Genomic DNA, 68,701 nt, shown 5'->3' on the forward strand with positions numbered 1-68,701 from the left:
TTAGAATGAAACTCTTGAGAAAAGGAAATTTAAACTTCGAAACATTAAAAACAAAGATATAAGTGAAAATCTATGTATAACTACATTTTCAATTTTTTTTTTTTTTTATGCTGCTATAATTAATAGTGAGTAACTTAACAAGGATTAAAAGAGACTAGAAAGTTTCAAATATATCTGAAAGAGAAAAATCTAATGGGACTTAATCTATCTCCTTCCCTCTTTGATCAGGATTAAGAATTCGATTTCATTAGAAGTACTCAGAGAATAATATTCCTGAATGCACTAATTGATGTGAAAAAATAATATTCCTGAAGGAAATTTAGTTTAATCTTCTAGTTCAAACTAATGTGAGAATAACTTCCACCATAAATACATAAAAAATAAAAAAGACGCAAAATAATTAATTAGAACATACACCACTGGGATTGTCGTGAAGCAAGATCTTGGCAATAATAGAGAATAAGTTTTGAACATCAACTTGGCGACCATCAGGTTTGTGGATTCCTTCAACCTTGCTAATTATTGCAACATCATCGGACTGCAAGAACTTAGGTACAGGAAGTGAACGTTGAATTGTTCGAGTCACTTGCTGCGTGGCACCTGATATTATTCCTGCCATGTTTGGTAGCTGGGAAAGATTTTTGGGTCTGGAACGGAAAATTTAGAACAGATAACTGAGGAATTATAGAGAAGAGAAAGTTTTGGGACTCGTTTGATGAGTTTGGTTCTATACCCTCCTTATATAGGCACATGTTGGTAAATGTCCTATTATTTTTGGGTTTCTACACGTGTCCTCACAATAAGACGGGCAGTATTCAGATAAGGCCAAAATGCATGTAAATTCTGTGTACGAGCTTATTTATATATCCAACTAAGTATCAATAATATTTTGATTCAATCGAAAGTATTTCTGATTATACATTAAAAAAATGATAAAATAATCATATTTCAAAAAAAAAAATGTTTTTGCGGGCTACTTTTATGTTAGAATAATTATTTTCTTTAGTATAGAATTTTTACTTATATATAAAGTTTTATATGTAGAATGTCAAATTAAATAGTTTAGATTTCTTTACAATTTTTCCTACGTCTTGCATAATTTCGTTTTTGTATTAACTAATTTATGATAAATTCATAAATGGAAAATTAATTATTTTTTGTTTTTTTTTAATTCTTTGAGTGTTAGAGAGGAGATTCGAACATAGATCTAATATTAGGTCACATATGCACTTATTACTAGGCTATGCCTTAATGTGCTCATTTTCTTGAATTGAATAAAGCCATAACTAATACTATATTCGAATAGAAATTTAGGGAGAAAAAAAAATAAGGAGAAAAATATTAAAGATAATAATTTTATTTGTTTGATGTTTGGATATGTGAGAGAATAAAAGAGAAATTAGTTTACAATTAGTAAAATTATGAGATTAATCTTCATTGTTTTTTTTTTTTCAAAAGGTTCAATAAATAATTTTTTAGAAGAAGTTCAATAAATAAGGGTGAAATAGTAATTTAATTATTTTCTCTCACTTTCCTCTTAAAATTAATGCATCAAGCATAATATGTGAATTCCATAATTTTTTTTAGCAAAACCAATGGATATCCCTTTGGCCGTACAATGTAATTTTTTTGGCTAAAGATAGAGGGAGGTATGAAAATTGGACAAAAATAATTGTTTTTAGCTGTAAGCTCTTTAGATTTTTAATAAAATATTATCTTTATTTTTAAAGGCAGTAGAAACGTTATAATACTAAACACTATAAAAAAAATAATATTTAGCATTTTTATTTAAAAAGTTATTGCCGAATACAATTATAATTTTTAATTTTACTAAATTTTTTCTGGGCACGACTAATTAATAAAATAATTTTTTTTTTGATAAAAAAAACATAATTTTTTGGCATTTTTAATAGGTGCATTCTTCAAGGATAAAACTCGAGCTGTCGACGAGTAATGTTGTTGGTTACTTCATGATTTTTTTCTCTTCCCTCAAAAGAAAATTTAGTTTCCTATTCAAGTTTCATTCCTCCCATGTGTGAGCCCTGAAATTAATAAACGTGTGTGATTTTTAGGTACAACTAGAATTAGCGACGGATATCATGTCTGTCGCAAAATGTGTCACCATTTGGTGACAAATCCGTCGGTGGATATTCAACCTCTCAACCATCGCAATTGGTCGCAATATCATTACAATATTGCAACCGATGTGCGTCGGTCGCAAATATCGGTCGTAAAAGCTCTTTTTTTTTGTAGTGCTATTTAACTCAAATCATATTTAAAAATATTTTTTCATGCATAAAATGCATATATTCTTCAAGATTCATGACTAAAATAAAATAATAATATAATAATAAAGTTTAAATAAGTTTTAGTTAAAATATTTATATTTGACATTAAAATTACTACTTTACTCTTAAATAAATGGTCATTCACCTAATCCCTTAAACACTACACGTTTATATTCGTGTCATAAATGGGTGACCCGTTTATGACACGAACCTATTTAATCTCAATTCTAACCTATTTATATCGCGTATTAGGCAAATTGTGTTCGCATGTCAGATCCATTTTGACACATCTAGATATTTTATTTTGACGAGAGATGTAATTATTACGAAATATAAAAGTATAGGATCATTATTAAACTTTTACAAAGTTCAAGGGCCATAAAGATAAGTGTTCAAAGTTTGAAAGTGAAATTTACGGATTACGTCATTTATTATGATGTATAAATCAATTTATAAGAGGTTGTTAGTAAATTATGTGAGGGAGACACGTATGGACTTGAGGCTGACACGCGTTCCCATTGACTAAAGTCTGAGGGGAAATCAAATCCGTTGCTCTTTCTTGCATTATCCTGCAAATATTCATTTCCTTTTTGCCCTCTGTTCTGTCATCAAATACAATGTGTTGCACGTTTCACCATCTTTTATTTCAATAATTATAATTAACAAATTTAACCTGCTAACAGCGAGATAGGATGACATGAATTTCTTTTTTCTTAATTAAAAATTTCGAATCTAAATTTTGGATATAAAATCTATTTAAACACTCATAAGGGAATACTACAATTGCAGGAAGATTAAAATTATATCCATGTAAAAAACACTTCTATACAATTTTTTAAGTTATTATTTCCGCGATCAAAAGTATGTGTTTAATAAAAAATAATATTGTTCTCATGAAGCTAATCAAGTGGCGGATGATTTAGCTAATTTGGTTGTTTTTAATAATTTGGGCAAATAAATTTTTCTCCAGCCTCCAAATGAGATTGTGAAGTTCATGAAATAGAATGTGCGTCGGGTTATTTGGTCTAAATTAGGTTATATGATGTCCTAGTCTCTTTAGAAAAATATTTAATTTGTGATATCATTGCAGTAAATTTATGGATCTCCATCCAACTAGAAACTGTGATATATAAATTAATTAGTTAATAAACTTAATTAAATTGATAAATATTTCATAAAAAAAATTAATCATGGTTTCCGAAAAGCTCAATTTATCATTTGCATTCCATCTTCTTGTTTCATCAGAATCCAACTATTACCAAGTTACCCCCAAAATCTAGACCAACCAATTACCAAAGTAATGTTTATCATTTTTTATATTGATACTGTAAGCAGGGGTGAACATCCGGTTCGACCAATTCAGTTAATTTAGTTTGATGAATAAATATTTAATTAGAAAAAAATTAAATTTTCAGTGATCAATTAAAAATTCAGTTAAAAATTAATTTAACTGAATTAATCAATTTAATTGACTCCCAAAACTATGTAGTTTTAACTGTACCTAATACAAGTAGCTGTACCTAAAAATCACAGTTCATTATTGTCCTGTTTATAGATACCACAAGTGACCCAGAGAACAGGCCAAAGCTCCTAAAGACTAAAAAGCAGAAAGGGTCAACAACGCAAGGCCAGTGGGAAAGAGTTAATGCTAACATTCGAATTACAATCTTTTTTTAAAATATAAATCGTTTTTATAATTATTTTATTTTAAAATATAAGTAATTTTAAATATTTTAATAATTAATAAATAATAATTTTTTAATATTATTCTTATTTACATTAGATACAATAAATATTTTCACAAGTAATTATTAATTTTGAGATAAAAAATAATTTGATCAAATTATCTTTAATTTTATTATACTATAAAATAGTTAATTGCTTCCTTAATCCTATGCAAAATCTTAAAACGGTTTATATTTTAAGTTAGAGATAGTATTATTATTTCCGTTTCAAACTAAACAATAAAAGATATTTTACTTTAGGTGCTCATTTATTTGAAATTAATATTTTTTTTAATTTTATCTATATTTATTATATTAATTTGTTAGTATATTTACATTGAATTTTCTTTTTTTAACATTATTTTGATTGTAGTTAAATTAAAATTTTAATTATACACATAATTAGAAGTTTTTCATTATACCAAGATATAAAAAAATGAAATGGAAGTACCACTCTAATGATAATATTTTAATATGAGATAAAATTAACATTTATTTTATAGTAAAATTAAATGAATAGTTTTTAATTTTAATAAGGACAATTCTATTATATATTTTGAAAGAATAATATTTTCCCATCATTTTCTTCATTTTATAAAAAGATTAAATGTTATTATTAAAATACAACATAGATAATAAAAAGAAATAAAACATAGCGCACTACTACATGGTTCCTACCCAGCCTATCTCAATGCACTGTTAAAACAAGTAAATGCATTTCCCTAGTTTTTCACCCACAATTTGAATAATATTTTTAACCAAAATTTTTTTTTTACTTGACCGAATTTAACTGAATTAATTTTGTAACTGAACTTAATCGAATCATTTGGCTGAATTAATTTTTATAATTAGCCGAATTGAAGTTAAAGAAAATGAAAATTTAATTAATCAACCGAATTTAACTGAAATTTATGATTAACTGACTTTAACCGAAATAAAAATTAACCTAAAAGTTATTAATTACTATTTAATCAAAATAAAAATAAAAACAATTTTAATTTTATTATCTACCTAATTAAAACTACATAGTTTTGAGAGTCAATTGAATTGATTAATTGAGTTAAATTAATTTTTAACTGAACTTTTAACTGATCACTGAAAATTTAATTTTTTCTGATTAAATATTTATTCAATGAACTAAATTAACTGAATTGGTCGAACCGAATGTTGACCCCTGGTAACAGCATCAATATAAGAAATGATAAACATTACTTTGGTAATTGGTTGGTCTAGATTTTGGGGGTAACTTGGTAATAGTTAGATTCTAATGAAACAAGAAGATGGAATGAAAACGATAAATTGAGCTTTTCGGAAACCATGATTAATTTTTTTTATGAAATATTTATCAATTTAATTAAGTTTATTAACTAATTAATTTATATTTTTACTGCGATGATATCAAAAATTAAATATTTTTCTAAAGAGACTAGAACATCACATAACCTAATTTAGGCCAAATAACCTCACGCACATTCTATTTCATTTATTGAAATATAAGATGGTAAAACGTGCAACAAATTGTATCTGACGACAGGACAGAGGCCAAAAAGAAAATGAATATTTGCAGGATAACGCAAGAAAGAGCAACGGATTTGATTTCCCCTCAGACTTTAGTCATTGGGAACGCGTGTCAGCCTCAAGTCCATACGTGTCTCCCTCACATAATTTACTAACAACCTCTTATAAATTGATTTATACATCATAATAAATGACGTAATCCGTAAATTTCACTTTCAAACTTTGAACACTTATCTTTATGGCCCTTGATCTTTGTAAAAGTTTAATAATGATCCTATACTTTTATATTTCGTAATAATTACATCTCTCGTCAAAATAAAATATCTAGATGTGTCAAAATGGATCTGACATGCGAACACAATTTGCCTAATACGCGATATAAATAGGTTAGAATTGAGATTAAATAGGTTCGTGTCATAAACGGGTCACCCATTTATGACACGAATATAAACGTGTAGTGTTGCAGGGATTAGGCGAATGACCATTTATGTAAGAGTAAAGTAGTAATTTTAATGTCAAATATAAATATTTCAACTAAAACTTATTTAAACTTTATTATTATATTATTTTTTTATTTTAGTCATGAATCTTGAAGAATATATGCATTTTATGCATGAAAAAAATATTTTTAAATATGATTTGAGTTAAATAGCACTACAAAAAAATGCGGTTGATATTTGCGACTGACGCACATCGGTCGCAATATTGTAATGATATTGCGACCAATTGCAATGGTTGGAAGGTTGAATATCCACCGACGGATTTGAGACGAAACGGCGACACATTTTGCGACAGATTTGCGACAGGCATGATATCCGTCGCTAATTCTAGCGCTAATAATTCCCGCAAGTTTGGTTTTCATTTTGTGACCCCATTGCAACTACTTTGCTACCGATTTTGCAACGGATTTGCAACCGTTTAAAAGCCTGTCACAAAATTGCGCGCTGCAGTTCAGCGCCAAATTTAGCTTTTGTTCTGCGATAGATTGGCGACTGATTAGCGACCGACACTTTTGTGACCAATACTATCGGTCACACTTTTTTTGCCCAGAAAACGACATGTATGTCGGTCGCAAAAAAAATAGGGCTTTATAAGCCCTTGGTCGCCTTGCGCGGGCGCAACATATCTCCCCCCTTCTACTCTCTGTTGCGTCGCAGCCCTTCCCAGCCCAGCTGCCTCCTCCTCCGCTCTCTTGCAGCGCCGATCGCCGGAAATTCTTGCAGAAGCTTCATTCGCGTTCGCTAGTCAGGTACACCTCTTGTTGTCCTATTTTTTTTGCTTTTTTTTCTACGGATTGATTTCATTATTTTTTCTACGGATTAGTTTTTTTCTGTGAATGCATTTCGTTTCGTTTTCTTTAAGTTATTATTGTTGTTTTTTTAGTCATTTAATTATATTAGTTCTTATTATTGTTGTTTCCAGACAAGACAAGCTTTGATATTAAACTGAGTTTGAGAGTAAAATTGATGATTTTGTTTTTTTCGGAGGCTTTGATTTAGTTTTTCTGTGGATTGATGATTTTGATATTAACATTTTTGAGAGTAAAATTGAGGCTGTTAAACTGAGTTTGATATTAATTGTTGAAGTAACATTAAACTGAGTTTGAGCAAAAATATAGAATTGTTGAAGTAATTGCCTAGCCTCAGATTTTGTTTTTATCAAATATAACCAAGTGAATCTACTATAATCATCAATAATAGTTAAAAAATATTTAAGTCTAACTAATGGACTAGAGTTTATTTTCTTTAGCGTAGTGAAAGGTATCACAAGGATGAGAACTAGAGTTTTAGAATCTTATTGTCTAAATAATGCAATTGTTGTAAACTATTACTTGACAAATGACCTAGTCTAAAATGCCAAAAATCAAACTCTGACTTGGCATAATCATTTATTGAACTAAAAGCACTAGAAATAGGAAAAACAAGCTTAACAAGATAATAAAGGCCAACTTCTTCTTTAGCTAACCCAATCATCTCCATTGCAAACAATTAGAATTTTTAGTGAGTTGATTAGTGGAAATTAGATTATAGTGAAACTGAGGTACATAAAGGAAATTAAAAAGCACAAAATTGGAAGCAAAAGAAACTGTCCCTAATGTGAGAAATAAGAACAAGCTCATTATTAGGTAATCTTATAAAATAATTTGAAACAGGTTTAGGATTTACCAGAAATTGATAAGAATAAGTAACTTGATCTGAAGCACCTATATTAAGAATACAGGCAGACTTATCTTGAACAAAAGAATAAGGAAAAGAGAGTGACATACAAGAAGCTATATAATTGTGTTGTTTAGGCACAGAAACTGCAGTATGAGCATAAGAAATAATTACTGACTGAGGCTTAATTAAACAGAGTAATTGTTGATATTGCTCCTTAGTAAAGAAAACTGATTTAGATGTATCAGTGAGAGATGTCTTCATCAGAGGTGCTTCAGAATGCAAATTAGTCAACTAACTGACAAATATTCTAGTATATGATTAGACAACACCAAATATACTAATTTTTTTTTTTAAATTAGTTTATGTTGATTTGTGTTTTCATTTGATTGGAAATGAAATGAATGATGCGTTTCAGTTGGAGGCCTAGTAGTGGCCATTTTGACTTTGGTGGATGTTGGGATGATAAGAAGTGTTTATATTAGTGTGTTTTGACTTGAGAATTGATTATGTTATGCCGAAATGCTGCCGAAATTTTTTTAAGAACTGAAAATTTTTTTAAAAACTGATTATGTTATATATATATAACCTTAGTTAGAAATAATGAACTTAGTGAGTTTACATATATATATATATATATAGTTACCCTTATTATAGAAATAACTTTAGTAAGTTAGAAATCTAAATGGAACATTACTTTTGGCATATTTTAAGAATGGTTTAGGAGTAATGCAATTACATATAATTTGCCCTTTATAAACAGAGTGTTAATTAGGTACAAAAATGCGGACTAATCGAGATTGGATGTACTGGAGGTACGAGATCAATGAGATCTGAAGACAAGAATTCTTGCAAGGATTGGAATCATTTATACAGTTTGCAGTTGGTAATCCCAGTTGTATGTATGGTAATAAGTTGAGGTGTCCATGTAATCACAAGAAGTGCCAAAATAGAGCCTTCTTAGATATCGATACAATTAAACTTCATTTATGCAAAAATGGGTTTGTGGAAAATTATTACGAATGGATACATCATGGTGAACCTCGAGTTTCCAATGGGTCAGGCCACTCTATTTCGGTAAGTTTAGAAGGTCAGCTTATCAATTTTAGTATGGTAATTGATGCAATGATATGGTAATCGATGCAGGTAGAGTAGAATTTCATTAGGATAATATAGAGGAATCGCCAAACTATGTAGCACAACAAATGTTTGACATGCTAAGTGTAGCTAACAACAAACTATGGCCTGGATGCAAGAATCATTCAGTTCTATCTGTTGTGGCACGATTACTGCACATGAAAGCGGAGCACCATTTTTCAGAAAGGTGTTATTATGATTTTGTGCAGTTAGCAAAAGAAATGTTGCCTAAAGGCCATTCGATGGTTGATAATTTTTACCGGACAAAAAAATTAGTTTGGGGATTAGGACTACTCGTGGAAAAGATTGATTGTTGTCAAAATAATTGTATGATATACTGGGATCTTGACTCCAAATTAAGAGAATGCAAGTTTTGTAATCTTCCAAGATATCAACGGCGGGGTCAAGGGACTGGTAGAGTGCAAAGAGAGAAGGCTTTCAAAAAGATGTATTATTTCCCTCTTGTTCCTCGCCTTCAAAGGTTATATGCATCTAAGGTGACAGCTGAACACATGAAATGGTATACTTTGCATGAATATGAGGATGGTATAATGACTCATCCGTCAGACTCTAAAGCCTGGAAACACTTTGACAACAATTATCCTATGTTTGCTGCTGATATGAGAAATGTGAGATTGGGGCTTTGTACTGATGGGCTTCAGCCATTTGGCCAATCAGGACAACAATATTCATCATGGCCCGTCATTGTCATACCATATAATCTACCACCCTCAATGTGTATGAAAGATGAATACATGTTTTTATGTGTTATTGTACCTAGCCTTAATAATCCGAAATACAAAATTGATGTGTTTCTGCGACCTTTTATTACCGAACTTAATTATTTATGGGAGTATGGGGTTGAAACGTTTGATATTTTGGCCAATCAGAATTTCATAATGCGAGCTGCTTTGCTTTAGACCATCAGTGATTTTTCAGCGTTTGGAATGTTATCTAGGTGGAGTACGACAGGCAAATTGGCTTGTCCTCATTGCATGGAAAAACACTAATGCATTGACACTAAAAAATGGAGGTAAACAATGTTGGTTTGATTGTCATCACAAATTCTTAGCAGAATCTCACCCTTGGAGGAGAAATCAACAATGCTTTAGAAAGAACACGACTATTGCTGATCCCCCTCCGCCTGTGAAGTCTGGAGCTGAAATATTACAAGAAATTGAACATCTGGGGCTTACGAAAGTTACAGAGTTAGGTGCAGAAGAGGTAAATGGTAGAATTGGCAGGAATAGCGGATGGAAAAAATGAAGCATCTTCTAGGATAATATTGTCATGAACATTGAGGGGAAAACCAAGGATAATGCAAAAGTGAGAGCAGACATGAAGGAAATTTGTCATCGACCAGAACTCGAGCAATCTGTACTTACTGGTAAGTTTCCAAAGGCATGTTATGCTTTAGATAAACCCCAAAGGCAATTATTAAGCGAATGGATCTGATCATTAAGGTTTCCAAATGGATACGGTTCAAATATGGGTAGATGTGTCGACATAAGGAAATACAGATTGTTTGGTATGAAAAGCCATGACTGCCATGTTTTCATGCAAAGATTGATTCCTGTGGCATTTCGGGAATTATTGCCAGGGAAAATTTAGGAAGCAATGACAGAATTGAGTCTCTTTTCCAAGGAATTGATGATAACTGTTATCCTATGCGATGATATGAACCAATTAGCGCGAGAAATGCCAGTAGTGATATGAAAATTAGAGCGAATTTTTCCACCCGGCTTCTTTGATTCTTTGGAACATCTGCCGGTTCATTTGCCCTATGAATGTCGTATAGCAAGACCGGTACAACATAGATGAATGTATCCATTTGAGAGGTGAATTATTAACATCCCATTCTAATCATTACATATTTTATTTCAACTCATATTTATATATTGGCTTTGTACAATTACAGACAATTGCAGAAAATTAAAAAGAATGTGCGCAATAAGGCAAAGGTCGAGGGATCAATTTGCAATGCATATTTGGTTCAAGAAGCTTCTACCTTCTATTCACACTACTTCGAACCACATGTTTACACCAAGCATCGGAGAGTGACATGTAATGATGACGGAGGAGATCGAATAGAATCTGAGTTAGAAGGAAATCTAACAATTTTCACCTATCCTAGGCGTACGATTGGTAAATAATAATAAAAAAAGACGATTGCCTGATGCAGAGATACGAGTGGCTCAAACCTATATTTTGTTGAATTGCGAAGAGATTACACCATTTGTACAGTAAGTATAAATCTTGTAGAGAGTCTAAACCTAGTCTGGAGCTTAGTTAAATCATTTTATGATAATTTTGTTTGTTCATAAACAGGAAATATATCAAGCTTTCACGGCTTCAAAATCCCAATTTTACTGATACTGCAGTTGATACAAAATTGGACTCTGAATTTGCAAAATGGCTCAAATGTTATGTAAGCAACTTTCTAGTTACACAATATATATATGTACATTCTTAGATTTCACTCGTGTCATTACTATTTCCCATAGGCTCGAAGCTCAGGAAGCGATGTTGATAACAGATTCATTACTGATCTAGCAAGGGGGCCTCTACCAAGTGCTAATGCCTACTCTGGCTACTTTGTAAAGGGTTATGCGACAAGCAGAAAGACAATGAACAGTGGTGTTTGCATAAAAATATCAAACTACAGTGACGTGTTAAATGATTTTTATGGCAAATTGGTTGAGGTTTTGGAGTTAGAATATCCATCCCTACCAATCAGGTGCACAATCTTATTCAAATGTGAATGGTTTGATCCTACGCCAAACGTTGGCATGAAGGTTTATCCTAAGTATAATCTTGTGGATATTAATCAAAGAAGAAGATATATGAAGCACGAACCTTTTGTATTGGCAATGCAAGCTGCAAAGGTATACTATGTCCCATATCCATCGTTGAAACGAGATCGTTGCGATTGGATGGCACTATGTAAAATCAAGCCTAGATCAGTTGTTCATGCAGTTGAAACCAAATAAGCTGCTTTACTCGCAGTATCTGAGCCATTTCAAGAAGTTGCGGTTGATACGCAACCGATGCAAGTTGTTGAAGATTTAATGGATAGATTGGATGATGAAAGCGGAACTTATGTTGAAATAGGAGCATCGGATGATGAAGAGGAAGAAGATCAAATCATCATGGGTACCTCAAAAGATGAATATCAAGAAGAGGAAGAAGAAGAAGAAGAAGAGGAAGCAGATGATCATGAAGACACTTAATACGTTGAACCACATGTATTATGGATAATAAATTAATAAATGTATATATAATATTATTAATGAAGAATTTTAATGTTATTCACTTTCTTTATACATATTTACCACATGTTCTACAATTCATATAATTGTATACATACATATGTAGGTTCTGCTATCTGTAGTACAGATTGCTAGAGGCAGGGCATTTGATTTAGTCGCATCTGGCAGTGGTCCGCGTGGAGTTCATTGCTGAGGACACAGTACACGTGGACGAGGAGGGACTATCCCTCCTCCTTCTTCTTCAAGTATGTTTGGGGCTTCATCCTCTGCTCAGCCTCCTGTGCCGCCCATCACTTCCTTCTGTTCGTTCCTCTTCTACCCCACTTCTTGGACCAGTAGAGTCTTCACCAGCTTCACAATCACTTGCTGCACCAAGTAATCATAAATGTCATTACTGTCATTTCAGTTATATATTAATTAATTATCTGTATTTATAGCATTTGTCACTTCTTTTGCAGCTTCATTAGAGCCACGTAACAAGCTCAGTTTGGTAGCGGGATAGTAAGTACTTATTTACTTTTTCCTTTATACTTGGTTTTGTTCAGATTTTGATGTTTTCGTACACTTATATTTCACTTATATTTTTTTTTCTCAGCATATATCCATCCTCTCGAGCATCAAGGCAAATTATGAGGATAATCAAGCTACATCTCGATAACGATGGATACACATGGGATGTCGTACCACAAGAGGCGAGAGACTTTTATTGGGAAGAGTTTCAGGTGCGATTTGGTTTAAGTTATATCTTCATTCAATGTTTACAATTAATCAAGCTACCTCTCTTTATTGAAATTTTATTTTTCATTTTTGTAGAAGCATTTCGTATGGGAAGAGGCTATTACGGCTATGCTAAAAGTGGCCTAGGAGAAATTATGTGCTCTACGATATGCTGACTTCACCTATAGGATGCAAAAAAGAGGTAAGAAACAGTAGTGCGTGTCTCAAGAGATATGGGAGAGCTGGCAAAAGGCTTGGGAGGATCCTGCATTCAAGAGAAAGCGTGAGATATTTGTACAAAACAGGCGCAGAGTGACTGGTGGTGATGGAGCATGACCTTCTTGACACACAGGCGGATCAATATCTGCTATAGAGACATCTTGATTATCAGTGATTCAACTAGTCACAGTTACAAAACCGATGTTTAATGAAATGACACTATATTAATATATCATGCATAAAAATTCATTACAAGCTAAAAAATATGGTCATGAGCCCACAACGATGGAGGTGTTTACTTACACTCACACAAAGGACCACGATGGAAATACGTTTGTCGACAGACGTGTGTTGGGCATCAATGTAATTAACAATGAAGAATATTTTTACATTTACCTTCTAGTCATTTCTTACGTGTACAAGTTCAATATAATAAATCTTGCAACTGCATTGATTAATTAATTTATTATTTTAAGGAGAATTACAGTACAGCTCGCGAGCGTCTTGTTTCTTCTCAGGCTGAATCTGAAGCTGAGTTAAGAATTGATGAGTTAGCACTTTATCTGGAGGCCGTAGGGGCGAAAAGAATAGGAAAGTATATGGCATTGGGTCTTAGGCATCACAGTTTTACTGCGTCTCAACATCGTACGCTTCTGCAGCCAGCTCAGGACCATAGCCCGACCATAGTGCCGAGGAGATTACTGCATTACGGGCTCGTGTTGATGAGCAGGAGAAACAGCTTGCAGAGCTTAGAGCGCATGTCATGCGGACATCTAGTCAGCCTAGTATTGGTACTTCTTCCTCTGATCCTCCGCCCGCTACAAATCGAGATGTTTCGACAGCTCAGCATCAGCCGCTACCGTCTCCTCTTGATCCCGATACTGCAGACGATACCTTGGTCACTTCTGCCGACACTATGACACATCTAGCAGATACTCCTCCTGGCGCTACGACACTAGATCGTGCAGATGACCAACCTCGTAGATTTAATTTTGGACCTTTTTAGCTTTTTGTGGTTTTTTCATATTTTGTACAGTACACATTACATTAACAATTACATTTTTACATTGTTATTGTGTTGTGATCTTGATGATGATGCTTCTGATTGTGAGATATATATATATATATATATATATATATATATAAACAAAAGAAGATAAGGACCGTTTATTACTAATCTTCAGATAATATAAACAAGTATATATATTTTATTATCAAAAGGATCTAAAAACATATAAATATAACACATTTAATTTTACCAGTATGTTGATTCTGAAGTAAATGCTATGAATTTATTTTTATAAGCAAACAAAACAATTTTCTGATGTGGAAGATCAGACTAAGCTGCATCCACAGAGCATACTTATTTACAACATACAACACAATCAATTTTATGTTAATTTAAGGTTTAGGGTTCCTGCAACCTTAACCTGGGATCCCCAGAATTAAGTTAGAGTGTGGAGGGAGAAGAGAAAGGTGCCGTCAACACGGGCTTATACAAGTAGCATTTTTAAACAAAATAAGACTTGTATTTAATTACAAAATAGAAATATAACATTTATACTTACAAAAGTTTTAATTTTTAGACTTGATCTAACCTTGAATTCAAATACAGAACTGGAATTAAGAAAAGATTGTTTAGAGAGGGAGAGAGGTATTACAAGTAGCAATTTCTAAGACTACCTTCACTCCTGCCTTCACAAGGGGAAAGGCTCCCTTTAAATAAGAAAATTGGAGAATCTTTACTATTTGCTTTTACTATTAATGAGCAGTTCTCTGTCTGCCATCTACTTTGATTGTAGCTTGACCTTGACTGTTGAAACATGACTTTTACTGTTGAAGATGCCTTCTTTACAATGACTTGGTGACTTGACGTTTACTATTGAAGATGCTTTCTTTACAATGACTTGGTGACTTGACTTTTACTATTGAAGATGCCTTCTTTACAATGAGTTGGAACAAGATGAAGATGAGGACGTTGATGGATCCTTTTTCTTTGTTTTTCTTTTTATTTTTTCTTGTCTTTTTCCTTTAGCTTTATCATTCTTGACTTTAGCTTTTTGCTTTTGACTTGCTTTACTCTTTATTTTTATAATGGTGTCTTCATCACTATCACTTTCTTCACAGGAAGACGAAGAGGATGATAGGGACGCCCATCTTTTAGGTTTGCTTTTACCACTATGTTTGGATGAAGCTTTACTGGATGATGTCTCGTGAATTTTACTGCTTGATGGGTTTACTGGTGGATCTGTGCGGGTAGAAAGTTGTTGAAACATTTCTTGACAGATCAATTTATACTCTTTGGGAGTTTTTGCCGCAGCTAACCTGGCCTGACATTGGGCTTTCTGGATTTCAAATTGAGGATTATCCTGAATTGCTAATGTATTGGCATAGGTTAAAGCTGGTTTAGACGGACTGGACAATTTGTTACGGATCCATTGACTAATTTTAAGTTCAGTAGTGGTGTTCTTGAAAGATCCCCACCATTTTATCTTGTGTCTTTTTACTAGCATTGGAATCTGGGTTCCTGGTATATACTGATATTCAAAAAACCATTGGTAAACCCATGGGGTGAAGAAGGTCATACAGTAATACATGAGAGAGGGAATATGAACTTCTTCAGGTTTAGGTTTATAATGGGTTTTAAAGAATTGGTATAAATAATGGATATCATGAGGAATAATTTCTTCAGATATACCTTTAAATTGCCACCATCTTTTAAACCAATTAGGAATATTAAGATCAGTACGAATACTTTGATCAAAATATATCAACCAGGAATGTGTATTAGTGGGATTTTGAAGACAGAAAACTTTTTCCCATGCTTCTTTATAGTCAAAATAATTATAAGTAGGATTATGTTTATATAAAACTTTAAATCTTACTAGCGTATATAATGAAGATACGGGCCATTCTTTAGGGTGAATGACGTGTTTTATTTGTATAGAAGAATACGAAATTACATTTTTGGTTTTATCAAAAGTATGTTTTATCTTTACAGATCCTGTATCGACTAGAATATTATGATAATATTCCTGAGATTTAGAGAAATCTGTAGGAGCAAAATACCAGTTCTCAGGATAATAAGATTTTACAATTTGCCAAGGATTTATATTGTTAAATCCATCCTCGATTTCTATTTCAAAATCATACATAGGTTTTACAAACCATTTATGTATATTACTAGTATTAATATATTGGATTTTTGGCAAATCCACAGCCATCAACGGATTTGATAACTCTTTACTGTCTACCGTTTGAGACAGAGTAGCCGTATCATGAGCGGATACGATCGCTTTAGATTTAGAAGACATACCTGGGTCCTCTGTGGAAGAGGATGCAATACTCTGCAATGCTTTAAGTACTTCTGGGGATTGACTTAATTCTTCAATCCATTGTTTAAGGTCTTTAGGAGGAGCAGGTTTAGTGTTTAAGGTTTTACTGAGGTCTTCAGAATGCTCAGAAAGAGCTTTAGTTGGGGAATTGGAATCTTGTTTAATTTCTTTCCCTTTATCTTTCTTTCTTCCCATTGTTCTGTAAGAATTCACGAGTTAGGAAGTCTGAGATATTATTTGAATTTCCTTTAATATATTCAATATCAAAGTCAAAAATACTCAATAAAGCTTGCCATCTAGCAAAGATTTGTTTAGATGCAAGGTTTTTAACATCTTTTTGCAAAACATCTTTTGCAGATTTACAATCAATTCGAAGTAAAAATTTTTTATTTAACAGATCTGATTGAAATTTATTTATGCAAATAACAATAATCAAAATTTCTTTTTTAATAGTAGAATAATTTATCTGGGTAGGGGTCCAATGACCTGATGTATACTGAATGATGCGTTCTTTATTATTAATTTTTTGTTTTAAAATACCACCATAACCTATATCAGAAGCATCAGTTTCAACAATTTTAAAAGCATTAGGATCAGGAATATATAAATAAGGAATATCTTTTACTAAGGATTTTATCTTTTTTACTAATTGAGTATGCTGAGTTGTCCAAGAACCAGCATTTTTACGAAGTCTATCATGCAATGGTTTTAACATACAATTTAGGTTTGGATAAAAATCAATCACATAATTTAAGCAACCAAGAAATCTTTGTAATTGGAGTTTGTTACAAATTTCATCAGGAAATTTTTCTCCAAAAACAAGTGTTCTTTCTATTGGTTGAATTATACCTTGTTCTATATAATGACCTAAAAATCTAATTTTACTCTTAAATAGATCCATTTTAGTTTTACTAAGTGCTAAACCATTTTTCTCAATAACCATGCAAAAGGTTTTTAAGTGTTTAAAATGATTTTCAAGCGTTTGACTAAAAATTAATACATCATCTATATAAACTATACAAAATGTTGAATATGGATTAAAAATGTCATTCATTATTCTTTGGAATTCTGAAGGAGCATTTTTTAATCCAAATGGCATCACATTCCATTCGTATTGACCAAATGGAACTGTAAATGCTGTTTTATATCTGTCTTTAGGGGCAATTTGAATTTGCCAATAGCCAGATTTCATATCAAATTTACTGAAAATATTTGCATTATATAATTTCTTTAAAAGATCTTTTTTATTTGGAATAGGGTATCTAATCTATTTTAAAGCTGTATTTAATGGTTTATAGTTGATTACCAATCTAGGTACACCTCTTTCAATTTCAGCATTTTTATTTACATAAAAAGCAGCACAAGACCATGGGCTTCTAGATTTACAAATTAATTTTTTATTTTCTAAATCTTGAATTTCTTTTTTACAATGTTCAATCAATTCAGGATTCATCTGAATCGGTCTGGCTTTAGTTTTAATAGTTTTTTCATCAAAATCTTTTTCATATGGTAAATCAACTACATGTTGTTTTACCTATAATTTCTAATTTAGATTTATTTGCTGTACTGAGCTTTTCATTAGTTTTTAACCAATATCTTTTAGGTATTATATCTGGTTTTATACAATTTAAATCTGCACATGTATCAAACAGTGCAATTGCATCTATATAAAAATAATTTATTTTAATGTTTATTTTCACTAAATATTTTCTAGAAGTTATTTCTTGTAATAAATTTAAAAAATTACTATCTATGTCTTCATCCAATTGGTTTATCTCATCTTTTATGTCATTGTCTGGTTCTTCATCGGAGGAAGAACTAGAAATGAGTTGAGACTCTAAATGTTTTATTCTTTTACTATTTTGTTGAAATTGTATTTTTAATTCGTTTACTTCATGCTTTAAAGTTTTAATCTCTTTATATAAATCTTTGTTAGAAGTTTCCATATCTACCTTTTTATTTTTATTTTTATTTAGAATAGTTGTTAAATCATAAGTATTAAATTGAATTTTAGGAGTTATATCTTCTTTTACTGGTTTGTCTTCTTCAAAACTTTTTATGAGTTTTTAAGAAGTTTGGCTTTAGTGTTTTGGTCATCTATATTATTTACTACTTCTAATAATGTACTTTGATCTTTAGTTAACATATTTAAAGATTTTTCAGATGAACTAGTTGTTGAACCTAATTCATCAATTTAATTGTCACTTTCTATAATTTCAGATTCTGAAGTATCAGAATCAAGATATAGTTCGTGAATTTTATTTAACACTTCATCATCTAAGTTCAATTCATTTAATTTTTTATTGAATCTACAAAATTTAGAAGTATGACATTTTTTACCACAATTATAACAAGTTAAGTCTTTAAAAGAGGTTTTATTTGAAGATTTATATGGTTGCTTTCTTTTTTGTTTCTTAATGGGTTTAGATTTTTCTTTATGATAAAATTTATCTTTACTTGGTGTGGACCTATATTGCCTTTTATAATTTTTATAATGTTTTTTAGGTTTAGGTGTTCTAGAACATTGTCCATCGCACCTTTGAGAAGAAGTGATACTATAATCAAATTGTTTACAAAATGACCCTAGTTCTTGTTTAGTTTTATGCATTTCATACTTTAATGTTCTTTGAAGCTTTAAATCTTGGCAGATTTGTAGACCTTCTTTTTGTATTATACTAATTAACTGTCCATATGTCAGTTTACTATAAGGTATAGGTTGACCATATTGTTGTTTAATATGATTTCTAACTTTTTCACCCAAAAAATAAGGTAATCCAGCCAAGAATTTTTCTTTCCAAAAGCTTTGATTGGAGTCTTCCCTTAACATTAATCGAGTGAGAAAAATTGTTTTATAATTTTGAAAATCACTTAATTTTTTACATTTAAGATTACTTAATAACTCTGCGTTTTTATCTTTTAAGTGAGATGGATCACCTATAAAATGTAATGATATAGTGAGAATTAAAGATGACACAGCATCCTGAATTACTTCACCATTCTCATCATATATAGGTTCACCTTCATCATTTACTTGAATTGAATTTAATATTTCTAAGTGTTGTTGGTCGGTTAAGTGATAATCCCACCAACCTTTTAATTGTCCTGTAAAACCTGCTATAATGATTTCAGCGATAGCTCTATCTGAAATAATGGATTGAGTTTTATATGCATTAGCAGCCATTGTCATTTGCTGCAAAATACTCAATATATTATATTCAGAAAGTCCATCTATATTCCATTCATATATTGTTGTTGCATTATATTTAAATTGAGATATAGTGTTTGGTTTATCAATTATACCTAAGTCTGGTGCCCTATTTACTATTTCTTTATGTGTTATGGGATTTAATTCAAATTTTTTAACATCTTCTGAGTCAGGTTCACTAACTTCAGAATTAGAGTTTTCTTCTAAAATATTTATATTTCTTGATGCTTGAGGAGTATCAGGAGCTACTTGTTGAGTAGTCTCAGAACGAACCTCAAGTTTACTTAACTGATCTTTTAATTTATTTACAAATTCCTTTTGACTTGATTGTGAAATTTGAAAAGGTTTAAAGATGTGAGATTTAATGTTATCTTTACCTTTTACATTTTCATTGACAATAGGTTTATCTTCTAATAAATTTTCAATCCTTTTTAATTGTGTGTTTAAACATATTAGACTAGCATTACTAAAATTATTTTGTTCAATTACTTTTTTATTTGCATCATTTTCTTGGGCAATTTTATATGGAGCACATATAATCTCATTATCTTGGTATGTTAATTTACTAATGGTTTTAGGAGGAAATTCACTTTTTATTGTTTGATCATTTACTATCCATTCTGGTCTTTTATCTCTTATAGTTATGGGATTTACACTTTTATCTGATGTCTTTTCTTTGGTTAATTTATACCATTCAAAGAATTTTATTTCAGTTTGGTTATTTAATTTATATTCTAAATACTCATATTTTAATTCTTCAAAAGTATAAATTTTTAATATCTTTTTCATTTTGATTAAATTTTTTGTTTTAGATATTTCTTTTACTAAACTTTTTTCAATATCATCTTTACTAAGAACATTTAATTCTCTATTTATTTCACTAACATTTTCAGTTATAGCTGAAGCTGTTGGTGATTCTGGAGATGAATTTACTAAATTGGACTGTTGGTTTAAGTAATTATCAACAGGATTATAAACTGCCTGTGGAATAGAATTACTATAATCAACACCTTTCATTTTAAGAGATTGATTTAGATTTGGTATATCTGAGGTAGAATACCTTGGTTTTACTAATGTTTGGATAATTGGTTTAGGCTCAGTTTCTTTATACTTAGCATAAATAACAGAAGGTATAGATGAAGTAGGTTTATCATTTTCATCTGTAGTAACAGAGGAAGATGATCCTGCATACTTCATACTTTGACTTCTATTAAATTTTAATGTAACTTTACCATCTTCAAATTGTTCAATTTTCTGTAAATTTATGTTTGGTTTTACTTTTTTCTATGACAGGAGGAGGCACAACTCCTTCCAAAATCCATTCGTCTGGCAGGGTTATATCCTTCCATTGAATGGTTTTAGGTATTACTGTATTTGTTTTAGTCAAATCTGTTTGAAGAAATCTTGTTTCTCCAATTTTAGGTTGTAATTTATATTTAGTGCCAAAAGCTGAATTCATTGCTTTATAATGAATTTTATAAATTAAAGCTATAGGAATCGATCCTTGTTTCATTTTATAATTATGAGTTTTAATTTCCAAAACTATACTTTCTAAAATATTTAAATCATTTAGTGAAACTGTCATATCTGGGTATACTTCAAAAGAAATAGGCCCTTCACTTAGACTAGTTTCAACAGATCCTAATAGAGAATCTTGAAAATTTAAAAATCTAGCATCCCTAACCACTGCAAGAATACTAGTGTTTAATCATTCTCTGGTTAAAGGTTTTATACCTACTTGTATTAATCCTATGTGAATATATTTATATTTTTTACTTTTATGATGTTGTAAAGTTTTAGAAGATAAAGGAGTGAAGGTAGTCAATATATATATATATATATATATATATATATATATGCCGGTATTCACAGGTGGAAAAAATTATGGTTTTTAATATTATTAAAATTTTTTTAATTATATATTTGCGACGGATTTGCAATCGAAATTGTAACCGTTAATTTAAAATTGCGATAGATCACCGACCAAATGCTTTCAAAATTTACGACCACTGTTCATAATTGCAACAGACACAATCTACGATCAATTTGCAATAGGATTTCAGAAGGAAGACATGACCAAAATTTGCGACCGATATTTATAATTTTGCGACCGATTAGTAATTCGGTCGCAAAAGATTTTGCGACGAGCACTTTTGCAATCGATTACCATCAGTCGCTGATAGAATTTAGCGACCGATTTCTTATATTTTGTGACCAATTTGTCGGTCGCAAATGAGCGAAATTTTTGTAGTGTAGGTTAAAATTTAAAAATATTATAAGCATGTTAAGTAAGTCATATACAGGTCACCATGACCCATTTAACCTGTTTATGATATTAGGCGGGTTACATGAGTTTTATATGAATCAACATAACCGACTTAATATGTTTATGATATTAAGCGGGTTACACGTGTCGTGGTTATGTCACCTGTCTAATTTTCGTGTCATGTTCGTATCGACAAATTTAACACGATTATTAAATGGGTCGATAGGTGTTATTTTTATAGTTATTTTTAGTAGATTTTATTTAGGATTTCTTTTAAGTTTTACTTAATTTGTTCTATTTTAGTTAAATTTGCTTATGTTTTTCAATAAGACTTCCTTGAATCATATTTCACTTGATCTTTAAGAATGTTTTAGGATTTTTATAAAAAACTAGCAAAAAAAAAGAAAAATTGAAGCAAGCAATTATCCAAGACTTCCAACAAGAAGCACGCCCAGGGTGTGCTTCCCAGCACCCTCGTGGTAATCTGGAAAATTCAAGAAGATTATGATGAAACAAGAAGATGGAATGCAAACGATAAATTGAGCTTTTCGGAAACCATGATTAATTTTTTTTATGAAATATTTATCAATTTAATTAAGTTTATTAACTAATTAATTTATATATCACAGTTTCTAGTTGGATGGAGATCCGTAAATTTACTGCGATGATATCAAAAATTAAATATTTTCTAAAGAGACTAGGACATCATGTAACCTAATTTAGGCCAAATAACCTGACGCACATTCTATTTCATGAACTTCACAATCTCATTTGGAGGCTGGAGAAAAATTTATTTGCCCAAATTATTAAAAACAACCAAATTAGCTAAATCATTAGCTAAATCATCCGCCACTTGATTAGCTTCATGAGAACAATATTATTTTTTGTTAAACACATACTTTTGATCGCCAAAATAATAACTTACAAAACTGTATAGAAGTGTTTTTTACATGGATATAATTTTAATCTTCGTGCAATTGTAGTGTTCTCTCGTGAGTGTTTAAATAGATTTTAATCCAAAATTCGAATTCAAAATTTTTAATTAAGGAAGAAGAAATTCATGTCATCCTATCTCGCTCTTAATAAATTAAATTTGTTAATTATAATTATTCTATTTAAATAAAAGATGGTGAAACGTGAAACACATTGTATTTGATGACAGGACAGAGGCCAAAAAGGAAATGAATATTTGCAGGATAATGCGAGAAAGAGCAACGGATTTGATTTCCCCTCAGACTTTAGTCAATGGGAACGCGTGTCAGCCTCAAGTCCATACGTGTCTCCCTCACATAATTTACTAACAACCTCTTATAAATTGATTTATACATCATAATAAATGACGTTATCCGTAAATTGCACCTTCAAACTTTGAACAATTATCTTTATGGCCCTTGAACTTTGTAAAAGTTTAATAATGATCCTACACTTTTATATTTCGTAATAATTACATCTCTCGTCGAAATAAAATATTTAGAGGTGTCAAAATAGATCTGACATGCGAACACAATTTGCCTAACACGTGAAATTAATAGGTTAAAACTGAGGTTAAATGGGTTCATGTCATAAACGGATCACCCATTTATTACACGAATATAAACGTGTAGTGTTGCAGAGATTAAGCGAATGACCCATTTATTTAAGAGTAAAGCAGTAATTTTAATGTCAAATATAAATATTTCAACTAAAACCTGTTTAAACTTTATTATTGTATTAATTTTTTTATTTTAGTCATGAATTTTGAACAATATATGCATTTTATGTATGAAAAAATATTTGTAAATATGATTTGAGTTAAATAGGTTAAAATTTAAAAATATTATAAGCAGGTTACATGAGTCATATATAGGTAATCATGATCCATTTAACTTGTTTATGATATTAGGCAGGTTAAATGGGTTTTATGTGGGACAACGTAACCGACTTACTCTGTTTATGATATTAAGCGGGTTACACGTGTCGTGTTTGTGTCAACTGTTTAATTATCATGTCGTGCTCATATCGACAAATTTAACACCATTATTAAATGGGTTGATAGGTGTTATTTTTATAGTTATTTTTAGTAGATTTTATCTAGGATTTCTTTTAAGTTTTACTTAATTTGTTCTATTTTAGTTAAATTTACTTATATTTTTCAATAAGGCTTACTTGAATTATATTTTACTTGATCTTGAAGAATTTTTTAGGATTTTTACAGGAAACTAGCCAAAAATGCAAAAAAAAAAAAAAAAAAGATTTTTAAGCAAGCAATTATCCAAGACTTCCAGCAAGAAGGGGGTGCTGGACTAATCTGCAAAATTCAACTTGGGCTGAAAATTTCAGCTTTAGCCCATGTTGCTTGCATGGATATGCATGAGAGTCTTATGGATCTGCCTTATCAAGCTTAAATCCTACTTAGACGCTGAGAGTGTCCTATTTGAAAAGAAATATAAAGTCTAAACAATTTTCTATTTTCAAAAGATTTCTTTTTCAATAAAAATTCACTTTTCTAAACAAATTTGAAGATTTTCCAAAAAATCTATATAGCGAGAGGCTAACATTATATATTGGATCTTATGTTCTATTGTTCTCTATATAGTTTTTCCCTTTTTAAGACTTCAAGTATTCAAGTTGGTGTCAAGATTTAAGGAAGCCGCTCAAGCTAATTGTTGATTAGTTTCTATTTCTAGACTCTCTTCTTGTTTATTATTCATTATAGGATTATTTACAAGTTTAATTGTGTTTAATTTGTTTACTATGTCGAACTAATTTTTTTTTAATAGAGATATAATGTAACTTCAATTCAACTCTAGTTTATAATATTATATTTGATTTTCTTTATTTAAGTAAAATTTATTATTGATCTTAATGCTTTCAAGCAGAACTTCTCCCCTGAATTAATTTATTTTATTAATCAATGTCGAGAGAAGTGTTTTTAATATGAACATGGTAATAAATTTCATAGTAATAACAACTTAATGCGAGAGCTAGATGGTTTGATTCGTGTGAGGTTTTCATAACATTAAAGGCCTTAATTTGTGGATTTCTGAATAATCACAAGAATTTAATGGTTTAATCTATGTTTGATTGCGCCATTAAAAGATGGGTAATTGAATTGGGTTAAAATAGCTAATAAAATATCGAGAAAGCTTATTAACGAGTTAACAATTATTACTCATTCTTGAACAATTAAAATTAATAATCAAACTAAGAGGATAAATTTGATAGAATTAAGTAAAGTCAAAATTCATAGTAACCTTTAAACCTTGATTTTTTTTTTCAACAATTATTTGTTTGATTTCTTATTCATTGCTTTTATTTTTCAAATTATTCTTCTTATTGTCGTTTAGATAATAGTAGGTTAACACATTTTTGACACTTGGTATACAATTCTCATGTGAATGATACTCTACTCATTATTTATTACTTGTTGCGATTTCGTGCACTTACGAATTTGTCCTGTCATGGATCATATTCGTGTTGATTCTAATCATGTCGCGTGTTAAGTGAATTTGTATCGAATCCGACACGCCAACCTGTTTTGACCCCTTTAAAAATATCTTTACAGGGGTTCGATGGCCAAATACATCTTTTCCCCCTGAACTTGTGCAAAAAAATCTTATAGCCTCTTTGACTTTTAAAATAACCTTGTGACCCCTTAAATTTTACTTTTTATGATAATTGCATACGAAACTTTCCTTTTTATAATATTTACACACCTCACTACAATAAAAAAAAAAAAAAAAAAACCTAGTTTAATATACGCGCGATGACGTAGAAAATTGACATTCCAAATGACAATTAATTTTTCCACATCAGATCTGTTCATTTCCGGTAGCAAAATCAATCCGTCCATTCATCCCTACCATTCACATACCCATTTACCCTATCATCAACGCCGCCATCTTCATCTTTGTCCCATCTCTAAACGATGTCCGTTCTCTTAGTTATGATCTATCACACAAAATCCTACATTGAGCAGATCTATCATAAAAAGATGGGCTAGATTTGTTTAAAGAAGAAAATGAACTCGATTTGAATTCAGAGCATAGAGAAAAAAAAAATTTCCTGTGATCTTTAATTTCTTGGTTCTTTATTTTTTAGGCAATCTTCTTTTGCTAACAATAATCTCAGCCTGCTAAATTGTAGAAAACTATATATGTCTTTTATGAAGAAAGCACGTCTATTTATGTTTCAATTTAAACAAAAAAGTATTATTTTCAACTTTTTTTTTATTTGTACCTGTTCTTCATCTTTTTCATATTCTTTGTTTTAGCTGTTACTTTTCTTCTTCTTCGTATTATTTGTTTTCAAAAGCCATGGCCATGTGAGGTAAAGAGACTTTTCTTAGCTCTTGATTTGGGGGTTTTTGGGTCTAAACTCAAATGGGTTTTCATAAAATAACTTGATTTTTCTATTAACAGTGTTATTTTTGTTGATTTTTCTATATCCTGTCTAATGATTTTTATCTGGAGACTTTCTTTATATTATTTTAGATCCGTTGAACTCAAACTTTTTAAATTGGGAAAAAATCTCAGTTATAAATAATTAGTAAAGAAAAATTTAAAATTTCTAAGTGGGATTTAGTTTTAATTAATAATTTGTGTGTGGGTAACTATGACCGGGAAATGATTCGGAGTTAAGATTGTGATGTAGTTGTTAAATATGTTTGAGAAATCTAGATTGAAAAATTATATTTTAAGGTTTGATATTGGGATGGTAGTCATGAGTTATACAAACCAGTGTAGAAAATATCAAGACTGCAGCACAAATCAAAAGAAAAAAAAATTATATTTGAAGGTTTGATATTTGCATTTTTACGTTGATTTAATGAAGGAAATAAGAGAAACAACGGTGGTGAATTACTATGTTAACAAGAATTTTTGGTAATCAAGGATTTTATTTAATATTTAGTAGGTCTCATAATAGTTTTTAATGTATGCTATGGCAGAGTCCATGTTGGACCCTTTTTTATCCATCACTTCCTCCGTAGCGCGTGCATTTCAATTTCCATTTTCTAGCATAACAAGGTATGCATTTATTACAAAAAGTAAAATTTAAGAGCCACCAAGGTTATTTTGAAATTAAAAGACAGGACCTTTTGTATAATTTCATGGGTCAAATGACGTCGGCCGGGTTTAATTATGACTCTATATTTCAATATTTATTTTGATGAGAGTAATGGTTATTACTGAAATATAAAAGTGTAGAATTATGATAGATTTTTCGTAAAATTCAGAGGGTTATAAGAATAATCGCTGACAGTACATGATCAAATTTATGCATTAAGCTCTTATTAATTGTTATATGATAAGCATGTCAAAAGATAAATTCAATAAATTTATGCGAAAATAATATTTGGATAATTTTCTTTAATAAACAGTAAGCCTTTTATTCAAAATCCAACTATGTGTGAAAACTATAACTTTGCAAGTCCTTAGACTTCGGCTTTTAATAGTACGAAACGTTTGAAACTTTATTGCTCTAGGTTTTGAGCTGTCAATTCAAAAAGAGAAAACACAATGGGCTTGATAATATTATTAATATTAACAGTCTCCAACATTCTATAGCTCTCATTTATACGAGTGAGCATTCGATTCAGTTTTAAGTTTAATTAAATTTTTTATTATTTCAATTCCATTCAATTTTGATTAAATAAAGCCAAATGAATTATTTATAAAGTGTAATTATACACTATAATTTAATATATATTTCAGTTATTTCTATTAACTTTTACAATTCTAATTCGATTTAATTTGATTTTCTCTTAAAAATTCAATTTGATTTTAACTAAATGTACTCATTCATACTCATATTAGCAATAATCAAATGCAGGCATAAAATTTTCTTTTTGCACGGCTAAAATTGAAAATGGTGTCAAGCCGCTTGTGAATACTTGAAACTTAACTCGATAAAAACCCGTTTGATAAATTTATTGAGCTGAGCTCAAGCTCCGCTCATTAGTTTGTGAGTCGAGCTCACAAGTTAACTTAACGAGTCAAAATTGATTAAACTTATTTTAAAATAAAGCTCAAATTTGGCTAGTTTATAATAATTGAGTTAACCCCAATTGAGCTCGAGCTTTGGCTATTTTTAAACTAGCTAAGCTCAAGCTCTGATTTTCAAACTTCGTTCTTTAAAAGTGTCATTAAAAAGCTGGAATCTTTCTACTTTTGGTATTGTCAAGAATGAGATTACTGTGTGCAATAAGGCATTAGAGGCTTTGGATTTAAAAGCAGAATCATCAAGCTTAACTGATATTGAGGTAATAATAGGAGAGAGCTGTCTTTAAAATTAAGAAATCTCTTGAGAATGAATGATAGCATTTTGAAACAAAAAGCTCGAATCAATTGGTGAAAGATGGAGATGCAAACTCCAAATTTTTCCATGCTATTATCAATACAAGGTAAAAAAAATTACATTGGAGGCTTAATGTCAAATAGAAATTGGGTGACTGATGTTCAACAGGTTAGAATGCTACAAAAAAATTATGCTCTGATATTTATTCAGATCCAGTTCTACACAGACCAATTTTAGTAAGTGGAGCTCAGAGAAAATTATCTCTTTTGGAAGTTACAAATATTGAAGATGTGTTTACAGAAAATGAAATTAAAGAGGCCATTTGGAGTTGCGATGGATCCAAAGCTTCGAGTCCAGATGGTTTTTCCCTTGAATTCTTCAAACAAAGTTAGGATATCATCAAGAATGATTTGGTTAGATTTTTTCAGGAATTTCATTCAAATGGTAAATTGGTTAATGGTATCAATTCAAGCTTCCTGACACTCATTGCAAAATCACAGTGCCCTTAAATTTTGAATGATTATCGACCCATTTCACTTATTGGTAGCTTGTACAAAATCATTTCAAAAGTTTTGGCTTTGAGAATCAAGAAAGTTATTGGCTCTGTTATTAGTGAAAATCAAACGAGCTTTATTAATGGCAGACAGATCCTGGATGAGTTTCTTATCTTGAATGAAATAATCCATGAGCTGAAAAGGAAAAAGGGCAAAGGAATCTTTTTTAAGGCTGATTTTGCTAAAGCATACGATTGTGTTAACTGGAATTTTCTACTTTCTATGATGAAGATGATGGGATTTGGTGATAGATGTCCTTGAATGTTTAAAGATGTCTAAACTCTCAGTCCTTGTAAACGGATCCCCTACTGAGGAATTCACCATGAAAAGGGGTTTAAAACAGGGAGACCCTTTATCACCTTTTTTTATTCTTGATTGCAGCTGAAGCTTTAAATATTTTGATGTCAAATGTTGTGCTCAAAGACTTTATTTCTGGAATTAGAGTGGGGGCAGAAGAGGTGATTGTGTCTCACCTTCAATTTGTAGATGATTCCATGATTTTCAATAAAGCGGACAGGTTAGGAGTTTTGAATATTCGAAGACTCCTTCTCTGCTTTCAGTTTTTATCTGGCCTAAAAATTAATTTCAATAAAATCTGCATTTTTGGTATTAATGTCAATGAGGATGAGTTGAGTTCTTTGGCTAGTGTCTTGCACTGGTCACATGGTTCTTTTCCTTCTAAATATTTGGGGATTCCGATTGGGGCAAATGTTAAAAAGTTTGAGACTTGGCAGCCTATTTTCTCAAAAATGGAGAATAAGTTATCAAAATGGAAGACTAAATTTTTATCATTTGGTGGGAAAGTTTCTTTGCTTAAATCAGTACTGGTTGCACTGCCTCTTCATTTCATGTCAATGTTTAAGGCTCTTTATAAAGTGATTCTCAAAATAAAGCAAATTCAAAGAATATATTTATGGGGTCGTGGAGCTGATGGTGAGCATCCTATTAGTTGGGTTTGCTAGAGGATTATTAATCGTAAAAAATGCAAAGGAGGTTTGAGGGTTTGCTCCATTCAAAGGAAAAATATATTCTTACTATGCAAATGGTGGTGGTGATGTGGAGCATCTTGTGGGCCGGTGTGTGGGAGAATTGGGCCGCTACCAGCCTAAGGAGCAGAAGCACGGCTGTATCATTTACAAGCACGCTTGTGCCAAAATCTATAAGTTTAGGGCACGCCCGTGCTAGATTCTGAAAGTTCAGGGTGCGAGACAACCCCGAACACAAGCACACACGTGTCATAGCTAGTCTGCCTGTACTAGCCCTTGAGAGTCCAAGCACGCCCGTGCTAATGGGTCCAGTTACGATTCAAGTTCCGACACTCCCGTGCTAGCCTCTAAGAGTTTAAGCACGCCCGTGCTCCCTCCAGCATACTCGTGCTGCCTCCCTCACTAGATTTTGTCTATTTACAGATTTAGTGTTATTTTTAAGGTTTTATGACTTTTAACCTAAAAACTATAAATAGGTTATTTTGTATTATTGACGGACTCATTATCTTTGATCATTATTCATATCAATAAACCTCTTTAAGAGTTTAGTTCTCTATTTTATCGTCAGATCAAACGACATTGATCAAAACTCCTAACGGAGCCGCTACCAGCCTAAGGAGCAGAAGCACGACTGTATCATTTACAAGCACGCTTGTGCCAAAATCTATAAGTTTAGGGCACGCCCGTGCTAGATTCTGAAAGTTCAGGGTGCGAGACAACCCCGAACACAAGCACACACGTGTCATAGCTAGTCTGCCTATACTAGCCCTTGAGAGTCCAAGCACGCCCGTGCTAATGGGTCCAGTTACGATTCAAGTTTCGACACTCCCGTGCTAGCCTCTAAGAGTTTAAGCACGCCCGTGCTCCCTCCAGCATACTCGTGCTGCCTCCCTCACTAGATTTTGTCTATTTACAGATTTAGTGTTATTTTTAAGGTTTTATGACTTTTAACCTAAAAACTATAAATAGGTTATTTTGTATTATTGACGGACTCATTATCTTTGATCATTATTCATATCAATAAACCTCTTTAAGAGTTTAGTTCTCTATTTTATCGTCAGATCAAACGACATTGATCAAAACTCCTAACGGAGTATAATCGTTTATTCCCATTCACGTAACCGTTCTGCGTCAGTTGGTATCAGAGCCGAAAGGCAAAGTATCTCCATGGCCGACAATCATAAAGCATGACTCATAACCATAGAGGAGAAATTCGAAGAGTTAACCAAACAGATTAGACAGTTGACTCTCATAATTCAACAAGGTAACCAACAACCTGCAGCTGCAACCGCAGGGCCGAATTAGTAGCAACCAGATTATTCAAGGTGCCAAAATCATTATGATGGAGGTCGAGATTATAGAAACAATGGTGAAAACTTTCATGATGGATACAAAATAAAGGTAGACCTTCAACCTTTCTCAGGATCGTTAGATATTGAAAGCACTCTTGATTGGCTAGTGGAGGTCGAGCGATTCTTTGAGGTCATGAATGTTGAGTATGAACGTAAAGTTTCCATAGTGGCTTATAAACTGAAAGGAGGTGCAGCATCATGGTGGCATTCTGTTCAAAACGAATGCCATCGTCGAAGGATTGAACCTGTGCGGGATTGAATTTTAATGAAATAGATGATTGAGCAAGGTTTCCTTCCCAATGATCACTCTCAAATTTTATATAACAGGTACCATGACTGTTTTCAAGGAAATCGAAAGGTTGATGAGTATACGGAGGAGTTTTTGAGATTACAGGCTCATTGTGACAACTGTGAAATCGAATCCCAGCAAGTAGCTCATTATCAAAAGGGACTGAACCATGATATAATGTGTATGATGGGTGTAGCTGCAATTTTCACATTGGTAGATGCAATTAAGATGGCCAAACGAGCAGAAGATAAAATGAACTGGCAACCTCGACAATCATATATTCGTAACCAGAGTTTCAGGCAACCCTATGCATCCGGAGATCAACAGCCCAATGGTAATCATGGTGGACAGAGCTCAAGAGAAGTAACTCCTACTACCAACCAAAACTTACAGCAGGTTCCAAGAGAAGAAAATAAAGACTCCCGAGGAAAGACTCCCATATCAGACAGAAACAATAAGTCAAATCAATTTCAAAAGCCAATCGGAGACTATTGTTACTGTTGCAGAAAACATGGACACACATCTAATATATGTCCAGAACGCAGAGGGGGGCTAATGATGGGTGTTGACAGGTGAATGTAGTTAATGAGGTGGATGATGTTGAAGTGGTCGAAGATGAAGATGATTGATCCATGGCTGGTTCAGAAGATGGTGAAGTCACATTTGTTATTCAGAAAATATTGTGCTCTCCAAAATAGGAAGACGAGACCTAACGAAGGAAAATTTTCCAGGCTAAATGTCGTGTTGGAGAAGCCGTGTGCAGAATCATTATCTACAGCTGCAGCTATGAAAATTTGATAGCTAAACAATTGGTTGAGAAGCTAAAGTTACCCACAAAACTGCATCCTTCACCATACAAGGTAAGGTAGATTAAGGAGGGTCCAATGATTGAGGTAAAACGGATATGCAAAGTTCCTATCTCAATGGGAAAATCGTACTCAGATTTTGTATATTATGATGTTGTGGATATGGATGCTTCCGGAGTATTGTTAAGACGTCCATGGCAGTTTGATGTTGATGCATTACACAAAAGGGAGAGAGAATTCCCACATGTTCACTTGGAAGAACAAGAAAATCACTGTCCTTTGCAAAGACATCCAGCAATAGATTGAAGTCACCCCTGAATCAGAGATGCCGAATCTGCCTCATTACGAGATGAATTCAAAGGAGGATGGGACTTGGGGGATGTGTAAGGATAGTCAAGCTGTCAATAAACTTACGGTGCAGTATCAATGTCCTATTCCTCGACTGGAAGACATGTTGGTCTAACTGTCAGGAACTTTCGGGTTTACTGAATTAGATCTCCGAAGAGGGTATCATCAAATTCGGATCCAAGAGATTGTTCATTTACAAGACATGAAGTTTTTAGCTCGATCTTGGACAACCTTGTGGGAGAGACTTAACACACATCTTCAGAAGAATCAGAGCAAGATGCATGCATATTGGGCAACTTATCTATTTCTATTTTACCTCGACGATGATCACTCGAGATCTAAATCTTTTCAAGTGGAGCGGAATGATGCGGAGCATCTTGCGGGCTGATATGTGAGAGAATTGGGCAGCTACCAGCCTAAGGAGCAGAAGCACGGCCGTGTCATTTCCAAGCACACTCGTGCCAGAATCTGTAAGTTCAGGGCACGCCCATGCTAGATTCTAGAAGTTCAGGGAGCGAGATGTAACACTCTCCGCCTAGTCCCGTGAGACCCGACGACGGATGCCACATTCGGTGCCGGAGACACCGTCTTAACTTAACATACAAATCATAAAATAAGATTATGAATTAGAAGTAATTGAGTATTTACAAGTTTAGCGAGTAATATGTTTTTTTTTTTTTTTTTAGTAGATAATCATTTCATTTTGTTTTCATCTCTTTTTTTTTTTTTTGAAAAATAAATTGGGAAAAATCCTACAGAAATACTGTAAGAATTTCCCTTTAAAAAAAAGAGATGAAAAGAAATGAAATGATTATCTACGGAAAAAAAAAACATATTACTCGCTAAATCATTTTAAGATTCGAAAATTTTGGGGCGTTACACGAGACAACCCTGAACACAAGCATGCCCGTGTCATAGCCAGTCTGCCCGTGCTAGCCCTTGAGAGTCCAAGCACACCCGTGCCATGCCAAGCACGCCCGTGCCAATGGGTCCAGTTACGATTTGAGTTCCGATACGCCCGTGTCATGCCAAGCACGCCCCGTGCTAGCCTCTGAGAGTTCAAGCACGTCCATGCTCTCTCTAGCACGCCCGTGCCCCCTCCCTCACTAGGGTTTTGTCTATTTATGGATTTAGTGTTATTTTTAAGGTTTTATGACTTTTAACCTAAAAACTATAAATAAGTTATTTTGTATTATTGACAGACTCATTATCTTTGATCATTATTCATATCAATAAACCTCTTTGAGAGTTTAGTTCTCTATTTTATTCATTAGATCAAATGACATTGATCAAAACTCCTGACGGAGTATAATCGTTTATTCTCAATCATGTAACCGTTCTGCATTAGGTGGCATTTTAAAAGAGAGAAAGGTTCACTGTGGAAAAAGATTCTGATCTCTAAAAATGGGAAGGAAGCCTTATTACAATCTAATGTGGAGGCATCCATATGGAGAAAACTTTGCCCCTACTGGCAGGAAATGGTGTCTTTAGGTGCAAATGAAAATTCAGCCAATGGTTTTATTAAAAGAGACTTTAAATGGTTAGTGGGCAGTGGTAAAATGTTAGATTTTGGTGGGATATTTGGTTAGAAGACGCTCCATTGAGAATCTCATTTCCTAGGCTTTTCAGAATAAGCAGCTTGAAAAGAGCTTTCGTTTGTGACTGTGGATATATTGAAAATGGGCTTTGGAAGTGGAATTTGCGTTGGCAAAGGGAGATGAGGTCTTTTGAAATTGATTTGTTGGTTCAGCTCAAGTCTTCATTAGATAATACTTCGATTATGCCTAATAGAGATGATAAATTAGTTTCAATTTTTGACAAAAACGATTCCTTTTCAGTCAAGAGCTTGTGTAGTTTAATGGAAGACGCTGAGATTGGTGATCAAGTTTCTGAGTTTAATTTTCAATTGGTTTGGGTTAACAGTGTTCCTCCAAAAATTTCTCTCTTTTTGTGGAAAGCTTTTCTTAATAGGATTTCATCTAAGGAGAATTTATTTAAAGGGGTTGCATTTGAAGCTTGAAGAGTGTTCATGTTCTTTTTGCAGGGCATCAGTTGAAAATTCAAACCATGTATAGCTTGGCTGCATTTTTGTGAAAAAAATCTGGAATGCTATCTTTCAATGGTGGGGTGTGAGAATTGTTCTTCCAACTTCCTTTACTAACTTGGGGTGGCAATGGGATTTTCTGTTACAATTCAAGGGCCTAAAGTTTACATGGTTAATTATATTCTTTATAACAACTTGGTCACTTTGATTATGTAGTTGGTATTCTCAAACGAATTACAGGAAGTTGATCAAGTTGTAGAAGGATTTCAAATTAGAAGTTTTGAGATTTTGAAAGTTAAGTTCCCTTCTCTTCCTTATAGCCTAAATGATTGGAGTATGTATCCTTTGTTAGTGTCAAAGAGCAATGTATTTCAAGCTGTTTTACCAGTAATTTCAAAATGTCGGGTTCCTCCTTAAGAAGGGACTCTTAAATTCAACACAGATGGGTTTGCCTTAGGAAAGCTTGAACCAGCGGATATTTGAGGTGTAGAGGAATTCACAAGGGTTTATGTGTTTTTTATGAATCCATCCGTTTAGAAGATTCAAATGTGGTTGAGTTATTGCATTGTTAAAAACTGTTGAGTTTTATACTTGTTCAGAATTTGCCAAAATTCTAATTATTTTTGAGATGAATTCTAGAGTTGTCTTGAGCTGGGTTTCTCAACATGAACATTGCCCTTTGAGATGGTGGTACGATTTCAATAGGTTTGACAGTCTTCTTGGTTCTTTGTCTTCCTTCCAATTCAAACACGTTAATAGAGAAATAAATAGTTTTGCAGATAATCTAGCTAAAAAAAGAGTAATTTCTGCATAACCTTTTTTTGGCTTGGTTATACTTTTGTTTTGGTTAGGTGGCTTTGGTCAAAGGTTAGAGCACAGGTTCTTCAATTTGGATATACGAGGATCGGGTCATAATTAGTTTTGATTTTCATGGGTACTTTGATTTGATTCAATTTTGGATTTAATTTCATTTTTTATTATCTCTAAGAGAATTTTGTTTTATTTTTTTGAGGTTCTCCAAATTTTTTCACTTAATATTTTCAAGTAGGATTAGATGTATTTAGGTTCCTATTGGCTCGGAAATAATTCCTTCGTTTTGCTAAGTTTTTCCTGGATATGTTTAATTAATAAAATAAAATTATATTTGCCGATAAAAAAAAATAAATCCTATATCAACTAAATATTAAATCTACAAAAATCTTATATCGATTAATTATAAAATCTACAAAAGATATACAAAGATGGTAAACTAACTAACTAATTCGGTAGTACTGACTTTTTAATATTAATTAATCAAAATTCAAATAAACTCAAGATCATATATTTGCACGTTATAGGTTATAACCACGTACCCAGTCCACTTCAACCTTTTTATCTTATCCTTTTAATCAACCTAGTCCTTTTTTATTTTTTAAACCATTCGCTATTTGCCACTTCATCTATTCTAGAAAATTCTTGTAACAATCCAACGTCTCTATGTTCTTTTTTTTTTTTTTTTGTTTTGTCCCTTTCACTTTTTTATTCAATTTCATCTCTCATTTTATCTATTTATTTTTTAAAAGGAAAATAATAAAATCTATTTCATACTAAACAATACATTTTTGTCGGTTTCTTCATCATTTTTTTTCTTTGTTTTAGATTTTTTTTTTTTATTTTATGGATCCAGAAGAAAAATAATACATATTTTCCTTTCATTGATATTTTACTAGGAAAGGGCCACATTTGGTGATCGCTTTGGATTCAAGGATCGCAACAACGCTGGCCTGCACTGCAGTTATACGAGTAGAACCTAGAAACTAGTCTTGATCCCCATTAAAATTCTGCAGTCAAAATTATTTACCCTAAGTTATCTATGTTGCACAGAAATGGAAACGAGAAAGCGTAGAAACGCGACCATAGCTTGAAGTTTTCATGCATCACAAGGAGTTATCAGTGTTCTTCCCATTAGTGCGTCTTGTTCCTGTGGAATTACTTTGGATTTTGGGTTATACCTTGCTTCGAATATTATTTTTCGACGTTTATTGATATATGATTTTGGGCTCACCATGTTACTGTTTCATAAGGTCATGGAGCTTTCAATCTGCCAACACAGTTAGCTTTTCCTTCATCTTCTGCAAAAAATTTTCACTTTCACTTTTATTCAACTTTTTTGTGACTTGATTAATAAGATGGTAGGATTTAATGGTTGAGAATGAAAATTCATCAACACACCCAAGATCGAGCGGTTCCTATTAAGGGGCTACAAACAAGTCCCAGTTATACCACTTGGAGCTTTAGCCCTAACTAAGAATAATCCTTGGGCCTATGAGCTGTCTTCTTTTTACTTTTTTTTCTTTTTGTCGTTTGCTCCTGTAAATATGTATTCATCAAATAGGAATGCATTAGTAAGATCAATTATATGTTGAATTAAAAGTAAATGTACTCTTTATGTTGTTTATATTTATTGGTTACAAAAAATTTTGACGTATGAGATGTTGCTTAAGCAGTAACATATGCTCGAGTTCGGTAGACCATCTTTGCAAAGTTATAAATTTGATTATGGAAAAATATTTATGAAAAATGAGGAAAGTCATGAATCTCAAAATAAAATTAGTTTCATATATATCAAAAAAATATAAGAATACTAGTGAAAATTAAAGAAAAAAAAAGAAAATTTTTATGAAATTAACCTTTGTCTTTTAAGAACTTTATATTAAATTGCTAATAAAAAAATAAGATTACGTTAAATTAGCTCCAATAAATTAAAACTATAGCTTCTTAAAATTTGTAAAACTAATTAATAAAAAAAATAATTAATGAAACATATATTTAGCTTTTTTATGTGTAAAATCAAGGTGTTCCTCCACTTTTTAGTATGGACAAACCTCCTTTGGATAGTATAGCCTAGAAATATTTAGGCTTTCAATTTTCAATTAAGTATATTTTTCGAGAATCAAAATTATTTATATAATTGAGCTTTAGTATATGCTGTTGAATGACAATAATAACAGTACTAGAACTAGAAACCAAAACAAAACAAATTACCAATTGAATTTAATATGCTGATGCCTTTCGTAGAAGACGGAAAAAAAAAAAAAAAACGTGATAAACAACAGAATCTACTTTGCGATATATATAAACACAAAGAACTGAACTCATGATCATAGTAACTCACCCAACTAATTAATAACCCAGCCCGAAAGACAAAAAAAAAATTGCGAGAAATCTATAATGGGGTCTGCAACTGTATATATATATATATATATATATATATATATTCCAGTGTTTGTTTGTTTGTTTTTTTTTTAGGTAATGTTATATAATCCTACTTATAATATATGTAATGGACTTAATACTATGTCGTTTCAGGGAAAGTAGCAATGGAAGCTCTGGCAATGGCAAGCTGAAAGACATACTTCCACAAGCACTTGATGATCTTGTAAGTGTAAACTCACTCTTTACAGTAGCTGTGTTTTTAGGAATTGCTTTTGCATCTCCAAATCAACATAGCCTGGAAACTCACCGACCCCATTGCGACCCAGACGAGAAAATGGGAAAACGACTCGTCGTATCTGAAGTAGTGTCATTTTCTAGCTTCCTCCTGTCAAGTCTCGTAGCCAAATCACTGAAAGTTTATATCAACATTTACTATTCTAATAAAAAGGCGCAGTCTACCATGGACGAAGCTCAATTTCACCCCTTTAAAGGATTAATGTTCGCATTATCGATGCTGGCCTCGATCATTGGAGTGTTGTTTTTGACAATTTCAATGTCTTATGTTGTTGAAATAAAGATTGGAAGGCTGTCTTGTGGTGTTACAGAGACTAGAGCTGCAGTAATGGCATTGATAATACTTGTGCCTTTTGGTTTGATAATTTATTTGTCTTCCATGTCCGCTGCTCTTGCTTACTCTATCAGAGGATAGATTTGTTTTCATTAATCTAAATCTTATAATAGAAAAAGGAAAGGAAATAAAGAATCAAGGAATTTTTTTTTTAAAAAAAAAAGAGAAAGAGAGTTTTTCTTTTTCTTTTTCTTTTTCTTGTGTTTTTCTGGTGTGTGATGATTGATGTATTCTCAAATCTTGGACTTTATTCGATATTGGATCATAGTTGTTCAATTCTTTTTTTCTTTGTGTATTGCACTTGGCATATCTTGTATTTGATTAGTCTCTTTTGTGGTTAAAAAGGATCATTATATGATAACTCAAGATAATCTTTAATGTAATAGCCCAGTTAGAACGTCCATGTTCTTTTAATTTTAAACTTAATTAGGAACAATTGTCATGCAATTGAAGACAATGTGTAACACTCTTTGGTATAGTTAGTCAATATTTTCTTTATCCGCAAAATTAATTAATTTATTATTATAAAACCAGGAAAAATTTAACATTTTCAAATATATAAGCTCAAACCAGCAGAACTTTCTATACACTCAGACCTAACCTGAAAAAATAAAAACATTAAATTCTAATTTATTATTGTTAAATTGTTAGTCAAATTCATTTAATAAGTGGATTTATAATAAATTGATTTACCTTCTTCATTATATACCATGATCTTTTCTTATATTTAAGTATATTCTAACATTCCCTCAAGTGATAAAGGCCATTTAACGAGTATACAATGGCTCAACATGAGTCCATCGAGATACAATCCACTCAAAATTTTCTGCACTACAAATTTTTTGCAATTTTTGTTTAATTTTAAAATCGTATACTGATTTTTCCTTCACAATTGTAGCTTCAATACAGCATCCATCAAAATCTGATTGAGGCAGCCATTCATTATTAAAAAGTGGCTCCACAAATATTGAGCAGCACCATATCAGCAATGCAGTTATAAAAACAACATTTTATCAAGCCAGAGCTTTTTTTTTTTTTTTTTTTTTTTTTTTCTTGAGGAGTGTATCATTTGAGTGAGAACTGTTCTAAGTAAGGAAGGGAATAATTCCTAAAGATAAAAAAACACAAATTTGCAAAAAAAAAATATTTTGATTCAAACGAGAATATTTTTTACCATATACTTGTAAAAAAAGTCAATAAAAATTAAAAAAAAATTAATTGGCTTGGTGTATGAAACCACCGTATACGAGGCGTAAGCAAGAAATTTCCATATGGAAAATACCATGAATAAATGTTTGATATATCTTAAGCCTTTAGGACTTCTTTGTCCTTTTCTTACGAGGCGTAAGCAAGAAATTTCCATATGGAAAATACCAATGAATAAATATTTGATATATCTTAAGCCTTTAGGACTTCTTTGTCCTTTTCTTACGGTGAATGATCAATAATAACATCATTTGTCCTGTGTGTCTTCATTAGATTAGCTTGATGTATGGTTCAACCCATACAACAAGTGTAGATAAGTATTCTATATTCTTTAAGAAATATAGATAGAGTTTTCATTTTTATGGTAAAAATTAGAAAAGGGAAGCTTTATCTTATATCCTGTAATTCATGGCAATATGTATGACTTAGAAGCTATGCTCTCCCATTATTTTGGAAAAATGAAACATGATAATAGCAAGAACACTGACATTCTACAGACCTTGATGAAAGGGCAATTGGAAATATAATAACATATCTATCTTACGTTATTTGATTTTATTTAATAGTTGTCGGTGAGCATAGCACAAGTTATTGTATCATATATAGAAATTCGTCAAATTAAATGTCAGATAACAAATGAATAAAAATCTCTTCTTCACTTCTTCACTTCATCAATCGGATGGGCAAAAATAGAAACACGAAACCACCTGACAGTCAAATTGGCCTGTTTATAAAAAAAACATTAAACTCTCAAAGCAAAGTTCATGATCAACAAATCAAAAACCTTGCAACAGGATCTTCATTCCAAAGAGCTAATTTCAAGAAAAAGAACCAGACTCTGCCATGGGAAGGTGTTTCTCTATTTGTTTTTTCTCTTTTGTTATTGCCATTAAATATTATCTTGCAGTTGAACTAAAAGAAGACTATTTGAATGAAATTTAATTTCTTTTTCCCTTCAGGAACCGTCTGCAAAGTCCCGAAAAGATAAAAGACATACTTATGAAAGCATTAGATGATCTTGTTAGCGTCAACTCACTTTTCACAGCAGCTGTATTTATTGGCTTATCGTTTGCATCCCCAAACCAACGCAGCCTTGAAATAAGCCGACCTGAATGTGATCCCAGTGTTAAGATGGGGAAACGACTTGTCCTGTATGAAGTCGTTTCGTTTTCTAGTTTCCTGCTTTCAAGTTTAGTAGCCAAATCCCTCAGAGTTTATCTAAGAATTTTTTATTCCGACACAAAGGCAGTAAACGGCAACAATCCTGGAAAACCTGATTTAAACGACAAGAAGAAATATAACCTGTTTCATGCAGGTAGAGGATTAATGTTTGCATTATCAATGTTAGCATCTATTGTTGGTGTCGTGTTTTTGACAATTTCTATGGCTTTGGTTGTTGAGATAAAGATTGGAAAGCTGTCTTGTGGGATTCATGAGACTCAAGCTGCAGTTATTGCATTAACAACCATTGTGCCTTTTGCTTTGATAATTTATATACCTTCCTTGTCGGCTGCTCTACTCTATTGTGTAATAGAGCCATAAATATGCATGGCGCCTGTTTTTTTAAAGATAATTTGGGGTTTCAATTCTTAATTGTCTCTATTATGTACACTTTTCGATTGCTTAGCTATTATTAATGTTAATAATTTGGATACTTTCGTCTTACTTAAGTTCTAGAGCTAATAAGGTGTTCAAATTTTTATGATTTATAATATTTTTCGTATTACCATTTTAACCCCATTTATTCTTTTAGAGGATTTTGATGATAATATAACTTTAACATCTTCGATATTTAATTAAAAATAGTCTTGGTATCTCGGTAATTGCGTGAAAATTGGAGAAATTTCAGCACTCCACCGTTATTTTCTCTCCCAAATGGAGAGATGGAGGAAAACAAATAAATTTTTCATTCTTTTCCAAACAAGGTAAACTTACTTTCCATAGATATTTTGATTCCTTCAAAAATGTATCTCCATCCAAACAGAGTGCGAATATTTTTTACCCTCACAATAAAATGTGTTTCCCGGTTTAGCCTTAAGGATTGAACTATTGAATTGTTAGCTTTACGATAATAAAACAGTAGGTATTCTCTTGTGCTTTCTTCTGTTAATTTTTTTTCTGTTCTTTCATTTTGTTTAACTTTCACTTTTTATCGACTATTTATGACTTGAGATGAAGGTGTAGGATTTAATTAGCGGTTGGTAATAAAAATTAATCAACACACCCTTGATCGGACGGTTCTTAGTAAAGCCTACAAACAAGTCACTACTACCACTTTGAGCTTTAGCCCTAACTAGGAATAATCCTGGGCCTATGAGCTCTCTTTCTTTTGCTTTCTTTGCTTTTTGTCATCCCCTCTTCTGTAAACATATGAATGCTTCAAATAGAAGTGCATTAGTAACATCTATTATATAATTTCAAATTAAACATATGGAGGTTGTTTACAACTAGTTGTCTTTTAAGAACTATACAGCATATTAAATTAGCTAATTGAACAAAGAAAAAATAACTACAATAACCGTAGCTTTTACAATTGGTAAGGCTAAAATGAAACGAAAATGTATATTTAGCTTTATTATATGTAATTGAATCAGCAATATATGGTACAAGTACTAAAACTAGAACGTAAAAAATACTAATTAAGATAATATAATGATGCCTTTCGTAAAAGAAGGGGAACAAAAAGAAAAATGTGATAAACGACAGAATCTACTTTGTGATACATATAAATTTAAAGAACTAAATTCATAACAATATTCAAGAAATCCCAGTTCCAACAAAGAAAAAAATAAAGAAGAAGAAGAAGGAAGGAAGGAAGGAAGGAAGGAAAATAACAAAATATCTGCAATGGCCAGGTGAATATAATATATCAAAGTGTTCGTTTTAGGGCAGTGGGTTTTCTGAATCGGTGGTTTCAGGTTCCTGAGGCTTGAAACCGAGACCGAAACTGGTGCTTTCGGTTTTGGTTTCGAGTCCACTGATTCTTGCAAACAGTTTTAGTTTTTCTTGGTTTATATTAAAATAATAAATTAATTTGCTGATAAAAATTATATTGAATATTACACATTTGTTTTCTATCAGTATTTTACATTATTCTTTTGTTACTTATAATGTACGTAATGAAATTAAAACTATGTCGTTTCAGTGAAACAAGTAAGGAAGCATTGCCAATTAGAGACTTACTTCTACAGGCACTTGATGATCTTGTAAGCGTAAACTCACTCTTTACCGTAGCTGTATTTTTAGGACTTGCTTTTGCATCTCCAGATCAACATAGCCTCGAAACTCACCGACCCCATTGCGACCCAGACGAGAAAATGGGGAAACGACTTGTCGTATGTGAAGTAGTGTCGTTTTCCAGCTTCCTCCTGTCAAGTCTTGTAGCCAAATCAATGAAAGTTTATATCAACATTTTTTATTCTTATAAATCCGAGTCTACAAGTAGCGACACTAATTTACCTCAATCTTCATCGAATGCTGCTGCTACTAGCATAACTCAAAATTTCAGATCAGATCCTCAGTCTTCATCGCTTAATGCTGATGCAGCTGATCCTTTAAAAGAAGGTAGAGTATTTCACCCCATCAAAGGATTAATGTTTGCTTTATCAATGCTGGCCTCGATCTTTGGAGTGTTGTTTTTGACAATTTCAATGGCTTATGTTGTTGAAATAAAGATTGGAAGGCTGTCTTGCGGTATTACAGAGACTCAAGCTGCAATAATGGCATTGACAGTACTTGTGCCGTTTGGTTTGTTAACATATTTGGTTTCCATGTCGCTTGCAGTTTTCTATTCTCTCACGGCATAGGTTTGTTTTAACTTGTCCAAATTTCTTATAACAGAAAAAGAAAAGCAAATAAAGAATGAAGGAATAGGCTTTTTTTTTTTCTTTTTTTTTTTGTGGTGCGTGAGATGTATTCTTAAGTATTGGACTTTATTTGACATTGGTTAATTGTTTATTTCTCTTTTTTCTCTGTGTTTATGTGTTCTTAATTAATTCTAGCCACAGTTGAACATAGCTACTAGTTATTGCACTTGGAATATATGTATTGTATTTGGTTACAAGTTCGATCTTCGAGAAACGCACTTTGCTGGAAGGCAAAAAAACCTTTATGCTCTCCGGTTTAAAGGGATTACACTTTTCAGTTATACTAAAAAGAAAAAAACCTCTACATTAATTTACAATAATCTCGATATGGTCAACGACACATAAACATCCTATAATATCTATAACACTGATAAATGAAGAATAATAAATTAAATTAGAATGAACAATCAATCAACTTGTGGATCAGAATATGTGGCAGCAACTTCGTGCACTTGTCATGTTAGAAGATTGTTAATGGAATTTCAGGTGCCATCAGTAGAAGCTACTGAAATTTGCATCGACAACCAGTCTGCAACAAGTTCTTGCAAGGAATCCTGTATTCCACGATAGAAGGAAGCATATAGTTGTTAGCCTACTTTGTTGAATGTTGAAAATAAAAGAAAAAAATATAAAATTAACTTTTGCTCAATCCCACATCGGGGAGATTGAGATTTGAGGGTAGGTGGTTTGGTTATAAAAGGAAGCTAATGTTTAGCTTTCCAAACACACCAAAACACACCAAAAATACTTGAATGTGTTTTATATTAGGGATTTAGAGCAAGTCTCTTGGAGTCCCTTGGAATATAAAATATTTGGGGTGTTTTGAGGGTGTCGGGTAGAAAAATATTTTGTAATTGTGGTTGTAACAATTTGCCGCATAGTGAATATTTTTCTTGATTGTCGTTTGACAACGGCCGTGGTTTTTCTCCACTTGGGGAGTTTTCCACGTTAAACTATCGTGTTCTTTTTAATTTCTCAGTTATTATTTTATTTTCTCATTTGTTCCTGCTTGAAGCCGATCCGAAGGGCGGGAAAAATAGCGATTTTCCCAACAAGTGGTATCAGAGCCTAGTTGTTAGGCGGAGCTTTTAGTGTTAAAATAATTTCTTGTAATTATAAGTATGCTCTGTGGTTGCGGCTTAGTCTGATCTTCCACATCAGAAATACTGTTGTTAGAAATTATTTTATTTTAAAAGCAGGTGGAGTTTTGGAAGTCTTGAAGCGGGTGGAGCTTTGCTTTGGTGTGCTTGAGTATCGGTGGTGAATGTCCTGACGATAATTATTGAAGTTATTCTATTATGATAATATACCGTGCATGTAACTTCTGTCTAGAAGGCCGGATTTTAAGTGGGACCACTTGTGACCCCTCCGTCCAACTGAGATTTTACGTGGAATGGTAATATTGTCTAAGAGATCATTGTGATCTTTCCTGGGTATTGCCGAATCGGTTTACTTCACTAATTATTGGGTTCACTGTTATAAGCACAAGCAAGCATGTCGGCTATGAGATGTGAGATTGAGAAATTTGACGGGAGAATGAATTTTGCACTGTGGCAAGTGCAAGTCAAAGACGTGTTGATTCAATCTGGACTGCATAAGGTTTTGAAGGGTAAACCAGTCAGCGGAAAGAATTCAGGAAAAGACAGTAGCAGTGGAGACTCAGAAAAATCCAAGATTAGCGATGAAGAATGGGAGGAGCTGGATATCAAAGCGGCAAGTCAAATTCGCATGTGTTTAGCAAAAAATGTTCTTGCTAATGTGCTTGGATTGTCCACGACAAAGAAGTTGTGGGAGAAACTGGAAGAATTGTACCATGGCAAAAATATATCCAATAAGTTATATTTGAAGGAGCAATTTCATACGTTGAAAATGGCGGAAGGTACAAAGCTGTCAGATCATCTGAGTGTTCTTAATGGCATCGTCTCTGAATTAGAAACTCTTGGAGTGCAAACCGAAGATGAAGATAAAGCTCTCCGACTCATGCTGCCACTTCCTTCGACATATGAGCACATGAAACCTGTTCTGAAATATGGTAGTAAGGAAGTGGTGTATGCGGATGTGGTTAGTAAGCTCCTTACTGAGGAGAGAAGACTGAATGAAATGAAAAATAAATCATATGAGGATTCAGCTTTATTTGTCGGTACCAAGAAAAAGAATAAAAGCTCCAGAAAGAGGAAGGTTGTCTGCTGGGTTTGTGGTCAAACTGGACACGTGAGGAAGGATTGCTCGAACGATGGAGCTGATTCGGCTAGAAGCTCTAACGTTGTTGCTGCCAATGTGATCTCCTGTGGCGAAGGAGATGATGTGTTCTCTCTGTAATTGAGAGATGTGTGTCCTCATGGCATGATTGCTACCCGTTGAGATGCCATGGAAGAGGACGGATTATTGGTAGCTGGTCCACGGAAATGCGCACGGCATTGGTTGACAGTTGATGCAAAGTGTGTGGTAGAAAAAAATATGTCGATGGCTAATGAACTCTCGGAAAAGTGAACAGGAGGGTTGCACCATAAACTATTAGCGGGATCCGACATGGCCGATGGAAAATTTTTGGAGTCGGTAAAGTGGTTCCAAGTGGCGATACTCTTTTATGGTGGAGTATGATAATTCTTGACGATAAGAATTATGATTGTTGGTAGCAGACAATATTGTGTTTTTTTTTATTTTATTTTCAAGGTGGAGATTGTTAGCCTCCTTTGTTGAATGTTGAAAATAAAAGAAAAAAAAATATAAAATTAACTTTTGCTCAATCCCACATCGGGGAGATTGAGATTTGAGGGTAGGTGGTTTGGTTATAAAAGGATGCTAATGTTTAGCTTTCCAAACACACCAAAAATACTTGAATGTGTTTTATATTAGGGATTTAGAGCAAGTCTCTTGGAGTCCCTTGGAGTATAAAATATTTGGGGTGTTTTGAGGGTGTCGGGTAGAAAAATATTTTGTAATTGTGGTTGTAACAATTTGCCGCATAGTGAATATTTTTCTTGATTGTCGTTTGACAACGGCCGTGGTTTTTCTCCACTTGGGGAGTTTTCCACGTTAAACTATCGTGTTCTCTTTAATTTCTCAGTTATTATTTTATTTTCTCATTTGTTCCTGCTTGAAGCCGATCCGAAGGGCGGGAAAAATAGCGATTTTCCCAACAAGTGGTATCAGAGCCTAGTTGTTAGGCGGAGCTTTTAGTGTTAAAATAATTTCTTGTAATTATAAGTATGCTCTGTGGTTGCGGCTTAGTCTGATCTTCCACATCAGAAATACTGTTGTTAGAAATTATTTTATTTTAAAAGCAGGTGGAGTTTTGGAAGTCTTGAAGCGGGTGGAGCTTTGCTTTGGTGTGCTTGAGTATCGGTGGTGAATGTCCTGACGATAATTATTGAAGTTATTCTATTATGATAATATACCGTGCATGTAACTTCTGTCTAGAAGGCCGGATTTTAAGTGGGACCACTTGTGACCCCTCCGTCCAACTGAGATTTTACGTGGAATGGTAATATTGTCTAGGAGATCATTGTGATCTTTCCTGGGTATTGCCGAATCGGTTTACTTCACTAATTATTGGGTTCACTGTTATAAGCACAAGCAAGCATGTCGGCTATGAGATGTGAGATTGAGAAATTTGACGGGAGAATGAATTTTGCACTGTGGCAAGTGCAAGTCAAAGACGTGTTGATTCAATCTGGACTGCATAAGGTTTTGAAGGGTAAACCAGTCAGCGGAAAGAATTTAGGAAAAGACAGTAGCAGTGGAGACTCAGAAAAATCCAAGATTAGCGATGAAGAATGGGAGGAGCTGGATATCAAAGCGGCAAGTCAAATTTGCATGTGTCTAGCAAAAAATGTTCTTGCTAATGTGCTTGGATTGTCCACGACAAAGAAGTTGTGGGAGAAACTGGAAGAATTGTACCAGGGTAAAAATATATCCAATAAGTTATATTTGAAGGAGCAATTTCATACGTTGAAAATGGCGGAAGGTACCAAGCTGTCAGATCATCTGGGTGTTCTTAATGGCATCGTCTCTGAATTAGAAACTCTTGGATTTAGAGGAAGCTAATGTTTAGCTTTCCAAACACACCAAAACACACCAAAAATACTTGAATGTGTTTTATATTAGGGATTTAGAGCAAGTCTCTTGGAGTCCCTTGGAGTATAAAATATTTGGGGTGTTTTGAGGGTGTCGGGTAGAAAAATATTTTGTAATTGTGGTTGTAACAATTTTCTCCACTTGGGGAGTTTTCCACGTTAAACTATCGTGTTCTCTTTAATTTCTCAGTTATTATTTTATTTTCTCATTTGTTCCTGCTTGAAGCCGATCCGAAGGGCGGGAAAAATAGCGATTTTTCCAACAATAGTTACAAGGTACCATTTCATTATGGAATGTTGCCAAGAAATAAGTGACGCTCAATAGATGAACACACAAGCTCAAATTGCAGATGTTTTTGCAAAAGCACTCAAATTTTAAGATTTCAGAAGATTGCGTGATAGTATTGGACTGCAAAAGATCTCAAATTAAGGGGGAGCATTGAAAAGTCTATAATTTGAGTCTTTCTATCTATGGGGCTAGAAATAGGTTTTTGGGTCATTCCATTTATATGCTAGAATCGTATCTTGTATTTCCTAGATGATATGGTACAATGTTTGTCGGGGCTTTTTCCCAAATTGATGTTATGAAAAAACTATTTCCGAAAACGGTAATCTATGAAAAATATTTAAGAGAATGGTGTTCTATTGAATTTCAAATGCTTTTGTTCTAGTTGTAGTGTAACAAACACGTGATATAGCAATGTATTTGTTACACTGTAACTGAAACAAAAGTAATGAAGTTCAATTTTTTCAACGTTGTCCAACAGTTTTACATAATAATATTTTTTCTCTTCTCTCCTTGAGTTGAATATTACATTATAAGTGAAACAATTTCACAATTTCAGAAGGAATATATTATTTGGCGAGATTTCCACCGCTTAAATTCTTGCACAGTTCCATATGTGCTACAGTTAATGACCAAAAAATTATTGCTTTGTTACACTTATATTGTAACAACCTACAACTATAAAATATATATTGTGTTGTTGTTAGTGTAACAATATGTTTTGTTTACACAATTCACGTAAACATTTGATGCCATGAAAGAGATGTTTATAGGGAAGAAAAATATTCTTGTGTTAGGTGTAAGAGGTGTCTCATTTTTGAAACTAGTAATTGAAAAATTTTCTATATTTGTTTTGTTTACAATATGTTTTGCAAACGATGAGAGGCGTGGGAATCTCACCTATAAATTTTTACACTTACAGTGTAACAGTTGAACATTTGGGTGGAAATGTCGCCAAAGAATACATTATTTTTTATATTGTGACAAAACTTACAGTGTAACATTCAACAAGGAGAAATGAGAGAGAATATTGACCTGTAAAAATATCAGATGTCCGTTAAAACAAATTAAAATTTATTGCTTTTGTTGCAATCATAGTATAACAATGCATGACTGGAACAAAAACTTTCTAAATGTGAATTGAACACCATTTAAGTAAATATTTTTCACATAATACCGTTTTCGGAAATAATGTTTTGCATAACACTAGTTTGGGAAAAAGCCCCGTTTGTCGTATGGTTTCTAGATGATAAAGGGCTAGAATAGGATGGCAATTATTTTGGACTCTCTTGTATCTATAATAAATCTCTCCACGTGTTGATGAATGAAGCGGAATGAGAGTGACAACTAGTAACTTCTAAAGTATTCTCATCCCCCAAATCCTTTTCCTCTCTCTTTTGTTGCTATAACAGGGTGGACATATCTGTTTAGTGGTGTAATTTGCAATGAAAGGCGCCACTTTTTTGGATTTAATTGATTATTATATACAATAATGTATCATCTTCTCAACCTTTTATTCCGACAATCTTTTAATGAGGTTGTTGTGGGTCTGAAGCTTGTTCTTTTCCTATATGATTTTTCCTCTTTTTTTCACCTTTACTTCTCTGAGGCGCAATTAACAAGTGATTTTCCGTGATATGTTAAAGTGTTGGAGCTTCTTTAGAACGTAAATTACAAACTGTAACATCAAAGGTTGGATTAATTGCTTGCACGTATGCAACAGAATAACCTGTGCAAGAAATTGCATTTCAGTACACAGTCGTTCCGCTCCCTGAAGAGCTTTCGATTTCAGGTTTGGTTTCTGCAAGTGGGTACAACTCAATTAATAAGTTAACTGGTTATTTCACTTGATGTAAATGATCACAAGTGTTATATGATTTATGATTTATCAGATGGTTGTATAAGTTGGGCTGTGGATTGCTTGTCCCGAGCTTTTTACCACTATAATTGACATGGTAGACATAATCTACCTAAAAATTTCTAACTACCAATCTCCTGCTCTAAACAAAAACTCATTGTCATAATAACGGTTATATCTATTTTTCTTTCTTTCTTCCTGTACTTTTTTTCTTTATAGTTGCAAGTGAGCATAACGTGTACGGTTATAGACAACCAATGAATAAAAATCTCTTCTTCACTGCTGTGGAAAAAAAAATAGAAAAACCTAACAGTCAAACAGGACTTGCTTATAAAAGGAACTAAACTGAAAGCAAAAGTGCAAGATCAACGCCTTAAACAAGATCTATATCCCAAAGAGCTAATTTCAAGTAAAAGAACCAGAATCTGCCATGGGAAGGTGTTTCTTTATTTTATTTTTGGCTTTCTTTGAGTTGAAGTAGAAGGTACCTGTTTGAATGAAATTTAACTTTGGCTGCATTATTTTTTCCAGGAACAATCTACGGAAACCAGAAAAGATAAAAGACATACTTATAAAAGCAATGGATGATCTCGTCAGCGTCAACTCACTTTTCACAGTAGCTGTATTTCTTGGCTTATCATTTGCATCTCCAGAACAACTACACAGCCTTGAAACAAACCGACCCGCATGTGACCCGAATGTTAAGATGGGGAAACAACTTGTCCTATATGAAGTCGTGTCGTTTTCCTGTTTCCTGCTTTCAAGTCTAGTAGCCAAAGCCCTAAGAGTCTATCTAAGCATTTTTTATTCCGACACAAAGGCAGCAGACGACGACGACAATGATAAACCTGATAAGCTTAACCTGTTTCATGCAGGCAGAGCATTTATGTTTGCATTTGCAACGGTAGCATCCATCATTGGCGTTCTGTTTCTGACAATTTCTATGGCTATGGTGGTTGAGATGAAGATTGGAAAGCTGTCTTGTGGGATTCATGAGACTCACGCTGCAGTTATTGTATTAATAGTTATGGTGTCTTTTGCTTTGCTAATTTATATACCTTCCCTGTCGGCTGCTCTAGTTTATTCTATAGTAGAGTCGTAAATATGCACGTCACCTGTAATTGCTCAAGTGTCTGTATTATATACAGACTTTTTGATTACTAAACTATTAGTACTATTATCCTAATGTTTAAGATGTTATACTATTATTTAATATTTTTCTTTTAAAATTTTTTTTCATGATTATTATAATTAACTTCCTATTTTTCTATTGATAATAATATCAATTGATAATTTGAACCAAAAAAAAAAAAAAAAAAGCATTACTTAGTTTCTAAATATATTGATCTCTATGTTTTTATATTACTTTTTCCAACCTTATGTAGTAAAATTGATACTTGTATAATTTTTCCATTGTCGAATAATCTTTACAATGCTTAATTGAATAGTAATTAATCATTTAAATATTAAAATTGATATTTTTAATGTGTAAATTAAAAAGAAAGAGAAAAATTGATAACATTGAAAGAGAGATAGATGATGAAGTGTAAGCTGACGAGAAAAATTATAAATGAAAAAAAATGGTGAATATAGCTCGAACTTTATTGTAGGCCAAAAACATAAAGATGTACATGTGTAAATATAGACATGCCTAAATAAATAAAAGAGATATTTAATTAGGGTTTTATATATTTCGAATATTAAAATTTTTGTATTGGGTAACTTTTAAAATTAAAAATTTGGCCCTATAATAAAATTTTTTATTTGAGGGTGAGTACATGCCTCTATTGTGGTTCCTGTTTGAGCCACTCTTTAAGGGTAAATATATACTACATTTCTAAATATTTGTCACATTTGAAATTTTATATCTATTAAAAAAATTATTAAATTTGTCTAAATATAAATTATTGAATAAATTAATTATATTACTCTTAATTTAATATGTCCATGCACCAAATTTTTGAGGAATTGAAGCACTAGTTGTTGGTCATATATAAATGGCACGTAAACATAGAAAATAATTTATTATTTCTTGAAATTACAAATGTGATAAGTATTTTGGAACATAATACTTTCTCAAATGTGATAAATATTTAGAAATAGAGGTAGTATAGAGCTTTGCTACCTATGTACATTTAACATTTACATCCCTGATATACATAGATACATAAATTAATATTAGATGCAAAAAAGAATTATATTAGATTTTGAAAAACGTAAAATGTATAATAAATTAAGTACTATTTAAATGATAAAAATTGATATTATATTTATTGTAGATATTATGTGATATTAATAATGTTTTATACTATATATTTTTCTTTGATTTTTTCAACCTAATCACTATTATATTCATTATATTTTTAGATTTTTATATCTGTATAACCATGGGTTAAGATAACAAAATAAAGACAAAAAAAAAATTAAAATACAAATATGCACAGCGAATACAAATAATGTGTAGCTCACGTTTATAAAAACTGATATATATATATCACTAAAAAAAATCAGCATTCAGCAATAAATTTTACCGACAGATAGCTTTTGTCGGTAATTACCGATAAATTAGCAATTGTTTACTGATAAAATTTAATTTTAGAATGAAAAAAGGTTATATAATTCTAGCGACTAATTACTGAAAAAATATTGATAAATTTTACTGATAAATTTATATTTTGTCGGTAAAAAGCGCGCCATAAATTTGTGATTAGTTTGACAATTTACCGACTGATTATCGACAAATTATTAATTAATTATCGATAGAGTATCAATCAATTTCTACAAAAATTTTGAATTTGAGGTGGTATAAATGGGCGGGAAACGAAGAAATTTAGTGACAAATTACCAATAGATTACCGATCAATTAGCGATAAAATTTTCTGTCTCTAATTTGTAGGTATTTAAGGACCAATTTCGGAAAAAAAAAAAATTTACACAAGATAAATGGGGTGTGGAGATAATATTTAGCGACAACAAATTATGTCACTAAATACTGAAAATTTATTTTTAAATACTAACCCTGTGTTTTTTTTCTCATCTGACTTCTCATTCATTTTTTTTTTCTCCTTACCTTAGCTTTCTTCTCCTTTTTTTTCTTCTTCATTTCTTCTTTCTTGTTGTCTTTCTTTTTTTTTTTTTTTTTTCCCTTTCTTCGTCATCATCTTTCTTTTTTCTTTCTTCCTATCTTCTTTTTTTTTTCTTCTTCTTCTTCAATACCATCTTGTTCTTCATTTTTTTTTTCTTGTTTCTCTCTTTCTTTCTTTCTTTCATTATTTTTTTTTCTTTCTTCTTCTTACCATCTCTTTTTCGTTTTCTCCTCTTTCTTTTTTTTTTTTTTTCTTATTCTTCTCTTTTTTATTCTCATAAATTTTCTCCTTCTCTTTCTTGTTTTTTTTTCTCATCTTTTCTTCTTTTTTCATATTCCCCATTTCCATCTCCATCTTTTCTTTTATTTTTGTTATTTGTGCTTTTTTCAATTTTCTTATTTAAATTAGTTATAAAAATTTAATCAGTGCTAAAATGAAATTAGTTCATTAATTAAAAATAAAAATAAAAATTGCAATTCTAGCTAATATTACCGATTTTTTTTCAATAAGTTACCGACCGAATAATTTAATTTCAAAGAATTAAAAATAAATAATGACGAGTGATTTTTGCAAAAATATCAACAGATTACCAATTAAATATTATTGTAAAAGTTAACGATAAATTTATAACCAATTGGAATTCAAATTTACCCAAAAAATTAATTGATTTACCGACAGAAAAATTTTTTTAGTCGAAAAAAATTAGCAACAAGGACTTTATCGATAAAAAAATTTTATCGCTATTCTGTAGGTATTCATAATTACCGATAGAATTTCAAAATTTATCCACGGAATTTTCAATAGATAATTTTGATTGTTTTTGTAGTATATATATGTAAGTGTGTATGTATCTATGGTCCTCCTTTTGCGCTTTATGGTCCCCTCCCCTCCCTCTTAATTTCTTTTTCGTCGAATTTCCGGTCTCTCCAAAATCTACGTGCACACAGACTAGTTTTGGTTTATTATGCATAGAGGAACTGAAATTTTTTGAAAAGAAAGCTTTTCAGATTTTAATTATTTAGTAGTTTTTAGATTAATCCAAAACTCTCTTTTGACATTTGAAAGGGAAAATAATTAATAAAGGCAAAAAATTTATATCTTTTCCATAACCATAGCTAATGATACCCGCTGGAGTGGCAGGCAAAAGGTACAATTTAAGGTCCCATTTAGCCAGCAAAAAGAGTGATTTAATTTAACAACCACCGCTAGAATTTGATGAAGCTTCTATGATTAAAGAAAGGGATATAGTCTTTCTTCCTTCTCGAGTTCGAATTTTGGGTGTGAAAATTGCTACGTTGAGAGAGTCGTCTCCTATATGAGCTCTGCAATACTTGAACTGAATATAGTCTGAATTCAGTAGACTTTTGGATACCAGTGATTATATTAAAAAAAAGAGAGAGATGCAGCCCCATGATAATATCCCCATTATTACTAAATGATTTATTATTATTATTATATATAGCTATTATAGCAGGGACATTTTATAATATGGTATTAGCTACCTGCTTTATACGTAAAATATAATTTGGTGGCAAGTCCAACAGTAGATGACCTCAAGTAACCTCACTAGTCCTTAGAGACCTTTACTTTTGAAGTTTGAAACTTGAATTTTCTGCAGTTCTGGGATTTTTCTGGCCAAGAATACTAACAAGCAAACATCAAGGAGCTAACATATCGATATAGTTTGTCGCCATTTTCAGTATATTCTATCTCAATATCAATCCAAAAATTCAGTGTTTTGAGTCTGAAATGTTTTTCGGTAGAGTCATTTATTTAATATAAATTTTTAGTGGGGTTAGATTAAAAACTCCAAAAAGTTTTTACATGACATGTAATTTTTAAATTTTTTTATCAATTTAAACCTATATTATAAATATAATTTTTTCAACTTGAGTGGGATCAATGAAACCGACTATAATTGCTCAATGCGAAGAATACAGGCACTTTTAGGAAATTCGCACAGGTAATCATGTGAAATGATTAAGCATTTGAATGTTCTAAGTGTAAAATTATAAAAAAACCAACACTTTCATTTCAAAATGACTTGCTAGCCAAAAGGAAATTTATACAATTTGGATTTTTTTAAAAAAAAATCAATCTAGAAAAGTGCAAATCTAGGAAAATAAAGAGATTTTCTAAAAAATCATTAATGAAAGTTGAGATATTATAAAATATCTTTAGTTATGGCGAATACAAAAATTTATATATATATATAAATAATTATTTAAATTATCTATAATCTATACTATATATGGAATATGAAGAGATAATATAATTTTTGATAACGCTCTTAATGAAATTTGAAATATCTAAAATAATCTTAATTATAGTCCATTAAAAAAATACATTTTATTGGATATAATTTATAAAAAATATTTTTTAAATAAATACGCATAGATAATTAAGAATTTCAAAATTTTAAGTCTATTTTTTTAAATTTTATTTTTAACAAATATATATGATGATGAGACATTTGAATTTAAATATTTTGATTTTATTTTGATTATAATTTCAAATATTTTATTTAAGGGAGAGATAAAAAGAGAAAAAAATATAATTTGATTGGATATATTTTTTAAAACATAAATTTTCAAACAAAAAATATATAATATTTTATTTAAGAGATGGATAAAAAAAGAAAAAACTATATATATATATTTTTTATATGGTTATAGGGAAAATTGAGAATTTATTTACGGAGAATAGAACGTTTGTTTTATATAATCTCTTTTTATTAATATTTTTTTAAAAGGAAAATTATCTCTTTTTATTAATTCACATGTAGATAATTAAGAATTTTAACATTTTAAGTTTTATCTTTTTTAAATTTATTTTTTAATAAATATATATAATAATCAGATATTTAAATTTTTTTTATTTTTAAATATTTTATTTTATTTTTAAATATTTTATTTAAAAAATAGATAAAAAAGAAAAAAATTATATTTTTTAATATTTATATGATTTGATTAGATATATATTTTTAAAAAATTTTGAAACATAAAATATAAATATTTTATTTGGGAGAGAGATAAAAAAGAAAATTTTCTTTTTCTGTATGGTTATAGAGAAAATTAAAGGTTTATTTGGGGAGGATAAAATATTTCTTTTTATGTAATTTTTTTCATTAATTAATTAACTTATTTATTTTAAATTTAAAACTTAAAACAATAGAGAAACAAAATACTTGAATAAACTCATTAATATTGGATCCTAATATGATTTGCTTTGCAATTTCCATTTATTGATTTGACTTTAATATTTTTTTTTTTTGGTCCATTAACATTAAATTTCATTAAATCATAACCTTTCCAGTTGGAGAAGAGGTAGATTTTTGAAATTTAAATTAGTAATTTTTTAATATAATTTATTTCTTATTATATGTTGAGTTCTGAAAAAATTTATATTCTCAATATTAATTTTTTATTTGTTTCTTAGAAATCATATTTTTAAATATTAACTAAATTTAAAATACCTCTTTCATAAAAAAAGCTAAATGAAAAATACTATCTAAATAGGAATATTAACTCAATTAGGAATCCTAATAATAATATCAACCAATTAACCTAAAGCCTCACTATAAATAGACCTCTTAAAACTAATTAAGAGAGAGTAATAAAAACAAAAACAATATTTTAAACAATTTTCCACGCTCCTGTGCTTTTGCTTCGCGTATATAGTTGGAATTTTTTTTTTTTTTTTTTTGCTCTTTGTAAAAATTTTGATTAGAAATGCAGATTGAAGAGTTATGAATAATTTCATTAATGCAAGTGTATCTGATCTCTTGCAATTTTGATGAATTAGTAATCTTTAATTTTTTTAAAAATTTTTTTCTTTAATTTTTTATATTATAAATTTGTTATTGTTTGTGATCCTATGTTTGAATTCGACAACTTTAAATATTAGAGATAGACTCTAATGTTATGTTTGTGATCCTAGGTTTTTTTTTTTTCTACTTTTTATATATGCATTTTATCTCTTCTGCTATCCTTTTTTTTTTTTTTTTTTTCTAAATTCAATACATATCTCTTTTGATTAGTTCTAGATTTTACTCAATAATAATAATAATAATAATAATAATATAAAAAACTATTTGATGATTTTTTTAATATAAAGGAAAGCTAAAGTTCAAAGGAAATTAATTAAAAATAATAAGGGAATTATAATTATAATTAATTTAAAAATTTTAACTCAATTAAGAATTCTATTAAATTATTACTTTAGAATTGTAATTCAATTAGGAATTTTACTTCAATTAGATCTCCTATTAAATTACCATTTTATTATAGCCATAACTAATGTTTGATGCCTATACAACTGTTTTTTATTGCTTCGGTATTTATTATTTTGCTCTTTTTGGTACTAATTTTATATTAATTTTGAATTAATATTATTATCAATATTACTACAATAAATTAATTAATAATATTTTACTAATTAATAGATTTTTATTGTTGCTTTGTCTCCATATTTGGAGTTTTTTTGTCCCTTCTTCCGTGAAGGTTTAGTTCATTCTTTATGAATGTTTGTTCTTAAAAGATATGATATTTTATTTTATTTTATTGGAGAATTTAAATTTTATTTTACTGATGTGTATCTTCGACAAATGAAGCTTGATAGTGCGGCTTGTTCCTCTATTAATACTATTAACGCATAATGGCTTGAACACGGCTTGTTCCTCTATTAATACTATTAACGCATAATGGCTTGAACTCATTCGTGTACGTCAGACGCAATAAGTTTTTGAAAAAACAATCCAAATATAAAAGATCCGGAGAAGTTATTTTGTCGTCCAAATCAATTAAACGACTAGTTGATACTATGAAGATTTATATTGGTCAAAGTTATCTTCAAGTGGAAAAATTCAATATTATTTTTTTTAGTTTTAGCTTTATTATTGAAAAGAATATAGAAAATTCTTTTGTTGTTGAAGGATGAGCGAATTTTCTATTAATTATGATACTAAGTTCTATGTATAGTCTAATTGAGTATTTATAATGCTTGATTTTATTATTAAAGAATCAAATTTCTCAAAAAAAAAAAAATAAATAATAGATTAGTATTATCTTAGTATTTATTATCCTTAATGTAAATGAAGTAATTTATTATTTTACTGTAAAGGACTTATATTTGAAATCAATTAGATATTCAGATATAAAAAAAAATTATTTTTTCGTAATTAGGACGGAGAAATATTTTAATTCAATAAGTAATTAAATAATATTATCTTAGTAATCTATTATAAGTACAATAAAGATAGTAATTTTTTATTATTATTGTAAAGGAGGATTTATAATATTATAATACACAAAAATAATAAATAATTATATATAAGAAATTAAATAATGGGTGCTAAAAAACGAGTACCGATGATGTATAACACACGTTGTAGAGAATTAGTTAATATATAAATAGATAGTTATAAATTTCAAGTTGTTGGATTTTAGATTTTTTTGTTAATTTTTTTAAATTTTATTTATTATAAATTAATAACTAATCTATAAATACATAATTGCAATTTTTAAATTTTTGAACAGTTCACAAATATATATATATATATATATATATATATATATATATATATATATGCTTTTTTTATGTCTATTAGTTCATAAAATCTAATCTATTCTTATTTATTTTAAATCATCCAAAAACTTTTATTTACTTGTATAAATTTAAAATTGCAATTCAATATAAACAGATATTCAAATTGCTTTTATATATATATATCCGTTTTTATTTATTATGCTATTCTTCTTTTGATTGCGTGAAGAATGAAAGAAACGATAAAATTCAATTCATTAATAGTTACTCGTTTCTAATCAAATCCTTTTTTTTTTTAATGAAATCTTAGATATTAATTGAAATCTAATTTTATAATTAATAATATTTTTTATTTTATCATCTACAATTATTTTATTAAATATGTTCAACTTTTTTAATATCATCCTATCATATAAAAATAGTTTTAAAATAATATTATTCACTTAGAATATGAATATTACTTTAAATAGAGACGAATTTTAATTTAAAATTATTACACCACAAAATCATATTTTAACATTATAAAAATCTAAAAAACATAAAAGAAAAATTATAATCATACTTAATATTTTATAAAAATAAATTAATGAATATAAACAATAAGTAATGAACAATGATAACGTGAAATGCATCTAATAAAAAAAAAAAACTATTCTAGCTCAAAACATCTAAACAAAACTCAACGGTTAGGATTATAACCATATTTGTTCACTATAATAATATAAATTATTAAAAAATTTTCAAGCCATTGTCATTTAATACAAAAATATAAATTATAAATAACCACACATAAGTTATTATTAAAAGTAATAATCCATTCCTTTTCGGTAGAGATAATTTTCAATCATGTAAACTGATTTAGCTTATCCGAATTTTTCATTGAAGCGGACAGGAGCAGATGAAGCATACGGGCGGGTTTCCTCTGAGAATTTCAACCCTGTGGTGGCATATGCATGAGGGGCCGAATTCAAGCAACTCCACGTCAAAAACAGCATAATTTCTCATCTGTACAACACCGAAATTTGGGCATTTGGCGTCGTGTTATTTCTTTTTGTTGGTGGTGGTGTGCCCACTCAAGTGGGACCACACGGTTTGAAAAAAATAAAAAGGAAGAGGAAAAATTTATTTTCGGTGGACGCGTTATGATTTGGTGGACGCGTTATAGTTTCGGTGGACGCGTGATTAACGCGTCCACTTCTCCTATAAATAGGAGATGGCGCAACGCTTCATAACATACAGACCAAAAGAGCGAAGAGTTTTTTTTTGAGAAAATTTGAGTTTTAGAATTGGGTTCTAAAACTCGGGTCGAGAGAATAGTGAGGATAATTTGGGAAACACTGTGTGAGTGCCACTATTTTGTATTACTCTCTTTGTAAGCCTACTATTTTTAATAGTGGAAGAATGATTCGGAGTTTGTCCCGTGGACGTAGCCCTAAACAGTTGAGGGTGAACCACGTAAATATCTGTGTGTCATATTTCTATTTTTCCGCTGTGTTATTATTCTCGTAATTTTATTGCCGGGACCTAACACTTTTATGATCTAAATTCCCTCCCTCGCAGTTGAAAAAAAATACTAGTAAAAATATACTAAAAGGAGAAAATAAAACATATAAATTAATCAATTATGTTAATATTAAAACATAGTTACGTTAGAAAATAATATATATTTAAAAAGAAATTGTAATAATATTACTAAAATTAACATATAAAATGCCACATTATTTTAGATGGAATTTCCTTTTATCCATTCTTTCAAAAATATAAACAAATATTACATCATACCTTTAATTTCGTAATACCATGGTTTGGAAGAGCATCATGACTATGTTCAGGAACGAAAGCATCACGGTATTCAACATTTGACCATGGAACTTTTATGTAGCCACCACAAATATATTCTTCTTTCCGTTCTCCTGTTTTTAAGAGAAAGTATTAGTTAGATCTTACAGAAAAAGTAAATCGAAACATTAAAATAAAATATCTTTCTAGTAAGCTAAGGGAAGGATTACGATAATCTATAATTTTATTTCGATATATTGAGCTTCTCAATATACAATAACTAAAAAGGTAAATACTCCGAAAGTTTAAGGAGTGCACTCCAAAAAGTAAATAATATTTTCGAATATGTACAATCCTAGCTGTAAAGTTTGTATAATTCCTATTATAGCTCTATAATATTTACACGAGCTTCATGGTCGGCTACTTTGTTTAGGCCCGATTTTTAAATTGGCTTCAAGAAATTCTTATGATTTTATAATTTTTACGACTAATAGATATCAAATAGAGTTAAACATCTATAAACTCTAAATTAGATCAAAATCTACTTTTAGTAGTAAATTATAAAATTGATATGATTTTACAAATTCATGATAAAAAAAATTGGTAATTTTACAATTTTATAAATTTATATTTTTGGATTTGTCTAGTAACAGAGCCAGGGGGCTGGGGCTATCGCAGGTTCCTATAAAATTTGTGATGTGCAGTGTGCTTATCGTTTTTTATCAGTTCATTAGCTTAATGGTATTGATGTTGTTGCTTAGGATTGAACTTGACATCAATCTATACTGACTGCATTCTTTTGGTTTTTACATAATTTTAACTAGTTATTTTAATTCGTTTTTATATATAACATTAGTTATTTTAATTAATTTTTTACTTAGTTCGAAAATGGTGGTGATGCATCTATATATATATTTCCTTCTTTAGAGGGGAGTGGTGATGCCTATGCTGTTATAAAAATAGGCATGTTTTTAATTATTATTTTTTACAATGAGTACTAGATTATCTACATAATTTAAGGTAGTAAAATCAATTTATTGTTACAAAGTATAAACATAACATGCTGAAACACCCTGAATTTTTATTTTCGAAACCTTTGAATTTTTATTAAATCAAAAATTTGAATTTTTGACGGTATGGGCCGTAAATAGTGAACAATTTTAATTTGAGTTCAAGTTTTTGCAAATTGGGCCCAAGCCCAAATATAATGTCGAAAATTTTGAATCGAGAACAGTTAAATTTTCGAATAATAAAATGAAAGTCCAGCAATTGATCTATTATGTATATATATATATATATATATATATATATATATAAATTAATTTTCCTAAAAATCAAATATGATTCCTAATTATATTTTTATTTTTATTTAGTTAATGGAGGAATGTTATGAAACCTAATTAAAATAATTAAAATAAATTGAACCGGACCCGAAACGCGAATTGATTTTTCAAAAACCACACGAATAATCTGAAAACCAAGTGAAAACTTGCAAACCGAACAAAATCGAGCCGAATCATTGAAATTAGACCAAACCGGTTCGAATCGAATCGGAATGGTCTAGAAGCCCAAGATTTTTTCTTTTTTTTTTTCTTTTTTCTTTTTTTTCTTTTCCCTTCTCCTTCCTTGCCCGAGCGCCAGCGCGCAACCTCCTCCTCCTCCTCCTTCCCTCCCCGTTTCCGGCCACCAGAGTCGATCGACCTCATCTCCTCGCCGTCACGTCACCACCGTAGCTACTCAGATCTCCCTTCCCCTCTCTCCTTCGATCCTGGTGAGCGTAGCAGCCGCAGGAGGGCGGCGATTTCGCTCGACCATGAAATGGCCTCTTCAACTCAGTTTTTCCGGCGATCCCAAGCCACGAGCCAAGCTCGGTCGACTTCCTTTCCTCTCCTATTTCTGTTTTATGGCTTCACTCTCGAGTGATTTTGCCGGGATCGGAAAAATCCAAAGAAGCGCGACTGGTCGAAGGTTTAAAGGCGGATTCCAACTAAACGAGGCACATTCAGTTCAAACTGGTCATATAGTCGAGGTCCTGGCATAATTTCGAGCATTTTGGTATGCGAATCGTAAATTTCTGGGCAAAAATCGATTCTCCGGCCACCGTGGATGGCGGCGATGGCGGCGGTCCGGCGAGACACCAAAGGACAGAATTTTCCTCTCTTCGAGAGGATCGTGGAATTGTCGCCCAAATTTCAATCGGTATGCCCTAAGACTCAATTCTCAATTTTTGTATAAATTCTGAATTAGTTAATTAATGAATTTAATTGAGTAATTAAATAGATTAAATTGAATAATAAGAAATGAGATTATTGGGGTAGCTTAAATATATTTAGAACATTTATAGTCTTTTGTGAATAAATTATATTGGTTAGTGTGCTGTAATTGCGATAGCGAATATGACTAATGAACTCATTAAGGATTTTAGAATAACGTATTTGCAAATTAGTTTAGAACATTGTCAAATAAGATTACATAAACCATAATTATAATTAGGAGGTTTAATATTGAGATAAGATTTCCTAACTCATATTGATGTAAGCTAATCTAGGAGTTTTAATAAATATTGGTAGGAGAGGTTATAATCTAAGGCTTAGACAAGTATATAGTTAGAGGACAATTAATAATATCATTAGAACTTGTTGGAGGTTATTATAATTTGAAAATTTATTTGGTGAACGTCGACAAAGGAGGATGGGACTTAAATTGTTGATTGCCCGACGGATGGGCTGTGTGTATTGATTGGTAAATATATAATAATATTGTGATATTTAAACAGGTGGATAGTCCAATTTTTAGGGGAGGTGCTGCCGAAATTTCGATAGAACTTAGACTAGTTTTAATTAACAATATAATTAATAAGTTTATTTAGATAAATTCTATAATTTGATCCATAATAAATAAAGTACTCTAATTATTTATTTATTATCATTATTATTCATTTAAGTATTCCATTATTTATTTATTTATTTTCATTATTATTGTTTATTATTATTATTATTTATTTTATTGTTGTTGTTTATTGTTAACACTATTTACTTATTTATTTGCATTTGATTTTGGATGCCTAATTGTGCATTGCATTACGATGTTTAATTGATTAATACGCTTGCATTTAATTGCAATGTTTGATTAATTGTGTTGTGATAATGCTATGCTTTGTGTGTGTGGAATTGGGATGAAGTGGGTCACCATGGGTTTGTGAGACCGTTACCGTATATGGATCCTGATTCTGATTACTGTTAGCCGGGTAAATGGGAGATCGGCGTCCCCGTGTGCACCTACCGTTACCGTGACTGTTAACCACAGGTTGGCTTCTTTATTGGGCGCACCGGATAATCTAGATTTGATCGCAGCCCGCAGGGTGGCCTCCTGTTGTGAGCTCCTGATGATCTAGATTTGATGGAGACGACCGGGTTGCCTCCTGTTGGTATAAAAAGAAAAAGAGAGAGAGAATGGAAAAATAATGAGAGGGCTGGTCAAGTGAGGATTAGACCGGTCGGCCAGTATGGGGGATCGGCTCCCTGGTGCACATGTGAGAGGATGAGCCATGTGGGAGGACGGCTCATCGGGGGTTCGATGACTCCACTGACTAATTTCCACGTGATGTGATTATATGAAGATGTTAATGATTGTGAGTGCTGGTGATTTGCCATTTGTGTGACTGGCTGCGTGAGCATATAACTAGTCGGACGACTAGATTAATATGTTTACACATTTGTGTGACTGCGTGTGTGGTGCAAAAATTATTACTCCTTAGAAAACTCACATGTCTTGTTTGATTTTTCAGGAAGTAGGTTTTTCCTTAATCCGATTTAGGCTATGTTTCTTCGGCGCAGGGCAATAAAGAATTTTTCCTAGTTCCATAATTATTTTGCTATGTAATTATGTGTATAAAAGCTATGTATACTAACAGTTAGTGACTCCGCAGTTGTAGGATTTGTATACTTTTAGTCGTTTATTATTATAGATGAGATAATTATGTGAACCCATATTATAAATGTGATGCATTGTTAATTGGGCCCGAACTGTGGAATGTTGTAGTCGATAAATTTGGGCCGAGATTTAATAAAATATTGAGGTTTATCTTTCATAATCATATAGGCTGAGTGTTGAAATTTTATACCGAGATAATAGATTTTAGCATTTCAGGCTTACTACGGGCCTCGGGGGCCTTAAGCTTACCTAGGCCCTAGTGCCGGTCCGGCCCACGGAAACGGGTCGTGACACATGCACAGTAAAAACTAAAATTAAAAAGATTAAAAAAAAAAAAAAGAAGAAGAACATTGAAGTTACACAAACCTTCATCAAATGGAAATTCCCCCAAAAAATGATGAGAATCCACGGAGGGAGTAGCTGCATCAGTCATAGCATTATCTAAGAAACATCAGCACAACCAAGTCCAACAGTTTGAATTATCATTATAGTTACAAATTCTAAATTATCCTAATAGTAATTTTAATCAAAATCTTTATTACTGTATTAACTGGGCAAACTAATTACCGGTTAATCTTTTAAATTCTTTTTGGGAATATATATGTGTGTGTGCGCGTGTGAATGATATTCTTGTAAAAAATCAACTAAAATTTAATTCTCATGCTTTTCCAGTTTTGTCAGGTAATTCCAGTGCAGGGGGGAAATTTGAACACCTGTGATAGTATTGGTATGTAATGTTTCATTTTGTTTAGGTAGAAATCAAGAATTCTAAAGAGTTGAGAAGCTTGCTATTGATCAAAGAGGGCAGGCCGACAAAAATGAGCAAAGCGCGCCCTCTCGAGCATTTAAAGACACTTCATACTCAAAGCTCGAACTCCAGACATGTGGTTAAAAGAGAAGGATCCCTCCGTCCATTTAATAGGTGATTATAATATTTATATATATATATATATATATATATATATATATATATATATATAAATAAAGGTGAGAACCTAGGAATGAGCAAACTTGAAGCATCTCCACGTCTAGAACTGCATAATCCTGCACCTGAGAAACACAAGTAATTAAAATGAATGGTATAACTTTAAATAATCAATTAATAATATAATATATCAGATAAAGACAATTTGTATCGGAGAATAGAAGAACTTAGAACAATAAGTTTTGGCTCGTTGACATTGATGAAGTGGTTTCTGCACTTGAATCCTGTTAGGAATCAGCTCTGATACCAGTTGTTGGGCATCAGCTCTGATACCACTCATTGGGCCCTTTCAACCGATTAAGAGAAAATTAACGCAGCGGAATAACACAGCGGAAAAATAGAAATATGACACACAGATATTTACGTGGTTCACCCTCAACTGTTTAGGGCTACGTCCACAGGAGAAACTCCGAATAATTCTTCCACTATTAAAACAATAGTAGGTACATAAAGAGAGTAATAAAAAAATAGTGGCACACAAAGTGTTTCCCAAAATACCCCAAAATAATCCTCACTATTTTTCTCTCCCAGTTTCAGAAAACTCATCCTAAAACTATAACACTCTCGCTTGCTACATTTTCTCTTTCTTTCTAGTGTGTTTTGAAGTGTTGCGCCATCTCCTATTTATAGGAGAAGTGGACGCGTTAATCACGCGTCCACCGAAACTGTAATGCGTCCACCGAATCCTAACGCGTCCACCGAAAATAAATTTTCCTCTTCCTTTTTATTTTTTTCAAACCGTGTGGGTCCCACTTGAGTGGGCACCGCACAATAAATCTCCCCCTGCACACTCAAGTGGGGACGTTAGCCATCATCATCCCTGCAGCTATAATCTATTAGATCTGCCCACCATCTTGTACCGCCGCTACAACTTTGCGGGACACGCCGTCCGACCTCCTTTTGTCGGGAAGACTTTCGACACAAGGCACAACCTGCAGATCTTTTTTCGGTCTTGGTTCTGTTGTTACACAACAACTCTTTGCACGCTTCAGTAATCTTGACTGCCACGACACGGCTCCCCCTGCAAATGTGATTGAATATCCTGAAAATCCATTTCACTGCAATCCAATATTCCTTTCCAGCGATAATCTATTAGATCTGCCAACCATCTTTTACCGCCGCTACAACTTTGCGGGACACGCCGCCTGACCTCCTCTTGTCGGGAAGACTTTCGACACAAGGCACTACCTGCAGATCTTTTTCCGGTCTTTAGCTACCACAAATGAACCTTTTGTGAGCTTCCACTGACCATTTCTGAAGGTGCTACAGAAACCTTCATCATCAAAGCTACAACTGAGATTTGGACGCATGCTCAAAAGCCCATTCCTCATCAGTCTTGCCTTTCGGTTTAGTTGAACTAAACACGGGCACATGCATTTTGATTACCATAAGGAAATATCTCATTTCTCCATATATGGTAATTCCCGCCATTTAGACTAATCATTTTGCTTGTCCATTTTGACTTGCGCAGAATATCATCACCAACATAAATCGTATACGTGAACAGTAGTATACGTGAATAGTGACAATGAATAGTAACAATATACTCGAATAGTAACTGTATACGTGAATAGTAATTGTACACGTGAATAGTACTATGCGTGAATAGTGCTGGGCTTACTTGAAACGGATTCAGCAACAGTAGCGCCAAAAGTACTGTTCACCATCAACGTTGAGTTACTATTTTACTATTCATCACTAAGTCGATTCTGCAACGTCTTTCCGAGCGGACAGCACCAATGGACTCGTCGTAATTTTCTCTTCATCGTGGTACACTTATTTTCAAAATATATCCACGGATCCGGTACTGCTATCTGACCGGCTGGACCTGCCGAAACCTTCGGCTCTGATACCACTTGTTAGGAATCAGCTCTGATACCAGTTGTTGGGCATCAGCTCTGATACCACTCGTTGGGCCCTTTCAACTGATTAAGAGAAAATTAACGCAGCAGAATAACACAGCGGAAAAATAGAAATATGACACACAGATATTTACGTGGTTCACCCTCAACTGTTTAGGGCTACGTCCACGGGAGAAACTCCGAATAATTCTTCCATTATTAAAACAATAGTAGGTACATAAAGAGAGTAATAAAAAAATAGTGGCACACAAAGTGTTTCCCAAAACACCCCAAAATAATCCTCACTATTTTTCTCTTCCAGTTTCAGGAAACCCATCCTAAAACTATAACACTCTCGCTTGCTACATTTTCTCTTTCTTTCTGGTGTGTTTTGAAGTGTTGCGCCATCTCCTATTTATAGGAGAAGTGGACGCGTTAATCACGCGTCCACCGAAAATAAATTTTCCTCTTCCTTTTTATTTTTTTTTCAAACCGTGTGGGTCTCACTTGAGTGGGCACCGCACAACAAATCCAAATAGAGTTTAATTTTTAAAAAAATATATATTGGAATTTTGAATTAGATAATGACTTTTAACAAGGTTAGTCGTCCATCTGGAGGAACAATAATCCTTCTTATCCCTTCTGCTTTCATGCCTAGAATTCCTTCAACAAATCCTGCATTAATCAATTAAATTTAATTACTATTTTTTTGCGATGGTAATATCTAACTTTGCCATTAACTTTAACTCTGCAAAAGAAAAAAGAAATAAGGATCTCCTCACCTGGACCAAACTTATAGGGGTACAGGTCTTGTGTTACAGGAAGACGTATAGAATCTGATTTATTAGTATCGACAAGATTTTGAAATTTATCATAGAGATCATAGTTGAATTTAATCTGGAAAAGAAACCCAAAACAAGTTTAAATTTTGGTTCACAGCTACAGAAGATTAAGAAATAAAATGGGGATAATATGAACACAATCCCATACTTGCAGCTTATGAACATTCACCATCTCAACGCTATCACCACGGCCAAATTTTCTGTCTATGTACTTAACCTCTTTCAATGTCAGTAAGTTTCCTGTATGACAGAATGCCGCAGTGAGAAAGGAAGAATAAATAAATGAATATGGAGCCAATAATTAAAATAATTCGCACTACCCACCTTCAGTATCAAATGGGAAATTACCAAATGAAAAGTTATCCAAAGATTTACGAGGTTTTTTAAACAAACTTAAAAACCACGAGAATAAGCAATTATCCTCCTGTACCCTCTCATCATCTGTAGGATATGAAAGCAATTGTTGTTCCTCCTCGGAGAATACTTTGCTTGAATGCTTTTTTGCCATCCTTCAACAAGCTTTGAAATTCTCTGCTACAGTCTGATTAGAGAGGACGAAATTAATTTTCCGGTAGCTGTACTAAAATTCAAGTATATTTTCAGCACTGTATACTACAATTCCACGACGGAGACTTTGACCCTTGTCTTTTAAAAAAATGAAAGGAGACAGACATGTGCTACCTAACACCCCTCAATAATTCAAGCTCAATGAGCTAATGAAGTTACAAACACATAATTAAAAATGTAGCAGCTATGTAATTATTCAATTAGTCTCACGTCAAATGTAATTGGGAGTCTTTTTTTAGTTTTGGTTGGTGTCATTTATCATCTTAATTAAATGTTTATTTTATAAGGTAGCTAAACTGATTATGTTTTGATTTGACTTTGGCTTCCATTTAGCAAAAGATGAATCACTGTGATGATTTTAAGATAGGGTTTTCGATGGACGGTTATGATTAAATATGAAGTGTTCATGGTTTTTGATGGTGTAGTCACCATATTCAATTTTTTTAAAAAATTTATTTTATAACTAATAATTAATTATTTTATTATTTAATAAAATAATAAAAAAATATAATTTAATTAG

The 68,701-nt window shown here is 31.7% G+C and overlaps 5 protein-coding genes and 1 pseudogene across 5 annotated transcripts in view; 5 read left to right on the forward strand and 1 right to left on the reverse strand.

Annotated features, from left to right (window-relative positions):
• LOC149497378 (protein SIEVE ELEMENT OCCLUSION B-like) overlaps positions 1–723 on the reverse strand; it is a 4,913-nt gene extending 4,190 nt beyond the window's left edge. Inside the window, exon 1 of the mRNA XM_089719588.1 lies at positions 416–723. Within this exon, the coding sequence (XP_089575714.1) occupies positions 416–619 (204 nt within the window). The 5' untranslated portion in view covers positions 620–723. The remainder of the gene's footprint in view (positions 1–415) is intronic.
• Positions 724–10,311: 9,588 nt separating this feature from the next.
• Positions 10,312–12,053, forward strand: LOC149497379 (uncharacterized; annotated as a pseudogene).
• A 25,565-nt stretch (positions 12,054–37,618) lies between these two features.
• LOC105644016 (uncharacterized) lies at positions 37,619–38,588 on the forward strand. The gene is made up of 2 exons (XM_012229263.4): positions 37,619–37,704; positions 37,838–38,588. Exons 1-2 carry the CDS (start codon positions 37,700–37,702, stop codon positions 38,391–38,393), a joined length of 561 nt encoding a protein of 186 aa, XP_012084653.1. The 5' UTR covers positions 37,619–37,699; the 3' UTR covers positions 38,394–38,588.
• A 1,584-nt stretch (positions 38,589–40,172) lies between these two features.
• LOC105644816 (uncharacterized) lies at positions 40,173–41,183 on the forward strand. Its single transcript, XM_012230297.4, has 2 exons — positions 40,173–40,369; positions 40,478–41,183. The coding sequence occupies exons 1-2, from the start codon at positions 40,362–40,364 to the stop codon at positions 41,058–41,060; spliced, it is 591 nt and encodes a 196-aa protein (XP_012085687.2). The 5' UTR covers positions 40,173–40,361; the 3' UTR covers positions 41,061–41,183.
• Positions 41,184–42,277: 1,094 nt separating this feature from the next.
• On the forward strand, positions 42,278–43,475 carry LOC105644009 (uncharacterized). The gene is made up of 2 exons (XM_012229257.4): positions 42,278–42,373; positions 42,664–43,475. The coding sequence occupies exons 1-2, from the start codon at positions 42,366–42,368 to the stop codon at positions 43,322–43,324; spliced, it is 669 nt and encodes a 222-aa protein (XP_012084647.1). The 5' UTR covers positions 42,278–42,365; the 3' UTR covers positions 43,325–43,475.
• Positions 43,476–49,884: 6,409 nt separating this feature from the next.
• LOC105643999 (uncharacterized) lies at positions 49,885–50,833 on the forward strand. The gene is made up of 2 exons (XM_012229250.4): positions 49,885–50,042; positions 50,136–50,833. The coding sequence occupies exons 1-2, from the start codon at positions 50,035–50,037 to the stop codon at positions 50,704–50,706; spliced, it is 579 nt and encodes a 192-aa protein (XP_012084640.1). The 5' UTR covers positions 49,885–50,034; the 3' UTR covers positions 50,707–50,833.
• The last annotated feature ends 17,868 nt before the right edge of the window (positions 50,834–68,701 follow it).

The sequence above is a fragment of the Jatropha curcas genome, chromosome 3 (assembly GCF_041381405.1).
Source record: "Jatropha curcas cultivar XTBG-Jc1 chromosome 3, XTBG_Jcur_1.0, whole genome shotgun sequence".
Lineage (NCBI taxonomy): Eukaryota > Viridiplantae > Streptophyta > Magnoliopsida > Malpighiales > Euphorbiaceae > Jatropha > Jatropha curcas.